Here is a 72,089-nt window from a genome sequence, read left to right on the forward strand (position 1 = left end):
CGGGCGGTCTTATTTTTTCTCGATGTTAAGCCCATTGGGAAAATAACGATCGCCGATAAGTCTCCTAAAAAAGCCCGTCAGTTTCCATTTTGTGTCAAAATGGGTGATATCTGGGCGCTTTATGTCATCTCAGTGGTGAAATGTGCATTAAGTGGGCATTAAGCAGACAAAAAAGTGGAGGTTCTAGCCCATAATGTTCTGTAGCTCTTCACTCACTAACTCAGTGAAGGCGGAAACATCCAGCCCACAGGCAACAAAAGCATTCAAAATCAATCTCTAAATGGCCTGCAAGTTGCAGAAATATTTGCTGCTTGGTGTCCTACTTGACCTGAGCTGAGCTTGCAACCCCATATCCGCTCCATGACAAAGAATATTTACTTACACCTTCATAACATTGCCTGGCTCTAGCTCAATCTCTGCCCTCTACTACTGAAAACATAATATATGCTTTTGTCATCTCCAGACTCAACTATTCCAATATTGTGTTATACATCTCTCCAAATTTTAATTTCTATTGGAGTCATTGGAAATGAAAATCAGGAGATATATACAACAAGCAGCTAAACTGATAGTACCTGTTTTACACTGTCGCCCAAAGTCAAAATTACCCCGCGTGTCTTCCAGCAACTGCACCAGTATTGCAATAATATAGCCCCCCGGCTCCTGCTTCCACCCTGCCCTGTGCCCTCTGCCCGATGCCCCCTGCACCATGCTTCCCCTTCTGCACCATGACCCCTGCCCTATGCTGCCCCCTGCCCCCTGCCCTATGCCCCCGCCCCATGCCCCCTGCCCCATGCTCCCTCCCCTGCCCCTGCTCCTCTGTTTGCCCATACCCCCTGCTCCCTCCCCCTGCCCCATGCTCTGCCCCCTGCCCCATGCCCCTCCCCACTGCCCCATGCACTCCCGCTCTATGCCCCCGCCCCATGCTCCCCCCCCCACCCTATGTTCCCTGCCCTATGCTCACTCCCCCATCCTATGCCCCCTGCCCCATGCTACCCTCCCGCCCTATGTCTCCTGCTCCATGCTCCCTCTCCACCGTATGTCCCCTGCCCCATGCTCCCCCCCCATCCTATGTTCCCTGCCCCATGCTCCCTCTCCACCCTATGTTCCATGCCCCATGCTCATCCTCCACCCTATACCCCCTGCCCCATGCTCCCCTCCCACCCTATGCCCCCTGCCCATGCTCCCTCCCACCCTGTGCCCCCTGCCCCATGTTCACCCCCCCACCCTATGCCCCCCTACTCGATGCTCACCTCCTGTCCTATGCTCCCTGCCTCATGCTCCCCCCTGCCCATGCTCCCTCCCACTGTGTGCCCCTTGCCCCATCCTCCCCCAAACCCTGTGCCCCCTGCCCCATTCTCCCCCCCACCCTATGCCCCCTGCCCATGCCCCCTGCCCCATGTTGCCCCCCGCCCCCCCCCCCGCCCCGTGTAGTCCATTTCTCCCAGGAACCCAGATTTCTGAAATAACAAACTAAATTTCCCGAATTGTATGAAGGGAATTATGTTTATTAAGCCCGAAAAAGGTTGGATCCAATCTTCACATTGAGAGCCATGCAAAGTCCTTTTATAATAAATACTCCAACAATCCTTCAGATCAGAGGTGTCACAGCAAGGAAATCCCTGGATTTTCTTTACAAAGTTCAATTTTACCTGTATTTGACAGACCCCTTACAGCAGCTCAAAGTTAAGATTGGATCCAGTTAATTACTAAACAAAAGGTTTGCATTAAACAACACGGATTTTGCTCTCAGCAGCGAAGGAACGGCGCTCACTGTTCACCTCACTGACAGCTGCCGACAAACTTTCGCGGGCTTGTCAGTGGACATTTCTTCTAATCTGCTGTGTTTTCCAGCATGGCACCCTCTACAGGGGATCTGTGTCATCTCTGAACAGGGCAAGCAGCAGCGAGGGTCTTCAACCAATCAGATTGAAATATCATCACTGAGACACGCTGGGGGGACTTTTAACATCAAAGAGTGAATGGGGCTGGGAGTGGCTAGGTAGTAAGATGCACTGAAAGTGACAACGTATCAGGAAGCTGGCTGCAACCCGCCGACTTCCACATTTCATTGGAGTGCGTTCAACAGCGTGTGATAAAACCCTTCAGGAGAGATGGGTAGCCAATTGAAAGCAATTAAGAGATGGTTAACACGTTTTATAACAGGTTTTTTCAACTTTCACTGTGGGTCCACGGGTTATCTGGGCTTCATGGACTTCAGCAGTGAAAGCAAGGCGAGAGCCCAGGGGCAATTGAGGGGGCTGAACAAATGACAGGTAAAAAATACCGAGACCACACCTGCTTCCTTGCCTAAGTGAAAGGCTTTTGCTCACAGCACTTGTACTAAGTGTTTACTTTCAGTACTTTGCAGGTGATTTCTACAACTTTGGAGGTGCTTTCCACTGCATTGGAGATGACTTTCAGTACATTGGAGGTCACTCTCACTACTTCGGAGATTTGTACTTTTGATCACCACTTTAACTCTGTCATATATTAGATATATTAGATCAGCTTATGATGTTTCGCCTTGAACCTCAGATGAGGACCAAGATGAGCAACAACACATCAATAGCACCAGCAATGCTGCACATTGCTGCCCGGGATGGACTCATCATGGCAAGATTTAATTAGGTTGCACCACTGTACCCATCTGGCAGCCATATATTGGAGTAACTCAGTGATTTCAATTTGTGAAGCCAAAGTGATTCCCCAAACCAATGAAATGGAATAGAAAAATAAATATTTGTGTTGAAGGTATACAGGTCTATAGTTTCTCTGCTGTGGTGCCTTTTTAAAATGGTTTTCTGTTTTGTAAATGGGTCATCATTGTTTTCTTTTGTTAATGTCCATGGATTTCTGCATTAGAGTTTGGTTATTTTATAATGGATTATCTCATCAGCCATATTCCACCAAAGAAAAAGCTCTCCAAGATAAGATCACCGTGACCGTTTCTCGCCCAAAGTGGATGTTTGAAGCTACTGCAGGCCTTTACCCTGTGTTGGTTCTGAGCATCCCGGCTTTGGTCGTTTTGAACAGAAGCAGAGTTTAAAAAATATTCTAAAAAAAAAATACAGTATGAAATATATAGAAAATTGATGTAAGTGAAGTGCATTAGGAGCGTTAGGATTAGTCGAGAATCAGGAGGGTCGCCAGTTCTGGTAGAAGGTATTCTTGGAGGTTTGATCACACGATGTTTGATCTTGTGATGCTTGCCTACAGTTGGCAAATATTATTTGCCTTTACCTTCTAAAGATTGGGCCCACTGTAGTTGAGCATCTTTGCTTGCGGTTTTGCACCAGCAGCTGTTGCCTGAGGAGTTCCAAAAACTAGGAGGCTGCCCACAAGTAGAAAGTACGCAGGCGCAGACTACATGTCTGAGCTGCGAGCGTGAAGTGCAAACTCTACGTTTCTCCGGGGTTAGTAGCAGTGCCCAGGAGATTCAACTTTCATTCCTATAAATTCTCAGCGAGTCTAGGAGGGTTAGTACCCCTGGAGTCTTAAACCAGGTGTAATATTCAGGATTTTTAATCCAAGTAAAATCACAGTTTTATAGCAGAGTTGTTCATCACTATAGTAATAAAGATAAATCCATCAGCATTTCTATTTATTATCCAAAGCCATGCTTGTGCCTCGCATCACTTGTAGGTATTAATACAGTAGCCACAGCAATCCAGGAACTGTGACTGGGAGCATGTGAAGTCTGTGCTCCAGCCATATGCCTGCTGGGACATATAGTTTTACTGCCCACACATCAACCTCAGTTTCTGTTTAGGCCGCACAGGTGAAAGACTTTCCTCTAACTGTTTCATCTGAGAGGAAATCCTTACATTCCATTTTCCAACTTCTGGTACTTTCCCGAGCTGCCAGTCACTTTTATTGCAAATCCCTGTCCAGAGGTAGCTATTCAGTCATCCATCATCATCATAGGCGGTCCTTCAACCAAGGATGACTTGCTTCCACATGAGTTCACAGATGTTTCAATGAAGGACCCGATATTCCAGTCCTGAACTCCAGTTGAAGGGGTGGAAGATGCCTGTGCGTGGATTTTTTTAACATGTGGTGACCGTTGCATATTAGCCACCACACGGGCTTGACAGAGCTCGGCCTTTATCCAGTGGCAAGAGTTAACCAGGACAACTGGAGATCTGCTCTACTGCACGGACCTAGTGCGCACACATATCGCAGTGTGGGTAGGCCTGTGCTGCCCCTGGGCCCTCAGCTTTTCTGGACCCTGTACCCTCATTTGCCGCTCCTCTGCCACGATTTCTCGCCACTCCTCCACCACAAAACACTCGCCGCACCTTCACCATGATCTCCAACCGCACCTCCGCACCAAACATTCACCGAACCTCCATCACGATCACCCACCAAATCTCAGCAAAAAGGATCTGCTGAGACACCAGCGAGCTCCCTCTGGGGAGAGGCCATTCACCTGCTCTTTGTGTGGGAAGATTCACTGATTCATCCAACCTGCTGAAACACCAACATACTCGCACTGGGGAGAGACCGTTTCCCTTCTCTGTGTGTGCATTGTGGCCCCCCGACCTGTAAGAGAACACCTCCGCAGGTCGGGAAGTATAAGAGCTGGAGTTGGAATAAGGGGTTATAAAGAGCGGGCAGGGAAGTGGACCTGAGTCCATGATTGAATCAGCCATGATCGTAATAAATGGCGGAGCAGGCTCGAGGGGCCATATGGCTTACTCCTGCTCCTATTTCTTATGTTCTTATACCACTACAACATCCAACGCAAGGTGCTCCAAGTGTGCAACGGCTTCAAGGTAGGCGACTGGGTGATGTCATCAGGACCCAGGTCACTGTTTGGAGTGTGGGCAGGAGCATAGGTGGGGCCCTGGTAAAGCAGAGGAGCGGGAAGGTCATGGCAGAGGTGCACCGAGTGATCGAGGTGGAGGAGCGTTGAAGGATTGTGGCTGAGCTATTCAGTATGCACTTATCAGCACAGCTATAATTTCTCACTATTACAAACCATAGCCACAAAGCTCTACTTTTCTCCTGGTTTTCTAGCAACACTGCCCGGTAGATTCATCTGCCACTCATGCACACTTCCAAGAAGGTTGGCAGCTTCAGTTGTATCCTCTCTAAAGCTTGAATATCCTTCCTATAGTGTGCAGCCCAATTCTGCACATAGTACTCTAAATTTAGTCTTATAAAGATTTTATAAGGGCTCAGAATGATTAGCTTTTATATTTTTTGGGCGAGACTTTCCACTTCAGATTGCTGGGCTAGTGCCCATATATCGCCCAAAAAGGCAGGCTATCACCCATTTTGCTTCAAAAGTGGAAAGTTGGGCCGGAACATTGCCGGAAAATTGCTGGCCCAACTTTTGTATCACATCACCGAGGTGATCACCCACACATCGCCCAGCGCAACTTTCGATACACCGCCCACACATCAGATTTTGAGATTAAAAACTGGAGTTCTAGTAGCATTGTTAACAGCCTATCAACCTCGGGTGCTGCCTTAAACGTTCTGCGAATCTGTACCCCCAAGTCCCTGAGCTCTTGCACAGCATGGAGCCTACTTAATTTCGTGCATTTGTAATTTTGCTGTATTTAGGGCATTTTGATTTTCAAAAAGCAATTGATAAAGTGCCATACAAGAGGTTATTACACAAAATTAGGGCTCATGGATTGTGGATTGACTAAGGGACAGATAACAGAGAATAGAGATAAATGGGTCATTTTCGGGTTGGCAGGCTGTAACTAATGAGGTTTCACAACGAGCACTTTGAGTCTCGTCGCTGAGAGCATGCAGAAAGCAAGCGCAGGCAGTGGAAGGAGCATGCGGCAAACCAGACTCCCCACCCACCCTTTCCTTCAACCACTGTCTGTCCCACCTGTGACAGAGACTGTAATTTCCATATTGGACTATACAGTCACCTGAGAATTCACTTTTCGAGTGGAAGCAAGTCTTCCTCGATTTCGAGTGACTGCTTATGATATGATGATGACCACAAGGATCAGTGCTTGAGCCTCAGGGCTAGATTTTCCTATCATTTTCGGCGGGTTCTCGGCGATTTTCTCAGCGGTACAGCTGTTTTTCCGCCGTTGCACACCAGCCACCACATGGGCTTGACAGAGCTAGGTCTTGGTCCAGTGGCAAAGATTTACCAAGACAACTGGAGACCAGCTCTGCTGCACGGACCTAGTGCACACACACATCGCAGTGTGGGCTGGCTCGTGCTGCCCCTGGGCCCACGCCTCTTCTGGGCCCCGAACTCACACCTCTCCTGGGCCCCGATCACGTCACTCCATGATCTCTCGCCGTTCCTCCCCCGACCTCGTTGCTCCTTCACCCCGACTGTGCTGTACAAGGGCGACTGGATTGGAGACATCGCCAAACTCCAGGTCGCTGATTGGAGCGCGAGCAGGTACATCAGAGGTGGCGAGGTCGGGGCAAGGGAGCGGCGAGGACTGTTTCATGCCATGTGGCTGTGTGATAGTTAATTCTGTCACCAGGTAGCCGGGAGCACACTGTCTCTCCATCTCCCACCACCATGCATGCCAACACTCCATTTATCTCAGGGCCAAAGAGGTTGTTCAGCAGTAATTATCGCTTATCATGCTGTTAAAAGCTCACTTACTCCTGAATGCACCAGCCCTAACTTTTTCAGATGTTTTTAGTGCAGAACTAGTGGGCAAGTATAGCAAGTTCACGCTGTTGCAGTCATTTCAGTGCCGAGTCTATCGGCGAAGACTGTAACAGTGCATCATGTAGAGGAAGAGCATATCCTGACAGCAGCTTCTGGATTTCCACGTTTAACGGCACGAGTGTACTCCAGACATTGCTGCCAAATTTCCTCCATTCTAACGGTGAGCACTGGGAGCCTCACTATTATTCACATCACAAATTCCTGATTCTGTATCTCTTGGAACAAAAAATGTTGTGTATTGTTTCTTAATTTAAATTCATTCCATCATGTAAAATTAAAAACTCCTGGTTTTCTTTGTGCACTATAGATCAGAATGAGGATCAGCTCAGCACCTGTTTCTCAACATCTGTTATTGTGTACATGAGAGGAGAAGTTGAAGAAACATGCCTTGGGATACATAGTGTATCTAAGCCCATCACATCATCCAACACATCTGGCAAAGAGCCATCCACAAGGCATTTATGTTCAATCTGCACATAACCAGATGGGTAGCTAAGTGTTGGCACAAAATGTGAAAAATATTTGCGATTCATTTCCACTAGGTTTGAGAAGAACGAGCTGATACTTCGATAAATATAGATGGACAAATGGTTGTTGCTGATCTGGATACAAGAAGACATAATTTGCACTATACGGACCAATAATACGATCTTAGGTACACATAGCACTGCTGTGTATCAGGCACAGGTTCCCCACATTATGGGACTCTGCGGCCTTCTCCGCAGCTAGTGCACAGGGCACCTTGCAGCATGACTCAGGAGCATTTGTATCATTTAGGAATCTGTGTGCTATGTTCATTAATGTCCCAAGTTTTTTGTAAAATAGGGGAAAATCCCATGATGTATTTGAAACATATGAACAGGATTACAATGCTTAGCGTCAACATTAAAATGGGTGCTGCTCAAACACCTCTTCCCTTCAGTTGGAAACTTGCTGTTTACGGTGTCTTTCTGTTTGTCACTCGTTGCTCCAGTGCTGTATTGCAAGGGGGTCCAGGAAGACTGGAGACCAGGCATTGCTATATGGACCTAATTGCCTACGGCGAGGTGTTGGCCGCAGGCTTGGTGCTGGGTAGCGCCCTTGGTGGTAGGTGGTCCAAGGTTTGTTTGGGGGCAGGCATAGGTGGGGCCAGCGGTGCACTGGGGTTCAAAATGGGGGGGCAGGGGGGTCACAGCCATTGTACTCACCAGGTGCGGGAGAAGGAGAGAAGACCAGGCCATCAGTGAGGAAGGAGAGGTCCAGGGGGAGGAGGTGGAGGCCCGATAGCCAGCTTGGGAGCAGCAAAGCAACATTACAGATGGCTAAAGGCTAAGGTCCAACAAAAAACCCGGGACCTAAAGAGCAGGTGGTGGATGGAGAAAGCACAGGAGATACAGCAGCTGGCCGACAGCCATGATGTACGAGGATCCTTCACCGCAGTCAAGGCCACATACGGACCAAACTCCCAAGGCCCCACCCCACTCCTGGCCAAGAACAGGGAAACACTCATCAAGGACACCGAGGCAGTCAGGGCCCGCTGGAAGGAACACTTCGAAGTTCTCCTCAACCGAGACTCTGCCTTTGACTCGAGTGTTTTCGACTCCATTCCGCAGAATGCTACCCGCCACCATCTCAGTGAGAACCCAACACTGCATGAGGTAGAAAAGGCCATAAGACAGCTAAAAAACAACAAGGCTACGGGAGCGGATGGAATCCCTGCTGAGGCACTGAAGTATAGCGGAGAGGCACTACTGGCGCGAATACACAATCTCATCTCTCTCATCTGGAGGGAGGAGAGCATGCCGGGAGATCTTAGAGATGCAGTGATCGTGACCATCTTTAAAAAAGGGGACAAATCCGACTGCAGCAATTACAGAGGAATCTCCCTGCTATCAACCACTGGGAAAGTCGTCGCTAGAGTCCTCCTCAATCGTCTTCTCCCCGTGGCCGAGGAGCTCCTCCCAGAGTCGCAGTGCAGATTTTGTCCCCTCCGGGGCACAATGGACATGATTTTTGCAGCGCGACAGCTGCAGGAAAAATGCAGGGAACAGCGCCAGCCCTTATACATGGCCTTCTTCGACCTTACAAAGGCCTTTGACACTGTCAACCGCGAGGGTCTATGGAGCGTCCTCCGCCGTTTCGGATGCACCCAAAAGTACGTCACCATACTCCCCCTGTTCCACGATGACATGCAGGCCGTGATCCTTACCAACGGATCCATCACAGACCTAATTCATGTCCGGACCGGGGTCAAGCAGGGCTGCGTCATCGCCCCAACCCTCTTCTCAATCTTCCTCGCTGCCATGCTCCAACTCACAGTTGATAAGCTCCCCGCTGGAATGGAGCTAAACTACAGAACCAGTGGGAAGCTGTTCAACCTTCGCCGTTGCCAGGCCAGATCCCAGACCACTCCAATCTCTGTCGTCGAGCTACAGTACACGGACGACGCCTGTGACTGTGCACACACAGAGGCTGAACTGCAGGACATAGTCGACCTAGTTACCGAGGCGTATGAAAGCATGGGCCTTATGCTAAACATTAATAATACAAAGGTCCTACACCAGCCTATCCTCGCCTCACAGCACTGCCCCCCAAACATCAAGATCCATGGTGTGACCCTGGACAACGTGGACCACTTCCCCTATCTTGGGGGCCTCTTATCAACAACAGCAGGCATTGATGATGAGATCCAACAGCGCCTCCAGTGCGCCAGTGCAGGCTTCGGCCGCTTGAGGAAAAGAGTGTTTGAAGATCAGTCCCTCAAAACTGTCACCAAGCTCATGGTCTACAGGGCCATAGTAATACCCGCCCTCCTATATGGCTCAGAGACATGGACCATGTACAGTAGACACCTCAAGACGTTGGATAAATACCACCAGCGATGTCTCCGCAAGATCCTGCAAATCCCCTGGGAGGACAGACGCACAAACATTAGTGTCCTCGTCCAAGCCAACATCCCCAGCATTGAAGCACTGACCACACTTGATCAGCTCCGCTGGGCAGGCCACATAGTTCGCATGCCAGACACAAGACTCCCAAAGCCAGCGCTCTACTCGGAACTCGTCCACGGCAAACGAGCCAAAGCCGGGCAGAGGAAACGTTACACGGACACCCCCAAAGCCTCCCTGATAAAGTGTGACATCCCTACTGACACCTGGGAGTCCTTGGCCATAGACCGCCCTTAAGTGGAGGAAGTGCATTTGGGAAGGCGCTGAGCTCCTCGAGTTTCGTCGCCGAGAGCGTGCAGAAATCAAGTGCTGGCAGCGGAAGGAGCGTGCGGCAAAGCAGGCTCTCTGCCCACCCTTTCCCTCAACGACTATCTGTCCCACCTGTGACAGAAACTCTGGTTCTCATATTGGACTGTACAGCCACCTAAGAACTCATGCTAAGAGTGGAAGCAAGTCTTCCTCGATCCCATGGGACTGCCTATGATGAAGATGGCTGTATTGCTTTTGTGGGGGAAAGGACGTTAGTGAAAATAATTGGATGCTTACTGACAGCTGCTAAAACCCGCACCCATATCTTTTATCTGTACCTGTTTCTCCAGAGAATGGTCACTGTGTGCTGTTTTGAAAAGAGCTACTATTCACCTCTCGCAGGAGGAGAGGATCACAGTGGACATGACAGGCAGGTGCGTGGCTTCTCAGGAGATCAGTGAAGGCCCTGCCTTACATTGCCAGCCCTGCATACAGACCCAGAAATTCATGCTTGGATATGTCATATGAAACCTGTATATGAAGAGACTGTAAATTAACTTTGTGCAGTTGGAAGCGCATCAGATGCCGACAGCTTGCCCACATCATTTACAGGAGGCCTGAGGCCCAATCTCGGGCAGCAGGCTTCGGGTCTCCCACAGCCCTTGCTTCTCTTGCTTCATGCCGAGAATCTCCAGAGCCTTCTCCTCATAAGGAGTCTGGAGTCATATCTTAGGTGGCGTGTTCCTCTCTGAACTCCATCGTGCTGGTTACTTCTACAAAAATTAGAACCGGGACATAAGTTGCAATAAGAAATATGTTCGAAGAATGCTGAGACTAACAGCCAGTGAGTGTACACAGCAATCTGTGTGACCTCCCCCTGACTCGGTGGTGGGATCCGAGGTCCGAGGTGGGTGCATCTGGGATTTTAGCACAATATCTGCTGCATTCCCTTTACCTATCCAATTGGTCATTTCTTCAACAAAACTATTAAATTTGCTAAACATGACTTGCTTTCTATACTTAATTATGCATCTCTAAATGCTCGCTAATTTGATCCCGAATTACATGATGCCATCTGCCACCACCTCCATGTACCAGTGTGTTAATCAGGTTTGTCAATGTCCAGCCATAAGGATAGCTTTGCTTTACCTTTCACACTCCACAGCTGGCTCTTGCAGTGATTACCAGGCACTTTAGTTCATTATGAAATGTGAAACCGACATTATTGCAGATGTGTCATGATTGGACTGTTTTACGATCAGCTCTGTGTTACAAAAATTCGATGGCAAGAAACTTCCTCCAACCTGCCATTCTTTGCGGAGTGATTTTTGCACAGCTTCTTACTGCCACCTGTTTGATATCACACACGCGCACTCGGTGCAGTCGCTCATGCGCAGTACCAAACAGTGCGCCAGCTGTGGCCTGCCACCGCCTCGCTTTCCTCCGCTCCGTGCGGAGTAGGTCAGGGGATCGAAGGGGGAGAGGAGAGGGGATCGAGGGGGAAAGGTCAGGAACTCGGGGAGAGAACACCAGGAAACTTGTTGCGGGGCAGGTGCGCGGTGAGAACAGTGGGAGAGGGGAAGAACATAACCCAGGTCTAAATGATGGGGGTGGGGGGAGGATGAGAGCAAGAACATGATCTCTCTTCCCATCTGGATTATGTGATCCAGGTGGGGAGATAGATCACGTTCTCTTGTACTTTGCTCGGCCTGGATCACGTATCTCCACCCCACTCCCTCACACCTGACCCATGTTCTCCTTCTCCCCCCCCGCCCCCCCACCAGACCACAGCGGTTCAGGAAGGCAGCTCGCAACAACCTCTCAAGGAAAGCTAGGGATAGGCAATAAATGAATGAATTTTAAATAATGAGAGCGTATTCTGAGCAATGTTCCCTGTAAGCGGCCGTGCAGTGCTCCAGGGGACATACACAGCCAGCTTTTCTACACAAAAACCAGATGATTGTCTGCATGAACAAATTTGAATCCTGGTACGCATGTGCACCATTTGGGAGGGGAGGGGGCGGAGCCTAAATTTGTCCTGCCCTCCACCCGAGCAGCACCAGCGCAACTGTTGTTCCAAATGCGCATGCACCTACGTTTACTGTGGGCCCAGCTCAAACCGTGAAGCCCATTCACAACCTTGCCATCATCATCATCATCATCATCATAGACAGTCCCTTGAAATCGAGAAAGACTTGCTTCCACTCTAAAAGTGAGTTCTCAGGTGACGCTACAGTCCAATACGGGAATTACAGTCTCTGTCACGAGTAGGACAGACAGTCGTTGAAGGAAAGGGTGGGTGAGGAGTCTGGTTTGCCGCTTGCTCCTTCCGCTGCCTGCGCTTGTTTTCTGCATGCTCTCGACGACGAGACTTGAGGTGCTCAGCGCCCTCCCGGATGCTCTTCCTCCACTTAGGGCAGTTTTTGGCCAGGGATTCCCAGGTGCCGGTGGGGATGTTGCACTTTATCAAGGAGGCTTTGAGGGTGTCCTTGAAACCTTTGAGGGCAGTTCCTCTGCCCACCTGGGGCTCGCTTGCCGTGTAGGAGTTCTGAATAGAGCGCTTGCTTTGGGAGTCTTGTGTCAGGCATGCGGACAATGTGGCCCACCCAGCAGAGCTGGTCGCGTGTGGTCAGTGCTTCGATGTAGGGGGCGTTGAGAACACTGACATTGGTGCGTCTATCCTCCCAGGGGATTTGCAGGATCGTGCAGAGGTAGCGTTGGTGGTATTTCTCCAGTGCTTTGAGGTATCTACTGTATATGCCACCAGGCATACGCTGATTAGCTGAGGAGCAGGAGGAGGAGGAAGAGGAGGAAGCAGAAGAGGAGGAAGTGGAAGAGAAGGAAGTAACCCAGACAGCTCCTTTCTGCCCGGGCTTTCTGTGCTCAACACATCCAACTGCAGTTCCAATGAATGCAACCCCAATTCCACATTCGCCAATAGTCCTACACCTTACCATCCTTCTGATACAGACTATAACAGTGTCCTCATGGCCACAATGCTGAAATGAAAGCCACCAACAAACAAACATTCAAATTCAACTTTATACATCAATCCCTCCAATATTATAACACAAAATGAAATAATCAACTTTGTGCATTCCCATAGTGCCTGACTTCCATGTGTCTTTGCCTATCCTAGTGCTGCAATACAGTGCTACCCCAGTGACTGCACCATGGCTGCTGACTTTCAGTCGAAGCATCTCGAGCAGCTCTGGGCCGAGAAGTCCTGGCTATAGACTGCACCACCTCGGCATGGGCGGCAGCAGTCTGGGCTGACTGGCTGATAGGCAACAGCAAGGGCACTGGCGGAGTGGCAATGGTGGGAGCACGAATGCAGTCATCCTGAGGGAGGACAGCAGGTCCGTGCTCCACAGGACCACTGCGACTCCCCCAGGGCACTGCCTCAGCAATCCTAGTAATCCGTTGGAGAACAGATTGCTGGACTGCTGCAATACCCTGCAAGCCCCCTCCAACACTGGTAAATGCAGCCACGATGGTAGCAGTCTGAGTTTGCGTGGCAGCAAGCTGAGCCTGCAGCACTCAGATGTTGAGCCGTTGCCACCTGTGCTGCAGTGGAAGTTGAGATATCGCCATCAGACCTTGCATCCTGGTTGGGTCCACAAGTGTGCGAACAGAGTTGCCCATCAATTCCATGCAGGAAAGGATGGGCTCCAAACTCTGGGCAAAGATCTGTGCAAGGTTGGTGCCAGACTCCTCCATGCTCCTTGACATTGCATTCAGGCTTTCTGGCAGGCCTGCCAATGCACCAAGCATTTCATTGTGCATACCCATCAGCCTTCCTCTGTAGGCCGCTTCATCAAAGTCCTCATGTGAGTCCTCTGCAGCAGAAAACTATTGTCGTGTGCGCTCTCTCCCTCCGGGGAGCTGATATTGGTGCTACCCTTTCCCCCTGCTCTGGCTGCAGGCCACTCATGTCCGGTGTGTCACCACATGCAGATCCTGCCTCTAAGCTATCCTCCAAAGTATGCGGAGTATCAGTATCTGAGCTGGTGCTTGCGAGTGTGAAATCGAGGGCGGTGCTGTCTCTTCTGCATCACTGCCCTCTTCCTTTTCCATTTCCTGCTCCTCCACCATTGCTTGGCCAGGTGGCAGTTCTTTGCTACCTTAAAGGAGAACGGCACAAGGGTAGGGTTGTGGTGAGTGGAGGGTGGAAAGCAAGAGTTGCATGCTTACACCATGTGCAGTTTGTAAATCAGAAAGATTGTGAATGAGGGGAAGTGGGATGTGGGAAGGAGGATTAGCTATTAGGATAATATCATCTATATTGTTTGAGACTCGCTGCTAGCCACGGGCTCAGCAACGGTCCTCCCAATAATGGCTAGCATTGCCTCCACCATTGGGGAAAGGTTATCCTAGCGTGTCTTTTCCCCCACCGGGTAGCTCCTGCTGCCTCTGGTTGTGAGCCACCTTGTCCTGCAAGAGAAATGGAAGTGTGTCAGTGAGTGTGGTGCAATGTGTTTCATAGAAACATAGAAACATAGAAAATAGGTGCAGGAGTAGGCCATTCGGCCCTTCTAGCCTGCACCGCCATTCAATGAGTTCATGGCTGAACATGCAACTTCAGTACCCCATTCCTGCTTTCTCACCATACCCCTTGATTCCCCGAGTAGTAAGGACTTCATCTAACTCCTTTTTGAATATATTTAGTGAATTGGCCTCAACAACTTTCTGTGGTAGAGAATTCCACAGGTTCACCACTCTCTGGGTGAAGAAGTTTCTCCTCATCTCGGTCCTAAATGGCTTACCCCTTATCCTTAGACTGTGACCCCTGGTTCTGGACTTCCCCAACATTGAGAACATTCTTCCTGCATCTAACCTGTCTAAACCCGTCAGAATTTTAAATGTTTCTATGAGGTCCCCTCTCATTCTTCTGAACTCCAGTGAATTCAAGCCCAGTTGATCCAGTCTTTCTTGATAGATCAGTCCCGCCATCCTGGGAATCAGTCTGGTGAACCTTCGCTGCACTCCCTCAATAGCAAGAATGTCCTTCCTCAGGTTAGGAGACCAAAACTGTACACAATACTCCAGGTGTGGGCCCTGTACAACTGTAGCAACACCTCCCTGCCCCTGTACTCAAATCCCCTCGCTATGAAGGCCAACATGCCATTTGCTTTCTTAACCGCCTGCTGTACCTGCATGCCAACCTTCAATGACTGATGTACCATGACACCCAGGTCTCGTTGCACCTCCCCTTTTCCTAATCTGTCACCATTCAGATAATAGTCTGTCTCTCTGTTTTTACCACCAAAGTGGATAACCTCACATTTATCCACATTCTACTTCATCTGCCATGCATTTGCCCACTCACCTAACCTATCCAAGTCGCTCTGCAGCCTCATAGCATCCTCCTCGCAGCTCACACTGCCAACCAACTTAGCGTCATCCGCAAATTTGGAGATACTACATTTAATCCCCTCGTCTAAATCATTAATGTACAGTGTAAACAGCTGGGGCCCCAGCACAGAACCTTGCGGTACCCCACTAGTCACTACCTGCCATTCTGAAAAGTCCCCATTTACTCCTAGTTTCGGTCATGTGCCTGTCATGGTTGAATAGCTGACATTGTGTGTAAGCTGTGAGATGTGGGTGTGAGGCTTGCAACAGTGGTAAATGTGAGAGCAATGTGAAGCTATGAATGTGAGGTATGAGTTGTGTTTGGTAGAGATTTTTGGTAGGTGAGTGATGGAGGTGTGGTGCATTGAGCAGTGTGTGAGGCTAGTGGTGCAAATGGTGGGATGTGCCATTTGAAGATGAATTCACTGACCTTGACCACTCATGTGATGTCATTAACCTTCTTCCTGCACTGCATCCATGGGGCTACACTGACGGCAGCTGCCCCCATTGCCTTTCCCGAATTTGTCTGGAGAGCCTCCTGGCCACTCTGGAAAGAGCACCTCTCTCCTCATGTCCACCTCCTGTACCAAGGCCTCCAGTGCTGCATCAGAGAGCCTTGGAGCACGTTCTCTCCCCTCATTGAACCATCAGTATTTCTTCTTTCTGCTCACACTCTGTTCCCCAGCTAGTTGAATGAGCTTCTGCAGCCAGATTGCACCTCCTCTTTAAGAGTTGCAGACTGCCTTTAAGCAAGATAGGCTAGCTTTAATTGGTGCTAGTCTCGCATTATCTTGGACCCCTTACTGAGTGTGCAGCCGCTTTTTTTTAACTCCATAAAAATTGACAACTTTTATTCAAATTGTCCAAATTCCAAATGAAACATGGATCACTGTACTAATGTAAATGGAATCAACATTTCACTGCAGAAACTATGCAAACCCTTGGGTCAAATTAAGTTGTTTCTCCAAATCGTACAATGTTCCAATTTCTGCTGAGAGTTTTACAAGAACCGTGAACCAATTAGCCTGCCACATAACTTGAATGTTACAATTCTAATACTAAACCAATTTGAGGTTCTGCAGAAACTAGAGTAAAGGAACCCAATAGCAGTCCGTTCAGTGCTGGGCTGCACGCTGCAATCATGTTAATCAGCAGGCAGCACGAAGTTGGCATGCTGCCTGCATTACTTTGGGCGCAGGTTGATCTCGCATCGCCATCCTCGTGCCCGTTTTCGGGGGCCATTGAATTTTTAGCCCCTAATGTTTTTTTTGTTACAATTGTATAGCAAAAGTTTCGGGGGGTTCTCAACTATGCAGACATGCTGTCTACTGAGTGTAACTTAACTGCAAGTCGTTATCCTATTGAGAAATCTGAAAAGCAGTCAAGCAGAGTAACCATTGAAGTGACACAGAGTTGACAGACGCCTTTGCAAGAAACCAGTTTTTTTTGGTCTACCTGCAATGACTGCTTATGATGAGGCCAGAACATATACGAGCAACTATGCCGTTTACAAGATTTATCTCCATTGTTAGGACTCTTTTCAGAAGAATGAATTAAAGAGGTCTAATAATTTCACTCAGCAAATGTTATCACCAGGCAACCTGAAAGGCAGACTTGCTGAACATAATTGATAGATTCTTGTATACTGTAGAACTTAATGCTTGAGAGTGTCAAAAATAGGCAGCAGAAACAGGAAATAGAAAATCACCTTCTGTGAAATGTGGAAGATTAAATATGACCTGTATTGGCAGACATGCTAATTTGAATGTCAAATTGAATGCAGCACGTCTACAACCTCCTGATGTCACCGTGCTGTCTAGTCCATGTATTTCATCTTTGAAGATTTATTTTCCGGTCCCATTACTTTCACAGTTTTTCTTCCTGCCCATCATTATATCTTCATCTGGACCTTGAAGCCCTGTTGACCCATGTTCATTCATCACAGTTCAAGTAGGGAAAGATGGACAGTTTTGGATTATTTTCTAATCAAAATCAACTAACTGACTGCTATTGGTGCACTGTTAGCTGAGTTACCTGACCTAGATAGGCACATCTGAATGATTGGTGACACTGAGAGTTAACTATCTAACCTTCTTGCTGGGGGACAGCACAAGGCCATAAAGTTACCAATCTTTCTTGATACAAATGCAAGTTACTGTAACATCGCACATACAATCATTTCTGAGACTGCCCTAAAGATTCTGCACTGTTCAAATGCCTGTAAGGAAAATTAATAACTATTATGTCAAATGACATAGCAGAATTGCAATAAAAATCTTAAATAATGTATTAACTAATTGACCTTGAGCAAAATATGGCTTAAATAATTCCTTGCGATGCAAGGATGGGAAGGTGCAAAGGAAACAAGAATGAAGACATAATTCGTTAACTTTTGAATAAAAAATTGAACAATTGTAAATTTGAATCAATTTGGATCTGCAGGTGCTCTGATGAATATAAAATTATCTCTACCAGTTAAGAGGAATTTCTGAAATTCTGTCTCAAATTTCAATGACCTGCCCCAAAGTAAGGACTGTACCACTGCAGCAAGGTTCATTGGTCAGACTGTACCACTGCAGCAAGGTTCATTGGTCGGACTGTACCACTGCAGCAAGGTTCATTGGTCAGACTGTACCACTGCAGCAAGGTTCATTGGTCAGACTGTACCACTGCAGCAAGGTTCATCGGTCAGACCGTACCACTGCAGCAAGGTTCATCGGTCGGACTGTACCACTGCAGAAAAGTTCATTGGCAGGACTGTACCACAATAGCAAGGTTCAGTCGCAGGATGTTACCTCTGCTGTAAAACAAATGCAGAAAACTTGCAAATTTAATTTACGTTAGCATAGCAGGTTCCTTGTGGGGTTATTCCTATTAAATGATTTAGAATTGCCCTCAATACTACTTCAGCCTTGTATTTTCTACTCCCAATGTCAGCAGATATTTTTAATGTATACATGAGAATTAAAGGTTTGCCCTGCTTTGGCAGCCATGTTATAGTTTGCCCAAAAGAGCTTTTCAAATAGGTTACAATGCATTAAGTAATCAACGGGCTCTTATACCTTTAGATTTTGCCTTGGCTCAGTGGCAACATTCTTGCCTCTGAGTCAAGGTTGTGGATTCAAGCCCACTCCAGAGACTGGACCACATACTCTAGGCTGACCAATCAGTACAGTACTGAGGAAATGCTGCACTGTTGGAGGTACATCTTTCAGATAAGACATTACACTGAGACCCCATCTGCCCTCTCAAGTTGATGTAAAAGATCCTATGGCATTATTCGAAGAACAACAAGGTGTTCTCCCCATGTCCTGGCCAACGTTTATTCATCAGCCAACATCACTAAAACAGAGTAACTTGTGATTTATCATTGCTGCTTGTGGGATCTTGCTGTGTACAAATTGGCTGTTGTGCTTCACTGCATTACAACAGTTACAGATAAATAATGGCCGGAAATCAGGAGATCTCCTACAAAAATTCTATCCATTGCTTTCTATCAGTGCTGCTACTGGAAAGAGAAAACTATAAATAGGCTAGACAGCAACAAACTCATAGTTGATCTAATGGCAGGGCTGAGAAAATAACTGTACTAATAATATCAGTCCTTATTCTATAGAATAGAATCATAGAATCTGACAACATAGAAGGAGGCCATTCAGCCCATCGTGCCTGTGCCGGCTCTTTGAAAGAGTTCACCAATTAGTCCTACGCCTCTTTTACATCCAGCTGAGAGAGCAGACAGGGCCTTGGTTTAACGCCTCATCCGAAAGACGGCCCCTCTGACAATGCAGCACTCCCTCTGTATTGCACTGGAGTGTCAGTCTGGATTTTTGTGCTCAAGTTTCTCAGGTTCCTCAGGGCAGTGTCCTAGGCCTAACCATCATCAGCTGTTTCATCAATGACCTCCCGCCATCTAAGGTCAGAAGTGGGGATGTTTGCTGATGATTGCATTGTTCAGTTCCATTCGCAAAGCCTCAGATAATGAAGCAGTTCATGCCTGAATTCAGCAAGATGTGGATGACATTCAGGCTTGGGCTGATAAGTAACATTTGCGTCACAAAAGTGCCAGACAATGACTATCTCCAATAACCGAGAGCCTAACCACTGCCCCTTACCATTCAAAGGCATTACCATTGCTGAATCCTCCACCATCAATATTATGGGGGTCAACATTGACCAGAAACTTAACTGAACCAGCCACATAAATACTGTGGCTACAAGAGCACGTCAGACGCTGGGTATTCTGCAGCGAGTGTCTCACCTTCTGACTCTCCAAAACCTTTCCACCATCTACAAGACATAAGTCAGGATTATGGTGGAATACTCTCCGCTTGTCTGGCTGAGTGTAACTCCAACAACACTCAAGAAGTTTGACACCATCCAGGACAAAGCAACCTGCTTGATTAGCACCCCATCCACCACCTTCAACATTCACTCCCTCCACCACTGGCGCACCATGGCTGCAGTGTGTACCATCTACAAGATGCACTGCAGCAACTCGCTAAGGCTTCTTTGCCAGCACCTCCCAAATCCACAACTTCTACCGTCTAGAAGGACAAGTGCAGCAGGTGCATGGGAACACCATCACCTACAAATTCTCTTCCAGATTACACACGATCCCATCTTGTTCCTTCACTGTCTCTGGGTCAAAATCCTGGAATTCCCTCCCTAACTGTGGGAATTCCTTCACCACACGGACAATAGCGGTTCAAGAAGGCGGCTCACCACCATCTTCTCAAGGGCAATTAGGGATGGGCAATAAATGCTGGCCTTGCCAGCGATGCCCACATCCCAGGCATGAATGATAAATTCCCATGCCCCTACTCTTTCCCCATAGCCCTGCAATTTTCTCCCTTTCAAGTATTTAACTAATTCCCTTTTGAAAGTTACAATTGAATCTGCAGCCACCACCCTTTCAGGCTCTGCATTCCAGATTACACAACTCGCTGCTTAAAAAAGTTCTCCTCATCTCACCTCTGGCTCTTTTGCCAATTGATGGCAGCTAAAAAGAATATAGCTTCTTGTGTGTTGGTAGGCATAGAGTAGAATTGAGACTGAAATCATGTTTTCCTTCATGATAACTCAATGGAGCAACAATTATAGAAAGTAGAGTAATGGAAAGATTACTTATTTCCCCAACATGAAGGAAGATCATGAAAGTCATGGCACGCAGGGAAACAGGGCAACTTGTGCTCAGCAAGGTCTCACAAACAACAATGAGCTAAATTGTCAAATGATCTGTATTTTTTTTAGTGATGTTGGTTGAGGGATGCATATTGGCCAGGAGACCATGTGAGCTTTGTTCTTTGAAGGTTTTAAGAGCATGATAGATTGTGGCAATCACTGAGTGGTGTGTCTAGCAACCTTTGCACCATGGCAACAAATGTGGAGAAGCCCACATCCCGAATGTTCGAGGTGCTGATGCAGGGTATTGAAAGATTACAGACTTTGAGTGAGTTGCAGGTACAGAGCCACCTCAGGTGTAGCTCCTCACAGATGAGGCCCTTTTAGTCTTACGTTCTGTCATAAATGCTTGGACTGCTGCAATACAGGGTCTCAACTACACTCTGGCAGCCTCTGTGGACAGGCTCATAGAAAAGGTAGCTCAGACAAGCCGGTGACTCAAACACGTGCTGGATGCCCCGGCAAACCTGTCATGGAGTCTGACAACACAGAGATCTATGGACAGAATGGCAGAGAGGCAAGGAGAAGGGGGAAGATTGGAACAAACTGTCGAATGTTAGCGCTCTTTCTCAAGAAGGCTCCAAATCCACAGCTTTCAGTCTCCTACTTGCACCCTCCCCCAACTGCATAAAAGCCTGAAAGCAGATAAGGCCATGTCATCTGCTAAGACACATCATCATCATAGGCAGTCCCTCGGAATCAAGGAAGACTTGCTTCCAGTATCAAAGTGAGTCCTTTGCTGGCTGAACAATCCAATATGAGAGCCACAGACCCTGTTACAGGTGGGACAGATATTCGTCAAAGGAAAGGGTGGGTGGGGCTGATTTGCTGCGCGCTTCTTCCGCTGCCTGTGCTTGACTTCTTCATGCTCTTTGCGTTGAGATTCGAAGAGCTCAACGCCCTCCCGGATGCACTTTCTCCACCTCGGGCGGTCTTCGACGAGGGTCTCCCTGGTGTCAGTGGTGATGTTGCAGTTTACCAGGGAGGCTTTGATGATGTCCTTGTAACCTTTCCGCTGCCCACCTTTGGCTCGTTTACCATGAAGGAGCTCCGCATAAAGCATTTGCTTAGGGAGTCTCGTATCTGGCATGCAAATTATGTGCCCTGCCTAGTGAAGCTGATCGAGTGTGGTCAGTGCATCAACACTGGGGATGTTAGCCTGGTCGAAGACACTGATGTTGGTGCGCCTGTCCTCCCAGGGGATTTGCAGGATCTTGCGGAGACATCGTTGATGATATATCTCCAGGGACTTGAGGTGTCTTCTATACATTGTTCATGCCTCAGATCCATACAGGAGGGCGGGTATTACTACAGCCCTGTAGACCATGAGCTTGGTGGTAGATTTGAGGGCCTGGTCTTCAAACACTCTTTTCCTCAGATGGCCGAAGGCTGCACTGGCGCACTGGAGGTGATGTTGAATCTCTGCATCAATGTCTGCCTTTGTTGATAAGAGGCTCCCGAGATATGGGAAATGGTCCACGTTGTCGAGGGCCGCGCCGTGAATCTTGATGATTGGAGGGCAGTGCTGTGCGGCGGTGACAGGCTGGTGGAGGACCTTTGTCTTACGGATATTAAGCGTAAGGCCCATGCTTTCATATGCCTCAGTGAATACATTGACTATATCCTGCAGTTCAGCCTCAGAATGTGCGCAGACGCAGGTGTCGTCCGCGTACTGCAGCTCAACGACAGAGGTTGGGGTGATCTTGGACCTGGCCTGGAGGCGGCGTAGATTAACCAGTTTCCCACTGGTTCTGTAGTTCAGTTCCACTCCAGCGGGGAGCTTGTTGACTGTAAGGTGGAGCATGGTGGCGAGGAAGATTGAGAAGACGGTTGGAGCGATGACGTAGCCCTGTTTGACACCGGTCTGGATGTGAATTGGGTCTGTAATGGATCCATTGGTAAGGATCACGGCCTGCATGTCATCGTGAAGCAGGCGAAGGATGTTGACAACTTTTGGGAGCATCCGAAACGGAGGAGGACGCTCCATAGACCCTCACAGTTGACAGTGTCAAAGGTCTTTGTAAGATTAAAAAAGGCCATGTATAAGGGCTGGCGCTGTTCCCTGCTGAAGCTGGCCCATATAGTGTGTGAACTCAGAGACTTAGAGCTGTCTCAGCTCTTGGAGCCTGACATTGACACACAGGCTGCCTCCTCCTGTCCTGCTCCTGATTCAAGGGAACACAAAGCACTAGTTAACTGAGCATGAAAGACACGTTACTGTTAGAAAGGGGAAGCGCTGTGGTGGAAAGAATTAGATTGACAGTCGTAATTGGATGTATGTGCAATAAATGTGGAATGAGAGAAAAATCCTATAACAGACGCCCCAGTCATGACAGCAGTATTCAAATCCTGGACAGAATTGGACTTTATATAGCATTAAGATCTGATGAGAGAAAAGACGTTTTCAGCACAGAAAAGGAAACTGAGCATCTTGGAGTTAATTTTAGTACAGGAAAAGATTTTTGAGATTGATCTTCAGCAGGGAGCCATCACATATAGAAGGTGGTAGCTGTCTAATACATGAGCAAGGTTTTATCTTTGAGGAACTGAAAGAACAAAGGAGCAAAATTGCCCCATTTTATAGCCCCATTGGCACCTCTGGGGGGTGCTAACAGGGCTCAAGACAGTTTTCACCTGGGGGAGGGGGGCACTACTGCCTCCTGGGTAATTGCCCGGTGAGTTGCGGAGGCGCTGTCCTGGCAGTGCCCCACATCCTGTGGTTAGCGCCCCGGGCTGCCGCACAACCGGCGATGACGTAAAATGCCGTGCATGGTGACCCCTCACCGTCCTGCGCCAGCCACTTACCGCCCCACAGGGGAAATTTCCCCGCGACCAATTGTCAACGCCAGCTTCGTGGGTCACGAAACTGGCCGACATCCACTCTTGGGGATATGCTTAAAGGGGCGGGGGGGGGGGTGGCGGTGGCGCCAGCCCCCTGGACTGCCATCTTTTTTGTCCGACAACTCTTGGGTCGGCTCGATGATGGCAGCCCGAGTGTGGTCCGGGCCACCATTTCGCTGCCCGGCACTCCGTCGTGAGTGCTGGGCTGCTATCTCGGTCGGGTGCTGCTCTGGTGAACCAGTGGAAGCCATCAGAGTGCATAACGGCCTTCCCCTTTAAGCGAAGGGGAGGAGCGTTGAAGCGCGTCAGTGCTATGCGGAGCATCCGCATAACGATTGACTCTCTGTCCCAGTAGCGCCCCGGTTACCGCCCCCAAAGTAAGGGAAGTGTGCGAGATTGCACTCCGCTTCCTTTCAGGGGCAGTCAGGGCAATTCCACGTGGGGGGTGGGACTTCCGCACTAGGCACTAGACGTCCCGACCCCAGAAGTTACCGCCCCCAATCGGGGCGCAGGGCAATTTCATCCCCAAGTGTTTTCACAGCCTTACTTAAGGGCCTTTAGGAGATTGCAATGTTTTGATTCTACATTGCACTGCAAGAGGACTGGAGCAGGGACCACAGAGGGTGTGTGATTGGAATGGAAGTTGATGAACACAGAGTGAAATCACCAGCAAGAGTTCTGACAAAGGATCCATACCTGAAATGTTAACCTGTATGCTCTCTCCACAGATACGGCCTGACCTTCTGAATGTCTCCAGCATTTTGTGTTCTTGTTGGAGATTGCTTGGGTTGGGTAATGAATAGAAGATGCCACTGATATGAAGAAGAAACAGATATACTGGAGCTGGCCAAGTCAACCAATAGTATGGAGACATAATTAACAGGCAATTTTTGGTTTCAATTACACTATCAAATCTGAATAGGAATCAATATTTTTACTATAGCAGCATAATACAGTAACAATCTACCACAAACTAGCAGTGGTTCTCCTGCTTTCCCAACATAATTTCACCAGACGATTGGTGGAATCCACGTAGAAATGGCACAAGAGGTTTAAAAGTAGCTGTTTGCTCCTTTTATCCAGGGTTTCTGTAGATCATCTGCCATAGTTATGGTGGGAGATTAGGAAACCCTGTCGAAATTCTCCCCCAATAAATCAGATTGGTAAGTTGTCTTTCAATCACTTGTTAGAAAACTAAGGAGGGCTAAATTCGGGGTCGCTAACAAGGCACAAAAGAGTTTTCGCCCAGGCACGACAAGAACAGCACCACCCGATAAATTTGGCAGGAGCTTTGCGGCGGCGCAAACAGGTAGCGCCCCGCTCAGCTGTGTTCGGCAATGATGACGTCATCGCTGTTAGCAGTGTCAGCTTACTGCCCAGAAGCTAAATTCAGTCGCTCCCCCTGTCTTCCCGCCTGGTGCTGACAACGACAGCTTCAGCTGTCGAGTTTCAGTTGGGAGTTGGTCAGAGGAGTGCTATTTACAGATGCCAGAGCCGAAATTGCCCCTTCCCTTAAGGCCTGTTACCACTGGAAATCGGTGTGGAGTGGCCACCAACTTTTCATGGAATGGCCGCCGATAGCCCAATTGCCCTGCCGCGGTTTCCCGGCGGTGACCATCATCGCACCGCTTCCCCCCCACTTCCACGGCGGTGCTTGCCAGCATTCTTAAGTGCGTCATCACTGCGCACACCACTGAGGTCCCGGGCCGGATGGCACATTCCGCTATAAAAGTGGTCCCACTGCTCAGCGGTGCCAAGAGTTGTTTTTTTCGGGTGGTGCATTGTTCCTGATGCACACCGCCAGAGTGCCTTAAAGGTGTGTTGGTATCTGTTGATTTTGTGTCGACAACTTTCTTCACGTTGTTTCACTGGCCGTACAAGGATTCAGTGTGCACTGCTTGACGAGGGCTGGAGGCACCTCCACCTGCAGAACAGGGAGGCGACTTCGAGGAGGCTGGGCTTGGGGAGGGCTTTGAGAGGGGGGAAATGCTGGCAGGCCAACACCTCCTGCACATTGTGTGTGCCGCCAAAGCATGGAGGAGTAGGCGGTGCCGGGGGCAATGTCTGCAGAGGCAGCGGCCAAGGGCCGCAGGTATCATTGCGGCCCAGCATGGAGAGGGCCAGGGAGATGGCCACAGAAGGGAGACAAGAGAGCTGCCACAGGAAGGCCCTCAACAAGGGCGTCCCTTAAGGAGGAGAGTGAGGTACGCGGACCCCCCGCACCAGATACTGGGCCAGCAGGACAGGAGGCAGCCTGCAGCAGAGCCAGATGCTGGGCAGCAGCAGCCTGCAGAGGTGGAGGAGCCAGCAGAGCAGCAAGGAGAAGCCAATGAGTCACAGCACAGAACAAGGTGGCTGCACAGACGTGGGGGTGCCAGGGCATATCGACAAAGGGTCTTCCACCAGAAAGTTTCATACAGGGATATGAATGATGATCAATGCCTGCGCAGACTGAGATTTCACAAGGACATACTGACGGAACTCTGCAATCTCCTGCAGGCAGAATTGGAGCCACAAACACGTTGAGGACAGCCCTGAGCATGGCCTCCAAGGTGACTTTCACAATGAACTTTTATGCGACTGGGTACTTCCAAGCTGCCAATGCGGACTTGTGCAGCATCTCGCAGTTTGCAGCCCATACATCGATATGGGAGGTCACAGATGCTCTGTATAGGAGGAGGGCCAATTGCATCTCCTTCCCCATGACCAGGGGCAAGCAGTTGGAGTGGCAAACTGCATTCCTGTGCATTTCTGGCTTCCCCAGGATCCAGGAGGTCACTGATTGCACCCATGTCAGTCTCAGGGCAACCCAACACACTCCCGAGCAATTCCAAGATCACAAGGGCTTCCTCTCCCTCAGCATTCAACTCGTTTGCGACCACAACTGCAAGATTCTGCAAGTGGATGACCGGTTTTTTGGCAACACCCACGATTCTTTCATTCTGTGCCAGACCGGTGTGCCATGCCTCTCCACTGGTCCCAATGAAGATTGCAGCTGGCTCCTAGGTGACGCGCTGAGTACTTGGCTCATGCCTCCTCTGCGCAATCCTAGAACTGCTGAGAGGTCGCATACAATGAGAGTCTGACAGCCACCAGGACCAGCATCGAACACACTATTGGCATTCTGAAACAGAGGTCCCGTTACCTGGACCACTCGGTGTGTGCTGCAGAACTCGGCTGAGCGTGTCTCCATGATGCATGCTCCACAACCTCGCCATTATGAGGGCGCAGCCATTGGAGGACGAGGCAGCAGAGGCACCTATGGAGGAAGAGTTGGAGGAGGAGGAGCAGGATGCGGATGGCCAACCACGCAGGAGGTTGAAGAGATCGCAAAGTTTCTGTTCAAAGAATATTTTGTGGATTTTATGGAGTCAACCTGAGCAGATATGTGAAAAAGCTGATTTGTTAAAACTCCAGAGACTGCATGGCAGTGAGCTGTGACAAAAGAACTGTCAGTCATCATTGACAAAAGAGCTGTCGGCCAGGAAGGGGGGACCATTGTCAAAGCCACTGAAATATGCAAAATCACTTCTCAGCTCCATCTCAGAAGCAAAAGCAGAACAATGAACCCACTAGCCTGGCCAGCCAAAGAGGAGCCGGGTTTTTCCCAACACAGAGATGCCCAGATTAAAGGCCATCAGCCCAATTACACATGGGTTGGATGGCCCGTCACTGACTAAGTACCTGTGCTTGGAAACAAAGGGATTTTAAAGATTGCCGGGAAAGATAGGGGTAACAAGACTCCCATAAAGACAGGGTTTTTCCACTTTATTTTTAGCTTGGAGCTTGGAGTGAAGCTTGGAGCTTGCAGCTTGCAGCTTGTATCTAGAGAGAGCTCTCTCTCTCCCTCTCACTCTCGCTCCACCAAGATCAATATAGCAGAGGAAGAGGCCGCAGTACTGCGGAAGAAGTCACCGAAACTGAAGACCGGTAGTGGCAGTGACTTCCCACAGCTAAGCTGAGCAAGGAAACCAACTATGGGTGTGGTGGTGAGCATGATCGCGAGTGTCCCACGCCAGTAACCAGATATCCCAGGCAAGCTGAGTAAGAGCTCAGGGTTTTCTCAGAAGTGAAGCTTTTCAGGGCTATTCTGGGGAGGGTACTTCGTTGGTAGTGGTAGAATTAGAATCCGCCAGGGAATTATTGCCTGTTATTAGGTTTCATTTCTGTACTGTATGTATGTTGTTTGTAACCTGGATTTTATTCTCCACAGAGACAGTGATTTAGTTTAGTAATGCATGTTTTAGTCAGTGTATGTTAGACGAAATAAATAAAAGTACGATTTTTCACCGAACCATTCCTGTCTGTGACTCATTTCATTTACACTCTGAATAATAATTCCCGGGTCTAGAACTTTCGTAAGGCGGGGGCGATTCGAACCGTCCGTCTAGCAATTGGGCTAGGATCAAAACCGCTTACAAGATGGCATCACCATTGTGACCCTGCCAGGGAAGCACAATGCCACCTGATACCTGCACGGTTCACATAAGTCAATGCCCAGTTGAGCCTGTATCTGGCCATGTCCATTGGCCAACCTGTGAGCCCTCTCACACATCATTCTCACATAGTCAAATGAGAGACCTGGTTAGAAATTCCAAATACAAAATAAAGACTTATTCGAACCTAAACATTTGGTTTCCAAAACATTCACATAATTAATTATCAGCCTTGTGTAACTCCTTATTACCCTTCTTAAGCAGACCATTCCTTATAGTACGCCGCAGTGTCTCCCCTGTGGCTGCCTCATGGCTTTGGGAAGGTTGCTGTGTATCTGTAGAGGAAGCTACAGATGTCCTTTGAGGACGCCCTCGACCAGCTCTGGCTCTGGAAAGGCCAGCTGCAGATTGGGCCGCATCCTCCTCCGTGCCTTCAGTTAAAAGTCGCTGGGGCGATTCCATAGATGGCAGCAGTTGCGGAGTGGCAGGTCTCGGTTCAGGGCTGCTGTGAACCGGAGAGCCCACATCAATATCCTGGTCCAAGGAGCCAGCGCCACTCCCCCGGGGCAGCACCCCACCTCCCCCACCAAGCTGCTGGAGCACAGGACGGCGGAGTGGGGTGGCACCATTAGGCCCCGGTCAACTGTGGCAGATCCAGCTGCAATGGCAGCAGGCAGATCTCGCGTAGTCTCCAGCTGACACTGTATGACAGTAGCCACACTCTGGAAGCCATCAGAGACGACAGATTTAAGACGCTCCATGCCCTTTTGCCCAGAGTACATGGGAGCATTCTGAGCTTCTCGGGCACTGGCCATCCTGTCCAAAGAAGCACTGCGACGCTCATTCCCTCATGCCTGTGCTGCAATGGCAGCTGTCACCTCGGCCAAGAGACGTGTCATTGCAGCTGGATCCGCACGGTCACTCTGGGATTCCACCATTGTCTGCACACTGGCAATGATGGTCCCCATGGTGTGCGCAGAGCTGTCCACAATGCGGGAGGTGGACTCCACACTCCTGACCACTTGTGACAGCCTCTTGGGCACCTCTTGCGTTGCCACCAAGAGCTCCGATTGCATGGACTCTACCCTTTGCTCATAAGCCCCAACATCGATGGGATTGTCTTGACTCCTTCTCAGCAGGACTAGGCTGCGTGTTCGCCCCCCCGGAGAGATGGCACCCGAGTTTCCCTTTGCCCTTGCCCATGCTGGATCCACTAGGCCCAGGTGCTTCACCCAGTGCAGACCCCGCTCCTAAATCTATGTTATCCGATCACGGACTCACAGTATCTGAGCTGGCGCGTGTGAGTGTAGGAAGCAGTGAGATGATGTTGCTGGCAGAACTCTCCCTCTCTCCATCTCCCTCATCCGAGATCCCGCCAAGATCATTCAGGTCATCAAGTGTCTCCTCCTGACTGTGGCTGCCAGTCGGGTCAAGGGTGTCTGTGTCGCTCATGGTGACACTCAGGGTATCATCTGCAATCATAAATGGGAGAAGGTGTGCCGTGAGCATGAGGTGCTGCATTGCACCATGAACCAGCAGCTTGTACACAAGCATAATAAATAGCCAAGTAGGCCATTGCAATGTGTGGGAGAGATGGCATTGAACAAAGGCTTTCAATAACTCATGCTGCCCACAGCACCATCGGAACAACCAGCAGTTACAGGGAGTCCAACATGCGTGCCCACTAGCCGCTGCACCCTCTGCTCAAGATCAGTGAGCTGGACATGTTGCGAGTTGCCCCCACCAGTGGCTTGTTGGTCGGCATGGTTGTGCGCCACCTTGGCCTGCAAAGCAATGAAGGGTTGGTAAGTGGCAGTTTCAGAGGCTTCGGCAATGAGTGTAAGTCTGGATCCATTACATGCAGCTGTGAATCTGAGATGCAAGGCCACCTCCATTGTGAGTGTGCACATATTTGCCTCAGCAATCAACAGGCACTTCAGCTACTATGTAGTGTTGGTGAGAAACAAATTAAGGTGAAGGAGAGTGTGGCAGATGTAATGTGAGAAGTTAGGGAAGATGCACTCACGTTCCTCACTCAAATGAGGTTGGTTAGCCTTTTCCTGCATTGGTTGAGGGTACGTTGGTGAATTGAGTTCCCCGAAACCTCCTCCTCAATCTTCCTCCAGGCTTCGGTGAAGATGCTCCGACTCGGTCTCCCACCACTTTCAGCGAAGAGCAGGCGTCTCCTTCCCTCCACACCTTCCATCAGAGTTTCCAGTTCTGTGTCGCTGAAGCGGCTGGCCCTCCTCAAACTTCCCCTTGCAGCCAACTCCTCAGAAGCAATTCACAACAAAGTCAAGGCACAGTGAAAATCCTGCCCTTTAAGAAGGCCACGGAGCAACTGCATCGATTGGATTAAATGGTTGGGAGCGGAATTTCGCGGTCCGAATGCCATTTTGCTGCCACACCGCTGAAACCAGCCTATTACACCCGTCATTACCACTCCACTCCGTTTTGGGCCCGAAAAAGCAGAATTTCTCTCTTAACAACACCCCATCCATCTCAGCGGTAAGGGACACTAAAATGCAGCACATGCACCCTGTTTCGGGCGGACGGCATTTTTGGCCCTCCCATCTTTGGAAAAAATCTTCGTCGGCCATTACTGTTTGCACCTTACTATCACATGGGCAGACAGGCTTTTTGACAGATTTCAGAGATTTTCAGTTGAAGGTTGTTAAGTTCAGAATAACTCCACGAGACTGTGTTGTAAGCTCAAACCATTGTGACCTTGGTCTCTTTAATGTAACTCCAAAGTGAGGCAGCAGCATGGTGGACTGCCTTTCATACCTGCTTGCTCCAGGGTACACAGGTGATCCATAGGTCTCCCACAGGTGTGCCCCTAGTGGCAAGTCTTACACATAGGTGAGGTTCACATACATAACATCACTTCCCCCCCAAAAGTCTTAAGTACAAGTTATTTACAAGTTGAGGCGATCTGGCACTCTGCGTTCCCGGGTTGATTGCCTGGGTTGAAGTCCTGGCATGGGTGAGTTGGTCGGATCATTGCTGCACTGCAGCGTGGCTGGTCTGATCGGACTGTTGGGCATGGTGGGTTCATCCTCGTGGTTGACAGGTCAATTGCTGGTTGGGTGTGTGTTGGTGGATCATAGATGGTAAGGTCTTCTTCAAACTGTTCTTGGTTGTCCCACAGTTTCTCAAAAGCTATCTGGCTCATAATTGATTGACTCACCCCTGTGTCCAATTCCATGGAGACTGGAATGCTGTTAAGTTTAACTTTAACATTATCAGAGGGCTTTTGGTGGTGAAGGTGTGCACCCCATACACTTCCTCTTCATCCTCAGGTTGAGTTGCCTCTTCTGCTCGTTCAGTGTGATCCGCGCTGGATTGGTCATCCTCTGCTGACTCTGCCACATGGTGAGTCAGAGGTCATTTGCATATTCACTGGAGGTGCCCCATTGTTCCATAGCCCTTGCACACATAGTATTTGAATCGACATTGATGGGCTCTATGACTGCCCTGCAGCGCCAGCATGGTGTTAATGGATTCGCATTAGCACTGCACAGCGGCCTCTGAGTCACCCTACGCCTGGCCTCTGCGGTTGTGTGGGCCCTACATGTACAGTTCTGCCTGCTGAAGGCATTATTTTATGCACAATACTTGCCGATGAGCTATGATGCTGTGAAGATATCTGTTTTGTGTTGTCACTCGTGGATATGAAGGCCTGGGATATCGTGATGGCCTTGTTCAAATCTAAGGATTCGGCAGACAGCAGTTTGCGAAAAATGACCTTGTGCCTGATTTCAAGCATGAAAAAGTCCCGCAACATTTCCCCCAAAGATCCTGCAAATTTTCACTGTCCCACGAGGTGACTTAGGTTGGCGACATAGCTCGCCACGTTCTGGCCCTCGGAGCGATGGTGCGTGTAAAAGCGATAGCTGGCCATTAAGATGCTCTCCTTCGGCTGGAGGTGTTCCCGAACCAGCGTACACAGCTCTGTGTAAGTCTTGTTCATTGGTTTGACCGGTGTCAGCAGATTTTTGAGGTGGCCATATATCGAAGACCCACATACGGTGAGGAGAATCGCCCTGCGCTTGACTGTACTGGTCGAGACACTCAACAAAGGCTTCCCAATCATCACCCTCAACAAATCTCTCAAGAATACCAATGGCAACCATTTCCGCGTGAAAGTTCATGAACTGTAACTTGTCACCAGTTGTTAAGTTCAGAATAACTCCATGAGAACTGTGTTGTAAGCTCAAACCATTGTGACCTTGGTCTCTTTAATATAACTCCAAAGTGAGGCAGCAGCATGGTGGATTGCCTTTTATACCTGCTTGCTCCAGGGTACACAGGTGACACATAGGTCACCCACAGGTGTGCCCCCTAGTGGCAAGTCTTACACATATGTGAGGTTCACATACATAACACCACCAAAACAAGGCACAGAGGCCAAAACTGAGCCCGATTCACACAACGCTGCGCACTTACACCAAAGAACTCATACCTGTTATCAGCAGTGCGGCAGTGAAAGTATCGTACAAGGGAATGGTACATGATTTACTATTATGGATTGTACCAGGAGATGGGCCAACACTGTTCGGCAGAAGCTGGCTAGGCAAGATCCGATGGAACTGGGATGACATCAAAGCACTGTCTTCGGTGGATGACGCTCCGTGCGCCCAGGTGCTAAACAAATTTCCGCCGTTATTCGAGCCAGGCATCGGCAACTTCATAGGCGCCACGGTGCAGATCCATCTTGTTCCTGGGGCACAGCCCATTCATCACAAGGACGGAGCAGTCCCATATATGATGCGAGAGAAAGTTGAGATCGAGCTGGACAGACTTCAACGAGAGGGAATCATGTTGCCAGTCGAGTTCAACGAGTGGGCAGTCCATTCGTGCGGGTGCTAAAGAGCAATGGGACGGTCAGAATCTGCGGGGACTACAAGGTGACGATCAACCGAGTCTCGTTGCAGGACCAGTACTCACTACCCAAAGTGGAGGACTTATTCACAACGCTAGCAGGGGGAAAGTTGTTCACCAAGCTAGACCTAACATGACACAGGAGCTGGCAGAACTGTCAAAGAAGTTGATGTGCATCAACACGCACAAAGGACTGTTCGTGTATCACAGATGCCCCTTTGGAATTCGCTCGGCTGTGGCCAGAGGAACATGCTGAATTCGATTCCATGCACCGTGGTGTTCCAAGATGACACCTTGATCACTGGTTGCAACACCACCGAACACTTGCACAACCTGGAAGAGGTTCTAAAGTGACTGGACAGAGTGGGACTCAGGCTGAAACGCTCCAAGTGTGTTTTCCTGGCGCCATAGGTCGAATTAATGGGGAGAAAGATTGCGGCAGATGACATCAGACCCACGGACTCCAAGACGGAGGCCATCAAGAATGCACCGAGACCACAGAATGTGACGGAGCTGTGTTCGTTCCTGGGACTCCTCAACTACTTTGGTAACTTTCTACCGGGGTTGAACTTTGCTGAAACCCTTGCATTATTGCTACGCAAGGGTGACGACTGGATTTGGGGTAAATCTCAAGAGACAGCCTTTAATAAGGCCAGAAACCTGCTTGCTCCAGGGTACACAGGTGACCCATAGGTCTCCCACAGGTGTGCCCCCTCGTGGCAAGTCTTACACATAGGTGAGGTTCACATATATAACAGAAGGAGTGTTCTGTCTACTAAACATTTCTGTCTTTCATTGAGGGCAGATTTGAAACAATAACATTTCTATCGTTTCATTGGGGCCGTGTTGGCCCTCGACCTCCTGCTCTGACGTCACCATTGGAGACAACTTGGGCAGGGAGAAAGGCAGAGTGAAAGGCAGGGAGAAAGGCAGGGAGAAAGTGTTGTGCATGGAGAAAGAGTCAGACTGAATACTGTGAGCTCAAAGTAACGTGTGACTTTAGTCTTTTATTGCAGGTCTTCAGAGTGCCTCTCTAACCTGTGAAGCCTTCTTAAATGCCTTACTCCCAAGGGATTATGGAATCCCTTGGGACTCTGGGGAATGAGCTCTCTGGTGGCTGTACAGAGTAAATACAAGTCCACAGACAAAACAACACTCCCCCCGCCCCCAAAATCAACAGTGTAACTATGTACAGTGTGAGTTAATCTGGGGCCCTTCTTGCCCTGGTTGATCGTCTCGGTGTGAAAGCTGGTGTTGTTGAATCATTTGTTGGGCCCTCGCTGGGCTGCTGTGCAGCTGGCCTTGCTGGGCTGCCTGGTGCGTTGGGCCCTGCGGGGCTGCTGTGGATGATGGGTTCTGCTTTGTGGTCAACCGTGGTGTCGGTTGCCACTGGTGTGTGTGTTGGGGGATCTAAAATGTGGGTTGCTCAGGGTAGTCCATGAATCTGAGTTTGATTTGGTCCAAGTGTTTCCGGTGAATGAGTCCATTTGAAAGTTTGACCTGAAACACTCTGCTCCCCTCTTTGTCCATGACAATGCCGGGAAGCCACTTGGGACGTTGTCCATAGTTTAAAACAAATACAGGATCATTGATTTCAATCTCGCGTGACACATTTGCGCGATCATGGTATGCACTTTGCTGAAGCTGCCTGCTCTCTACCTGTTCATGTAGATCAGGGTGAACTAATGAGAGCCTTGTCTTGAGTGCTCTTTTCATGAGCAGTTCAGCAGGTGGGATCCCAGTGAGTGAGTGGGGTCTCGTGCGGTAGCTAAGCAGGACTCGGGATAGGCGAGTCTGCAGTGAGCCTTCAGTTACCCTCTTCAAGCCTTGCTTGATGGTTTGCACTGCTCTCTCTGCCTGACCATTGGACGCTGGTTTAAACGGGGCAGATGTGACATGTTTGATCCCGTTACGGGTCATGAATTCTTTGAACTCAGCACTGGTAAAACATGGCCTGTTGTCGCTCATCAGAACATCGGGTAAGCTGTGTGTGGCAAACATGGCCCCCAGGCTTTCAGTAGTGGCAACGGACATACTAGCCGACATTATCTCACATTCAATCCACTTGGAGTACGCGTCTACAACCACAAGGAACATTTTACCCAAGAACGGGCCTGCATAGTCGCCGTGTACCTTAGACCACGGTTTGGAGGGCCAAAACCATAAACTTAGTGGCGCCTCCCTGGGTACATTGCTTAACCACGAGCATGTATTACAGCTGTGAACGCAGGACTCTAAGTCCGCATTGATACCGGGCCAACACACCTGGGATCTGGCTATCGCTTTCATCATTACGATGCCTGGGTGATCGAAGAAGGTGTCTCTGTCCTTCTTGGGGTCCCCTACTCGATTGCCCCACAAAAGGCAGTCTGCCTGTATCGACATTTCATCTTTGCACCGCTGGAACGGCTTTATCTCTTCCTGCATTTCCACTGGGACACTAGACCAGCTCCCGTGAAGCACACAGCTTTTGACTAGAAATAATAAGGGGTCCTGGCTTGTCCAGGTTTTGATCTGCCAGGCAGTGACGAGTGATTGCTCACTCTCAAATGCTCCCATAACCATGGCTAGATCTGCGGGCTGCGCCATTTCCACTCCCGTGGTGGGCAATGGCAGCCTACTGAGAGCATTGGCGCAGTTTTCTGTGCTTGGCCTGTGGCGGATGGCATAGTTGTATGCGGACAACGTGAGCGCCCATCTGTGGATGCGGGCCGAAGCGTTGGTATTTATCCTTTTACTCTCGGAAATAGGGTATAAGTGGTTGATGGTCAGTTTCCAATTCGAATTTTAGCCCAAACAGGTATTGATGCATTTTCTTTACCCCATAGACACATGCTAATGCTTTTTTTTCAATCATGCTGTAGGCTCTTTCAGCCTTAGACAGACACCTGGATGCATAAGCAACCGGTTGCAGTTTCCCGAAATCGTTAGCTTGTTGCAATACACATCCAATGCCATATGACGATGCATCATATGCTAGTACCAAACACTTACATGGATCATCAACACAAGCAATTTGTTTGAGCATAACAATTTTCTCGCTTTTACAAAGGCATTTTCTTGACTTTTGCCCCAAACCCATTCGCCCCCTTTTCGTAGTAAGACATGGAATGGTTCTAGCAGTGTGCTGAGATCCGGTAAGAAGTTACCAAAGTCGTTCAAGAGTCCCAGAAACAACCGCAGCTCTGTCACGTTCCGTGGCCTCGGTGCGTTCTCGATTGCCTCCGTCTTCGCATTGGTGGGCCTGATGCCGTCCGCCACAATTCTCCTTCCCAGGAACTCCACTTCAGGCCCCAGGAAAACACACTTCGAGCATTTTAACCTGAGCCCCACACGGTTGAGTCGACTAAGAACCTCCTCCAGGTTCTGCAAATGCTCGACTGTGTGCTGACCTGTGACCAAGATGTCGTCCTGGAAGACCACGGTGTGCGGGACCGACTTTAGTAAACTTTCCATGTTTCTCTGGAATATTGCCGCCACTGATCGAGTTCCAAATGAGCATCTGTTATAAACAAAAAGACCTTTGTGCGTGTTGATGCAGGAGAGGGCCTTCGATGATTCCACCAGTTCCTGCGTCATGTAGGCTGAAGTCAGATCCAGCTTCGTGTACATCATTCCTCCCGCCGGCTTTTGGTAGTGGGTATTGGTCCTGCAGTGAGAAACCATTGATAGTTATTTTGTAATCGCCACAGATTCTGACGGTGCCGTCTCCCTTGAGGACTGGGACAATAGGACTGGCCCACTCGTTGAACTCGATCGGTGAAATCATGCCCTCTTGTTGCAGCCGGTCTAGCTCGATCTCTACTCTTTCTCTCATCATGTACGGTATTGCTCTCGCCTGTGATGGATGGGTCGTGCCCCCGGAATTAGGTGGATCTGCACTTTTGCTTCTTGGAATTTCCCGATGCCTGGTTCGAACAGCGAAGGAAATTTGTTTAAGACCTAGGCACACGAAGTGTCGTCAGCGGACGATAGCGCTCAGACGTCGTCCCAGTTCCAGCATATCTTTCCCAGCCAGCTCCTGCCAACCAGGGTGGGACCATCGCTCGGTACCACCCAGAGTGATAGCTTGCACACCGCTCCATCATAGGAGACCTTTACGGTAGCACTGCCGATTACGGGAATCAGTTCTTTTGTGTAAGTTCTTAGTTTTGTGCGAATTGGAGTTAAGACTGGCCTTGAGGCCTGATTGCACCACAATCTTTCGAACGTCTTTTTGCCCATGATGGACTGGCTTGCGCCCGTGTCCAGCTCCATTGACACCGGGAGGCCATTTAGTTCAACATTCAGCATTGTTGGGGGACAATTCAGGGTCAATGTATGTACCCCATGGACCTCTGCTGCCTCTATCTGAAGCTCTGTTTTATCATGATCCTCCTCTGAAACATGATGTTTTGCAGGTCTAACTGGCTTAGCAGCTGGCCTGCACACTTGTTGAAGGTGTCCCATTGTTCCACAGCCCTTGCAAATGTATCCTTTGAATCGGCATGAATGGAAACGATGATCACCCCCGCCAGGCCAACAAGGTGTTAATGGCCTTGTATTCATCACCCTTGATGGTAGACTCTGAGACATCCGTGGACATGTAACTGCAGATATGTGTGACCTGCTCTGTACGTTGCGATTCGAAAACAACATCACTTTGTTCACAGTACTTGTAGCAGCACTTGTGTGCTGAGAGATTTGCTTTGTATTGTCACTGGTGGCAATGAACGCCTGGGCTATCGCTATGGCCTTACTCAAGGTTGGGGTCTCTGCGGTCAAAAGTTTGCGAAGTATGGTTTCGTGGCCAATGCCAAGTACGAAAAAGCATGTGCTCCAAATGTCCTTCAAATTCACAATGTCCTGCAAGGCGTCTTAGCTCAGCGACATAACTTGCCACTTCCTGGTCTTCAGAACTTTTGTAGGTGTAAAACCGGTACCTTGCCATCAGAATGCTTTCCTTCGGGTTCAAATGCTCTTGGACCATTGTGCACAAATCGTCATACGATTTCTCCGTGGGTTTCGCTGGAGAGAGCAGATTCTTCATGAGGCCATACTTTGGTGCCCCACAGATGGTGAGGAGGATCGCCCTTTATTTGGCAGCGTTCTCTTCCCCATCTTGCTCATTAGCCATGAAGTATTGGTCGAGTCGCTCCACAAAAGTTTCCCAATCATCTCCCTCTGAAAATTTCTCCAGGATGCCCACTGTTTTCTGCATCTTTGGATTCGCTATCTGTATCTCGTCGCCAGTTGTTGTATATGGAGAAAGAGTCAGGCTGGATACTGTGAGCTCAAAGTAATGTTTGACCTTCGTCTTTTATTGCAAGTCTCCAGATGCCTCTCCAACCTGTGAAGACTTCTTAAATACCTGTGCTCCCAAGGGATTATGGGATCCCTCGGGACTCTGGGGAATGAGCCCTCTGGTGGCTGTACAGAGTAAATACAAGTCCACATATATAACAGAAAAGAAGGATGATAAACAGGCTAAACTACTGCAAAAGGTAGCCAGAGGGAGGAGGCTCAACAGGGCTATCAACAGGAGGCCTGACCCTTCCAGGGTATTCCAGCAGCAGTTCTCCTACATCAGTTTCACTGAGGAACAGTGTTCAATGCTATGCTTTAGCAAGGATGTGGTCACAGAGCTCTGCCATCTGCTGCAACCAGACCTCAAGCCTCAGTCAGGACGGCTCACTCAATGGCAATCAACGTCACCATTGTGGTCAATTTCTACACCAGCGGATCCTTCCAGGAAGCAGCAGAAGACATTGCCAACATCTCCTCCCTGTTTGCCATTCATTGCTCTATCCGCAAGGTCACAGATGCTCTATGCAGAAGGAGGAGGGACTAATAATTGGTGATCATTTTCCAACAGTCTATCGACTCTGGGTCAGTTTCGATGGACTTGAGGGTAGCTAATGTAACACCACTTTTTAAAAAAGGAGGGAGAGAGAAAACAGGTAATTATAGACCAGTTAGCCTGACATCACTAGTGGGGATAATGTTGGGATCAATTATTACAGATGAAATAACAGCGCATTTGGAAAACAGTGACAGGATCGGTCCAAGTCAACATGGATTTATGAAAGGGAAATCATGCTTGTCAAATCTTCGAGAATTTTTTGAGGATGTAACTAGTAGAGTGGATAAGGGAGAACCAGTGGATGTGGTGTATTTGGACTTTCAAAAGGCTTTTGACAAGGTCCCACACAAGAGATTGGTGTGCAAAATTAAAGAACATGATATTGGGGGTAATGTACTGACGTGGATAGAGAACTGGTTGGCAGACAGGAAGCAGAGAGTAGGGTTTAATGGGTCCTTTCCAGAATGGCAGGCAGTGACTAGTGGGGTGCCGCAGGGCTCAGTGCTGGGATACCAGCTATTTACAATATACATTCATGATTTGGATGAAGGAATTGAGTGTAATATCTCCATGTTTGCAGATGACACTAAACTGGGTGGCGATGTGAGCTGTGAGGAGGACGCTAAGAGACTGCAGGATGACTTGGACAGGTTAGGTGAGTGGGCAACTGCATGGCAGATGCAGCATAATGTGGATAAATGTGAGGTTATCCACTTTGGTGGCAAAAACACGAAGGCAGAATATTATCTGAATGGCGGCAGATTAGGAAAAGGGAAGGCGCAACGAGACCTTGGTGTCTGGTACATCAGTCATTGAAAGTTGGCATGCAGGTACAGCAGGCGGTGAAGAAGGCAAAGGGTATGTTGGCCTTCATAGCGAGGGGTTTTGAGTATAGGAGCAGGGAGGTCTTACTACAGTTGTACAGAGCCTTGGTGAGGCCTCACCTGGAATATTGTGTTCAGTTTTGGTCTCCTAATCTGAGGAAGGACGTTCTTGCTATTGAGGGAGTGCAGCGAAGGTGCACCAGACGGATTCCCGGGATGGCTGGACTGACATATGAGGAGAGACTGGATTGACTGGACCTTTATTCACTGGAGTTTAGACGGATGAGAGGTGATCTCATGGAAACATATAAAATTCTGACGGGACTGGACAGATTAGATGCAGGAAGAATGTTCCCGATGTTGGGGAAGTCCAGAACCAGGCGACACAGTCTAAGGATAAGGGGTAAGCCATTTAGGACTGAGATGAGGAGAAACTTCTTCACTCAGAGAGTTGTTAACCTGTGGAATTCCCTACCGCAGAGGGTTGTTGCTGCCAGTTCATTGGATATATTCAAGAGAGAGTTAGATTTGGCCCTTACAACTAAAGGGAGCAAGGGGCATGGAGAGAAAGCTGCAAAGGGGTACTGAGGTGAATGATCAGCCATGATCTTATTGAATGGTGGTGCAGGCTCGACGGGCCGAATGGCCTACTCCTGCACCTATTTTCTAAGTTTCTATGTTTCTATGTTTACATTTCCTTCCCTATGAGCAGACAGAAGCAGTACAAGCGTGCATGTCGTTTACCAGGATAGCGGGCTTTCCCATGTTGCAGGGCACCATGGACTGCACCCACATCGCTTTGCGAGCACTGCATCACAATCTTGAGGTATTCCATAACCGCAAAGAAACATTGAATGTGCAGTTGGTGAGCACATACACACAATCCTCAACATTAATGCCCACTATCTTGGCAGCAGCCAGGATGCATTCATCCTGCGCCAGACCGGTGTGCCAGCTCTCTTCCAGCCACCACATCAAGCTCATGGCTGGCTGGTCAGAGCCAAGAGCTATCCGCTCTCCACGTTGTCATGACTCTTCTCCACAACCCCAACACTCTTGCCTAGCACTCACATAATGAGAGCCATGCCGCCACCAGGAACCTCATTGAGCACACCATCGAAGTGCCCAAGTAAGGGTCTCGCTGTCTTGACCACTCGGAAGGAGTCCTGCAGTACTCGGCTGAGCGGGTGTCCCTTTTTGTTGTCATCTGCTGCATGCTGCACAACTTGGCCATCATGAGGGTGCAGCCATTATCCACCAGGCATAGCTCCACCACCTCAGGAGGAGGAGGAGGATGAGGAGGTTGAGAAGGAGCAGGAGCAACAACAGGAGCGACGGAGGAGGAATTCTGCAAGGAACAGTCCGTGACTGTCTCATCAGACTTCTGTTCCCATGAGTTCAATCCCACTTCCCAGTTCCTCTGCACGTCCCCATCAGCACATCCCCTTCCATACCACAGCCCCAAAACTGAAATGAGAGACACCATCAAAGATGCAACAATGCAATTAAAATATATTTCATAACATTTAACAATATCATAAACAACAAATATATTTAACAATCATCTTTGTGCAATTCCTTATATCCCCTCTTAACATTCGGTTTAACCATTCGAGAGCTCCGCCACAGGGCTGGTGGAAGGCTGCTATGTGTCAGGGTCAGATACTACAGATGGCCTTGCAGGATGCCATCGACCGACTCTAGGCCTGGAAGGCCCAGCTGCAGACTGCACCACCTCAGACTGGGCGGCGGCAGTCTGGGCTGGCTGGACGACAGGCAGCGACAAGTGCAATGGCGGAGTGGCAGTGGTGGGATCAGGAATGCTGTCATCCAGTGACCCACTGCCACTCCCTAGGGCAGCACATCAGCATCCCCGCCAATCTGCTGAAACACAGATTAGTGGCTTGCTGCGACACCCTGAGATCCCCGCTCGACTAGGGTGGAACCAGAAGTGATGGTTGAAGTCAGAGACTCGATGCCAGCAGTCATTGACTGCATGACAGCACTAAGACCACACGTGCCATCCAACTGAGACTGCATGAGAGAAGCCTGAGCTTCAATGCCACCAACCATTGTCTCCATTAAGGCAATAAGACGATGTGTCGCTTCCACCTGTGCTGCACTGGAGGCTGTCACATCACCCATTACATGCGTCACAAGGTCTCGATCCACACGGTCTCTCTGGGAGTCCACCAGCATCAGCACACTGGAAATGATGGGCTCCATGGTGTGCGCAGAGCTCTGTGCCGTGCTGGAGATGGACTCCTCCACACTCCATACCACAGCGGAGAGGCTCTTGCACAGCCTTGACATTGCACAGATCATAGAAACATAGAAAATAGGTGCAGGAGTAGGCCATTCAGCCCTTCGAGCCACCACCATTCAATAAGATCATGGCTGATCATTCACCTCAGTACCCCTTTCCTGCTTTCTCTCCATACCCCTTGATCCCTTTAGCCGTAAGGGTATATCCAACTTTCTGTTGAATATATCTAACAACAACTCTCTGCGGAAGATAATTCCACAGGTTAACAACTCTCTGAGTGAAGACATTTCTCCTCATCTCGGTCCTAAATGGCTTACCCCTTATCCTTAGACTGTGACCCCTAGTTCTGGACTCCCCCAACATCGGGAACATTCTTCCTGCATCTAACCTGTCCAGTCCTGTCAGAATTTTATATGTTTCTATGAGATCCCTCTCAGCCTTCTAAACTCGAGTGAATACAGGCCCAGTCGATCCAATCTCTCCTCTTATGTCAGTCCTGCCATCCCGGGAATCCGTCTGGTGAACCTTTGCTGCACTCCCGCAATAGCAAGAACATCCTTCCTCAGATTAGGAGACCAAAACTGAACACAATACTCCAGATGAGGCCTCACCAAGGCCCTGTACAGCTGCAGCAAGACCTCCCTGCTCCTATACTCAAATCCCCTAGCTATGAAGGCCAACATGCCATTTGCCTTCTTCTCCACCTGCTGCACCTGCATGCCAACCTTCAATGACAGAATGCATGGCCATCAACCTTCTTGTGAACGCCTCCCCATCGAGGTCCTCATCTGAGTCCTGTGCAGCAGAACTCGCTCACGAACTCTCCCTCTCGGGAGCTGGCTCCCAAGTTATCCTTTCCACTTGACCATGTTGCAGTCCGCTCGGTCCCGGTGCATCACTAAGTGCAGACCTGTCTACGAAGTTAACCTCTAAGAACCGCGCAGTGCCAGTCTCTGAGCTGATGCTGATCATAATTGGTATGGGAGTGAGCATAATTCAGTTCGTTTTAGCATAATTATGAATAAGGACAAAGAAAAAAACAGGAGTAAGGGTCCTAATTTGGGGGAAGGCCAATTTTACTAGGCTGAGAAGTGATTTAGCAAAAGTGGACTAGAAATAGTTACTTGAAGGTAAATCAGTGCCAGAGCAGCAGGCATTCAAGAGGAAGATACATGGAGTTCAGGGTAAACATGTTCTCACAAACAGGGTAGAACACCAAATTTAGAGCTCCCTGGATGACAAGGTACCCATACAGGGTAAGATAAGACAAAAAAGTGAAGCCGATATCAGATACCGAGAACTCAATACTGCAGAAAACCTAGAAGAGTACACAAAGTGCAGGGGTGAAATTAAGAAGGAATTTAGGATATCAAAAAGAGGTAATGAAAAAATACTGGCAAATAAAATCAAAGAAAACCCAAAGTTGTTTTACATAAAGCACAAGAGGATAACTAAGGAAAGAGTAGGGGCTGTTAGGGACGAAAGTGATGATCTTTGTGTGGAGGCGGAGGATGTGGGTAAGGTACTTAATGAATACTTTGCGGCTGTCTTCACCAAAGAGGGGAATGTTGAAGTTCAGGAGGAAGAGAATGAAATATTAGACGGGATAGGCATAGTAAGATAGGAAGTATTGAGTGGTTTAGCATCCTTGAAAGTAGATAAATCGCCAGGACTGGATGAAATATATCCTAGGCTATTAAAAGAAGCAAGGGAGGAAATTGCAGAGGCTCTGACCATCATTTTCCAATCCTCCCTGGCTGCAGGAGTGGTGCCAGAGGTTTGGAGAACTGCTAATGTTGTACCATTGTTTAAAAAGGGAGGAAGGCATAAACCGAGTAATTACAGGCCAGTTAGTTTAATCTTGGTGGTGGGCAAATTACTGAAATCAATCCTGAGGGACAGTATAAACCTTCATTTAGAAAGACACAAATTAACCAAGGACAGTTAGCATGGATTTGTTAAGAGAAGGTCGTATCTGACTAACCTGATTGAGTTCTTTGAGGAGGTAAAAAGGAGGGTCGATGAGGGCAGTGCATTTGATGTAGCTTATATGGATTTTAGCATGGCTTTTGACAAGGTCCCACATGGTAGGCTGATCAAAAAAATAAAAGCCCATGGAATCCAAAGGAGAGTGGCAAATTGGAAAGTAAAATTGGCTCAGTGGCAGGAAGCAAAATGTAATAGTTGACGGATGTTTTTGTGACTGGAAGGTTGTTTCCAGTGGGGTTCCATGGGGCTCAGTACTCGGTCCCTTACTTTTTGTAGTATATATTAATTATTTAAACTTAAATATAGGGGACATGATAAAGAAATTTGCAGATGATACAAAAATTGGCCGTGTGGTTGACAGTGAGGAGGAAAGCTCTAGATTGCAGGAAGATGTCGATGAACTGGTCAGTTGGGCAGAAAAGTGGCAAATGGAATTCAATCCGAAACATTGTGAGGTAATGCATTTTGGGAGGGGCAACAATGCAAGGTAATACATAATAAATGGGAGATACTGAGAGGTGTGGAGGAACAGAGGGACTTTGGAGTGTATGTCCACAGATACTTGAAGGTAGCAGGAAACGGTCGATAAGGTAGTTATAAAGGCATATGGAATGCTTTCCTTTATTAGTAGAGGCATAGAATGCAAAAGGAGGGAAGTTATGCTTGAACTGTATACAATATTGGTTAGGCCACAGCTCGAGTACTGCATGCAGTTCTGGTCACCACATTACAAGAAGGATGTGATCGCACGACAAAGGGTGCAGAGGAGATTTACGAGGATGTTGCCAGGACTGGAAAACTTTAGCTATGAGGAAAGATTGGATAGCCTGGGGTTGTTTTCTTTGGAACAGAAGAGGCTGAGGGGAGATTTAATTCAGGTGAATAAAATTATGAGGGGCCTAGATAGGAAGGATCTATTTCCCTTAGCAGAGGGGTCAATAACCAGGGGGCATAGATTTAAAGTAGTTGATAGAGGATTAAAGGGGAGATGAAGGAACATTTCTTCACTCAGAGGGTGGTGGGGGTCTGGAACTCACTGCATGAAAGGGTGGTAGAGGCAGAAACCCTCATCACATTTAAAAGGTACTTGGATATGCACTTAAAGTGCCATAATCTACAGGGTTACGGGTCTAATGCTGGAAGGTGGGATTAGACTGGATAACTCTTTTTCGACCGGCATGGGCACGATGATAATGAGGATCTTAAAGGAGGAGAAAGAGGTAGAGAGGGGGAAAGGTTTAGGGAGGGAATTCCAGAGGTGAGGACCTAGGCAGCTGAAGGTATGCCACCAAATGTATAGCGATTAAAACAGAGGATGTGCAAGAGATCAGAATTAGAGAAGCGCAGAGATCTCGGAGGCTTGTAGGGCTGGAGAAGGTTACAGAGATAGGGATGGGTGAAGCCGTGAAAGAATTTGAAAACAAGGTTGAGAATTTTTAAATTGAGGCGTTGCCAGACCGGGAGTCAATGTTGGTCAGCGTGCACAGGTGTGATGGGTGAATGGGACTTGGTGCGAGTTAAGATATGGACAGCAGAGTTTTGGATGAGCTCAAGTTTATGCAGGGTGGAGGTTGGGAAGCCAGCCAGTAGTGCATTGGAGTAGTCAAGTCTCGAGGTAAAAGGTAACAAAGGTGTGGATGAGGGTTTCAGCAGCAGTTGAGCTGAGGCAGTGGCAATATTAGAGGTAGAAGTAGGCAGTCTTGATGATGGAGCGGATATGTGATCGGAAGCTCATCCCGCGGTCAAATATGACACCAAGGTTCCGAATGGGCAAGTTCAGCCTCAGACAGTTGCCAGGGAGAGGGATGGAGTCGGTAGCTAGGAAACAGAGTTTGTGGCGGGGACCGAAGACAATGGCTTCGGTCTTCCCAATATTTAGTTGGAGGAAATTTCTGCTCATCCGGCACGCGACTAGCAAACATTTTTCTTGAAGTGATCATTTATAAATGAATAGAAATTATAATTTTCATAATACATCCTGCCGCTTATCCATGTCTGTTGTACCTTACTATTTGTGTTCAGATACCCTGTGCTTCTCTTCATTTAGTTATTCCACTTGTTTCATAAAATCATGTATAATTGAAAAAAAGTAACGTTCTTCATTATGTCTATTAAATTTCATCATTCACACAAGTCAGTGCCTTAGCAACTTGAAAAAGAATACACGACCTTCTTTTATGAAAGTTGCCATGTAGCAACTGGGAGGCTTGACATTAATTCCATTGAGAGAGAAAGTTCCTATATTTATATAGCACCTTTCACATCATCAAGAAACTCCAAAAGGGGTCACAGCCAACAAATTATTTTTGAAGTGTTGTCACTGTTGATTTGTAGGCAAATGTGGCAGCCATTTTGCGCACAGCAAGTGAGACAAATGACCACATAATGGGGGTAATTTTGATTTTGTAATGGGTGTTTGCGAATTGCCAACCTGTTTTACATTTCTCCTGATTTTTATTTCTATTGATTTCATGGGATGTAAAATGGGCTGCCATTTCACTATTGCCTGTTTTACACTCTCGCTCAATCTGTTTTTTGTGGTGTTGATTGAGAGAGGTATGCTGGTCACAACACGAGGAGAACTCTCTGCTCTTCTTCACATATTGCAATGGGATATTTTGTGGCCACCTGAACAGGGATATTGGTCCTCAATTTGACGTCTCATCCAAAAGACTTCTGACACTACAGCACTATCTCAGTATTATACTGAAACGTCAGTCTCGATTAGAAATCTTGGAATGGGGCTTGAACTTACAGCCTCCTAACTCAGACGGGAGAGTGCTATCAACTGAACCATAATAGGTGATGTTAATGCATTTTAATTTGACTTAGAGGAGCAAAGTGAAAGTGTAATGCAGTGATGGCAGAGGAGAAGAACCAGTACTTACCACTTTGAAAAGGTATAGGCCCCAAAATATATTTGAACTGTGTCATAGGTAGAAAGAGGGATGAGGTCCTACAAGCAGATGTTAGGGAGCTAGGAGAGAGATTAAAAAGCAGAACCTCAAAGGTAGTAATCTCCAGATCACTCCCGGTGCCACGTGCTAGTGAGTAAGAAATAGGAGGATAGAGCAGATGATTGCGTGGCTGAAGAGATGGTGCAAGAGGGAGGGGTTTAGATTCCTGAGGATCAGGAAGTAACCTTTTAGCATTGTTGTTGCCAAATTGTTAATCCAGGGGTTAGTCATGGCAGGAGAGCTCGGACATGTGTTATGCTCCTCCTATACTATGTGGGAAGTCAGGGACGCTTCCAGTGTCCCTGACGACTACGTGTGCGGGAAGTGTATCTGCTTGAAGCTCTTGACGACCTGCATTGTGGCACTGGAGCTGCAGGTGGATTCGCTCTGGAGCATCCACGATGCTGAGAATGACGTGAATAGCATGTTTAGCGAGTTGGTCTTATCGCAGGTAAAGGGTACACAGCCAGATAAGGGATGGGTGACCAACAGGAAGAGCAGTGCAAGAAAGGTAGTGCAGGGGTCCCCTGCGGTCATCCCCCTCCAAAACAGATACACCGCTTTAGGTACTGTTGAGGGGGATGACTCATCAGGGGAGAGCAGCAGCAGCCAAGTTCATGGCACTGTGGGTGGCTCTGCTGCACAGGAGGGCAGAAAAAAGAATGGGAGAGCTATAGTGATAGGGGATTCGACTGTAAGGCGAATAGACAGGCGTTTCTGCGGCCGCAACCGAGACTCTAGGATGGTATGTTGCCTCCCTGGTGCAAGTGTCAAGGATGTCTCAGAGCGGGTGCAGGACATTCTGAAAAGGAAGGGTGAACAACCAGTTGTCGTGGTGCATATAGGTACCAACAATATAGGTAAAAAACGTGATGAGTTCCTCCAAGAAGAATTTAGGGAGCTGGGGGCTAAATTAAAAAGTGGGACCTCAAAAGTAGTAATCTCAGGATTGCTACCAGTGTCACGTGTGAGTCAAAGTAGGAATCACAGGATAGCTCAGATCAATACATGGCTTGAGCAGTGGTGCAGAAGGGAGAGATTCAAATTCCTGGGACATTGGAACCGGTTCTGGGGGAGGTGGGACCAGTACAAACTGGACAGTCTGCACCTGGGCAGGACCGGAACCAATGTGCTAGGGGAAGTGTTTGCTAGTACTGTTGGGGAGGAGTTAAACTAATATGGCAGGCGGATGGGAACCTATGCAGGGAGACAGAGGGAAATAAAAAGGAGGCAGAAGCAAAAGATAGAAAGGAGAATAGTAAAAATGGAGGGCAGAGAAACCAAAGGCAAAAAACAAAAAGGGCCACATTAAAGCAAAATTCTAACAGGGCAAAGTGTGTTAAAAATCAAGCCTGAAGGCTCTGTGCCTCAATGTGAGGAATATTCGGAATAAGATGGACGAATTAACTGCGCAGATAGCAGTTAACGGATATGATGTAATTGGCATCACGGAGACATGGCTCCAGGGTGATCAAGGCTGGGAACTCAACATCGAGGGGTATTCAACATTTAGGAAGAATAAACAGAAAGGAAAAGGAGGCGGGATGGCATTGCTGATTAAAGAGGAAATTAATGCAATAGTAAGGAAGGACATTAGCTTGGATGATGTGGAATCGGTATGGTTGGAGCTGCGGAATACCAAAAGGCAGAAAACGCTAGTGGGAGTTGTGCACAGACCACCAAACAGTGGTAGTGAGGTCGGGGACAGCATTAAACAAGAAATAAGGGATGTGTGCAATAAAGGTGCAGCAGTTATCATGGGCGACTTTAATCTACATATTGATTGCGCTAACCAAACTGGTAGCAATGCAGTGGAGGAGGATTTCCTGGAGTGTATTAGGGATGGTTTTCTCGACCAATATGTCGAGGAACCAACTCGAGAGCTGGCCATCCTAAACTGGGTGATGTGTAATGAGAAGGGACTAATTAGCAATCTTGTTGTGTGAGGCCACTTGGGGAAGAGTGACCATAATATGGTTGAATTCTTTATTAATATAGAGAGTGACACTGTTAATTCAGAAACTAGGGTCCTGAACTTAAGGAAAGGTAACTTTGACAGTATGAGGCGTGAAATGGCTAGAATATTCTGGCAAATGATACTTAAAGGGTTGATGGCGGATAGGCAATGGCAAACATTTAAAGATCACATGGATGAACTTCAACAATTGTACATCCCTGTCTGGAGTAAAAATAAATCGGGGAAGGTGGCTCAACTGTGGCTAACAAGGGAAATTAAGGATAGTGTTAAAGCCAAGGAAGAAACATATAAATTGGCCAGAAAAAGCAGCAAACCTGAGGAGTGGGAGAAATTTAGAATCCAGCAGAGAAGGACTAAGGGTTTAATTAAGATGGGGAAAATAGAGTATGACAGGAAGCTTGCCGGGAACATAAAAACTGACTGCAAAAGCTTCCATAGATATGTGAAGAGAAAAAGATTAGTGAAGACAAACGTAGGTCCCTTGCAGTCGCATTCAGGTGAATTTATAATGGGGAGCAAAGAAATGGCAGAGCAATTGAACAAATACTTTGGTTCTGTCTTCACGATGTACTAGGGGACCAAGGGTCTACTGAGAAGGAGGAACTGAAGGATAACCTTATTAGGTGGGAAATTGTGTTCGGGAAATTGATGGGATTGAAGGCTGATAAATCCCCGGGGCCTGATAATCTGCATCCCAGAGTACTTAAGGAAGTAGCACTAGATATAGTGGATGCATTGGTGATCATTTTCCAACAGCCTATCGACTCTGGATCAGTTCCCATGGACTGGAGTGTAGCTGATGTAACACCACTTTTTAAAATAGGAGGGAGAGAAAAAACGGGTAATTATAGACCGGTTAGCCTGACATCAGTAGTGGGGGAAATGTTGGAATCTATTATTAAGGATGAAATAGCAACGCATTTGGAAAGCAGTGACAGGATTGGTCCAAGTCAACATGGATTTATGAAAGGGAAATCATGCTTGACAAATCATCTGGAATTTTTTGAGGATGTAACTAGTAGAGTGGACAAGGGAGAACCAGTGGATGTGGTGTATTTGGACTTTCAAAAGGCTTTTGACAAGGTCCCACACAAGAGATTAGAGTGCAGAATCAAAGCACATTGTATTGGGGGTAATGTACTGACATGGGTAAAGAACTGGTTGGCAGACAGGAAGCAGAAAGTCGGGATAAACGGGTCCTTTTCAGAATGGCTGACAGTGACTAGTGGAGTACCGCAGGGCTCAGTGCTGGGACCCTAGCTCTTTACAATATACATTAATGATTTTGATGAAGGAATTGAATGTAATATTTCCAAGTTTGCAGATGACACTAAACTGGGTGGCGGTGTGAGCCATGAGGAGGATGCTGAGAGGCTGCAGGGTGACTTGGACAGGGTAGGTGAGTGGGCAAATGCATGGTAGATGCAGTATGATGTGGAGATTATCCACTTTGGTGGCAAAAACACGAAGGCAGAATATTATCTGGATGGCGGCAGATTAGGAAAAGGGGAGGTGCAAAGAGACCTGGGTGTCATGGTTCATCAGTCATTGAAAGTTGGCATGCAAGTACAGCAGGCGGTGAAGAAGACAAATGGTATGTTGGCCTTCATAGCTCGGAGATTTGAGTGTACAAGCAGGGAGGTCTTACTGCAGTTGTACAGGGCCTTGGTGAGACCTCACTTAGAATATTGTGTTCAGTTTTGGTCGCCTAATCTGAGAAATGACATTCTTGCTATTGAGGGAGTGCAGCGAAGGTTCACCAGACTGATTCCAGGGATGGCTGGACTGACATATGAGGAGAGACTGGATCAACTGGGCCTTTATTCACTGGAGTTTAGAAGGATGGGAGCAGATCTCATAGAAACGTATAAGATTCTGATGGGACTGGACAGGTTCGATGCGGGAAGAATGTTCCCGAAGTTGGGAAAGTGCAGAACCAGGGGACACCGTCTTAGGATAAGTGGTAGACCATTTAGGACTGAGATGAGGAGAAACTTCTTCACTCAGAGAGTTGTTAATCTGTGGAGTTCCCTGCCACAGAGAGTTGTTGATGCCAGTTCATTGGATATATACAAGAGAGAGTTAGATATGGCCCTTACGGCTAAATGGATCCAGGGATATGGAGAGAAAGCAGGAAAGGGGTACTGAGGGAATGTTCAGCCATGATCTTATTGAATGGTGGTGCAGGCTCAAAGGGCCGAATGGCCTACTCCTGCACCTATTTTCTATGTTTCTATGTTTCTATAGGGGCGATTTCTGCGGCACGTGGGACCTGTACAAGCTGGACAGGTTACACCTCAACAGAGCCGGACCAATATCCTCACAGAGTGGTGTGGGGTTTGCTCATCATCATCATAGGCAGTCCCTCGAAATCGAGGAAACTTCTTCTGCTCTAAAAGTGATTTCTCAGGTGACTGTACATTCCAATACGGGAATTACAGTCTCTGTCGCAGGTGGGACAGACAGTCGTTGAAGGAAAGGGTGGATCATTCTGAAAAACCTTACCTAACTTAAGAAAATCGGTGCAGATGTTCGAGTTCCACGACCCGGGACAGCAACGGCGGGGTGTGGGGGGGGGCCTTTATGCTCGGCAGAGGAGTGGCACCAGCACCGGGGGCGGGGGAGCCGTTTGGCCCGGGATAGAAGCGACACTGGCAGGGGCCATTCAGCCAGGGTTAAGAGCGGCACCGGGGCTCTACAATTGCTTTTGTCTTGCTGTATCTTGTATATTTCACTTTGCAGCCTCAGCCGTTCAATGTGTCCCTCGTTACCTTGGCAACCTCAGTTTTTTAGCGCAGACATTAAGCTCCACCCACAGATCTTATAGTCAATCTGCACAGCTCCAAAATGAAAGTTTATTCCGGCGAAACTTGCAATTTTTTGGGGGTGCAGTCGGCCACTAAAAAATCGGACGTACCTCCACAACTGCGCCAAAAATCGGCAAAGTGGAAAAATGGCGCCCGCGTTTTGAATAACAGGTAAAGATCCAAGGTAAATTACAAGCACAATTGGCTAAAACGAAGAGTCCAAATGGTTGTGCCTATGGGAATAATCGGGCACTTGGGTGAGTTTCATCGTGACCAAGAGACATTCGGAGTAGAAATGTTGTTCACCACAAGTAGTATCATCGAAGTCCCCGATGGTGAAAACCATAACCGGGTGGTGTTGGAAAGAAACCGGGCTATTTTCCTGACTGAAGCAGGCCCCAATGTGTATGAAACCCTGAAAAATGTGTTTGTTCCCGTCAAGCCAAAGGAAACATCACTTAAGGTGATTCTAACCAAGTTAGAATAGCACTACAGTCCTGAGCCCCTGGAAATTGCTGAACGCTATCGTTTTGTAATATGAAATCAATTACCTGACGAATGTATCAGTGAGTACATTGTAGCATTAAAGAAGCTATCTATTCACTGTTATTTTGGAAACGTTCAGGACCGAGCATTGCATGACTGCTTTGTTTGTGGGATGAAAAATGAAGCAATCAGCAGGACGTTGTTCACAACTCCGAACTTGATTTTTGATTTAGCTTGTTGTAATGTCTGTAAGCTTGTAATGTTTGAAGCTCCACACTGCGGATGTGGACGTATTGTGTACTGCAAATGCAGGGTTAATAATAAACAGAACCAGGCAGATTTCCGGAGGCTTCCGAGAGAACTGCCTGCCATGTTGGAAGCTGTGTGTGCTTGTGCTCGGTGAATATATCACATTTGGCGGCGAGAAGAGATTTTTCGGATGATTTAAACTTAAATTTTGTTGGTGACGGATTTGGCCAGCCGACAGAGAGACTTTGGAAGTTTCAGTCTTTGGAAAAAACCCACAAAATCCAAGGTAAAATACAGCACATGGTGTGAACAGCTAGAGATTAAAATGGCAGGTGTAATCGGACATTTGGGGGAAGATAGACACGACCGGGAACGTTTTAAAGCATATGTGGATCGGCTAGAAATGTATTTCACTGCAAATAACATAATCGAAGTCCCAGACAATGCAGTCCAGAACCGGGCTGTGTTGGAACGTAATAAAGTGATCTTCTTATCGGAGGCAGGTCTGGCATTGTATGACACACTTGTAAATCTGCTTGTGACTGATGAGCCAAAGGACACAATGCTTAAAGAGATTTTAACGAAGCTGGAGTTGCACTATAACGCCAAACCGTTAGAAATTGCTGAAAGCTATCGTTTCGGGATTCAGAATCAAAAGACTGATGAAATATCAGTGATTACATCGTAGCATTAAAAAAGCTATCGATTCACTATAATTTTGGAAACTTTCAAAAACGAGCATTACGGGATCGTTTTGTTTGTGGGGTGAAAAATGATGCGATCAGAAGGAAGTTAATGATGACGGATGACTTTGAATTTTGAGATTGCTTGTCAGACAGCGAGGTCGATGGGCATGGCCGAACAATATTCCCAAGAATTAAATAATAATTACGGTCGTCAGTCAAATGAGGTAAATCACCTGCAGGTTCAAAGTAAAAGACGGTGAGGGCCCAAAATCTCAGAAACTGTAAATTCTAACAGAGTGTCGAAGTCATGCTATAGATGCCTGAGACAACACATTGCTCAAAGTTGTCCATACGTGAAGGCAGAGTGTTTCTTCTGCAGAAAGACTGGGCATCTTGTGAAGGCATGCCGACTGACGGGTAAACCAGCTTTTAAAGCTATGAGTCCAACGTTCAAAGCTTTGAGTAGAAATCCCAAGAGACTACATAGCATGGAAGAACAACGACAGGACGAGGAGATGTTATCAGGAGTACGAAGTTAACGGACAGCGATTCGTAAAGCGTCAAAATCCACATAGATGTTGCGGGATTCAAGATACAATGGAAATTGACACGGGTGCATCTGTGAATGTAGTACCAGAGTCACTATACCGTGACAAATTGCACGATTTTCAACTGGAGAAATCCAAGATAGAGCTGCGAGGCTACTCGGGAGAGAAAATTCCTGTGGTGTGTTGTATCATCGTACCTGTGAAATATAAAGATTAATTTCAGAACTTGCCTCCAATAGTAGTGAAAGAAGCCAAGTCTGCTTCACTAGGAAGAAATTGGTTGAGCTCACTGAAGCTGGATTGGAGTAAGATTTTCTGTGTGGAAGCGAGATTTTCATCAACGGATGACGTTATCAAGAAGTATCCGAAGGTTTTCTGCGAAACGAGCAGTCCGATCCAAGGCTTCAAGGCGAGTGTCAGGGTACAGGAGGACGCTCGATCAGTTTACTACAAGCCACATTCCGTACCATATTCACTCGAGGAGAAAGTTGAGCAAGAATTCAAAAGACTAGAGACTGAGAACATTATTTGTAAGATGGATTGATGTAATTGGGCTACACTCATTGTTGTTGTACCGAAGCCAGACGGTAAGGTAAGATTGTGTGGTTATTATAAAGTAACCATAAACCAGATTCTAGAGGGTAATGTCCACAATACATTGCCGAATATAGAAGATTTGTTCACAACACTGACAGCTGGTCAGATCTTCTCAAAACTGGATCTTACGAATGCCTACTTACAGCTTGAACTAGATGAGGAGTCCAAGTCATGTTTGACGATAAATACTCATCTAGGCCTATATCAATTTAATAGGCTACCGTTTGGAGTGTCATCCGCCCCTGCCATATTCCAAGGGGTGATGGACCAGATTTTGCAAGGTATTGAAGGGGTAGTATGTTATTAAGATGACATACTAATTTCAGCACCAAATAAGCAAATTCATAATAGCATATTGAATGAAGTCCTCAAACGGCTAGAGAAGCAGAGAGTATGAGTGTCTGCTCGTAAGTGTGAGTTATTTAAAAATTCAGTGGAGTATTTAGGGTACAGAATAGACAAAGATGGTTGACATCCAACCATGGAAAAATTGGATGCGATCAGAAATGCACCCGCTTCTCGGAATGTCACTGAACTTCGTTCATTCTTGGGTCTTTTGAACTATTATGGGAAGTTCCTACCAAATTTGGCTACCGTATTACATCCACTGAATGAACGTTTGAAAAAACAGGTCAATTGGAAGTGGTCAAAAGAATGCGATACAGTATTCAAGGAGTGCAAAAGCAAATTGGTAGAGCGCACCATGTTAGTTCACTATGACATATCTATGGAGATTAAGCTAGCATGTGATGCCTCTCGGTATGGAGTTGGGGCAGTAATCTCTCATGTATTAAGTAATGGGGAGGAGAGACCAATTGCTTTTGCTTCACGCACTCTCAGTGCCAGTGAGATTAATTATGCGCAAATTGAAAGTGAAGCTTTGGTATTCATTATTGGGGTCAAGAAGTTTCACAAATACTTGTATGGTCGTAAGTTTACCATCGTTATGGACCATAAGCCCCTAACAGCAATCATCCATCCAAAGTCCCCAGTTCCAACATTAGCTGCAGCTCGAATGCAGAGACTGGCTTTGATTTTATCAGCATTTACATATGATGTTGAATACAGACGATCAGCTGATCACAGTAATGCTGATGCAATGTCTAGATTGCCTTCCCCATCACAAGTTACACCCGATAGGGAAGAAGTTTTTTATTTTTCATACATTGATGAACTGTCAGTCACAGCTGAAGAGATTGGTAGAGCAGCTAAACGTGACCCAGTGATGTCAAAGGTGTATGAGTATATTGCAAATGGATGGCCAAACCAGATAACAGACAAAGATACACATCCATTCTTCATTCGTAGGAATGAAATATCAGTCGATAAAGGTTTTATCATATGGGGTGCAAGAGTGGTTATACCAAATACATTTAGGTCCAAGTTATTAGGGGACCTCCATGACCAGCACCTGGGAATGTGCTTGACCAAGAGTTTTGCACGCAGTTATTTACGGTGGCCAGGTCTTGATAAAGATAAAGAGTACATCGTGAATCAGTGTACGACATGTCAATCGGTAAGCAAGCAACCACCACCAGTACCATTACAGCCATGGAAATGGCCTCCCAAGGTGTGGCAAAGGCTACATATTGATTTTGCTGAGTTAGAAGGACAACAATTGTTCATTGTGATTGATAGCCATTCGAAGTGGGTTGAGGTGTTCCCAATGTGGAAAATAACAACAAGTAAAACATTGGACATTTTACGAAAATTATTTTCTTCATTTGGCCTCCATGACGAGATTGTTTCGGATAATGGACTACAATTTCATTCAGAAGAATTTGCACAATTCACGAGCAAAAATGGTGTGACACATACCAAGGTTCCACTATATCATCCTGCTTCGAATGGTGCAGCAGAGCGCACTGTACAAATTGCAAAAAGTGCCCTCATAAAACAAATGTTAGATCCAAATTCAAGGAAACGACAGTTGTCATTGGATCACAAATTGGCTAATTTTTGGATTACATATCGAAATACTCCTCATACGACTACTGGTAGAACACCAGCAGAATTGTTTCTCAAATGACAGCCTCGAACCAGATTCTTGTTGTTCATGGTTACCAGGAAGAATGGTGAAAATATGTGGTCCTCGCACATATTTGGTAAAGGTGTTTTATAATGGACAGGTTAGGTTTTTCAACTTGATCATATTTTACCTACAGACATGGAAGGAGTTGAAGGTGGGAATGATTCAATTGTTTCTGACGCATCAGATAGTTTTGATATACCAGTAGCAAATCCTAAATCCAATGTACTGGACACAAATCCAAGAGAGAAGCAGAATGAAAGTCTGAGTCCAAGTCAGGAAAAGAAAGAGCCTGAAGTTAGAGTGAGCTCAAATGAAAATCAAGGAAATTCCATGGAGGAAAACGTTCCTCAGGATAAGCCTCGAATGACTGTGAAATCGACACCAGGTTTGGAAGGTTCTGTTCGAGAGCGAAGGTATCCTCTTCAAAACAGAAAACAAATGGTAAAGTTAAATTTGTAAATATGAAAAAAAATAACTTTATATCCTGTGTTATACATAAACATGAAAGTTATGTATGATGTTTGTTATAATAACTTTTTCATTAAGGAGGGAGAAGTGTAATGTCTGTCAGCTTGTAATGTTTGTAGCTCCACACTGTGGATGTGGACATATTGTGTACTGCAAGTGCAGGGTTAATAATAAACAGAACCAGGCAGATTTCCGGAGGCTTCTGAGAGAGCTGCCTGTCATGTTAGGAGCTGTGTATGCTGTGTTCTGTGAACATATCACACTTGTCAATCAGCAATGTCAATGGATATGGCCGACCAATACTCCTGAGAATTTTGAGCCATTTCCAGTCCTCAGACAACTGAGGTGAATCACCTGCAGGTTAAAAGAGAAAGGCAGCTGGGTCCCAAAGGCCTCAGCAACTGGCCAAGGTAACAATACATTGAAGTCATGCTATCGGTACCTGGGAAAAGACATTGCGCAAAGTTGTCCATATGTGAAAGCAGAGTGTTTCTTCTGCAGGAAAATTGGGTATCTTGTAAAGACATGCTGACTGAAGAGTAAACCAACTTTCAAGACTATAACTAAAAATCCCCAGAGACTACATGGCATGGAAGAAAAGCAACAGGACGAGGAGGCTTTGGAGATACACATTATCAGGAGCACAAGGGTATCTAACAGCAATTCAAAAAGTATCATCATCGAAGTAGATGTTGCAGGAACCAAGATACCCATGGAAATTGACACTGGCGCACCCGTGAGTGCAGTACCGGAATCGCTATATCTCGACAAATTGCGTGCTTTCTCATTGGAGAAATCCAAGATAGAGTTGCAAGGCGACAAAGATGGGAAGAAAAGCAATGTGTGACGAGGACACAAAAAATCTGCAAAATGACGTAGACAGGCTAAGTGAATGGGCAAACATTTGGCAGATGGAGTATAATGTTGAAAGTGTGAAGTCATGCACTTTGGCAGAAAAAAAATCAAAGAGCAAGTTATTATTTAAAAGGAGAAAAATTGCAAAGTGCTGCAGTAGAGCAGGACCTGGGGGTACTTGTACATGAAATACAAAAGGTTAGTATGCAGGTACAACAAGTGATCAGGAAGGCCAATGAAATCTTGGCCTTTATTGCAATGGAGATGGAGTATAAAAGCTGGGATGTCTTAGAAACATAAAAACATAGAAAATAGGTGCAGGAGTAGGCCATTCGGCCCTTCGAGCCTGCACCACCATTCAATATGATCATGGTTGATCATTTTAGCAACTTCAGTACCCCTTTCCTGCTTTCTCTCCATACCCCTTGTTCCCTTTCGCTGTAAGGACCACATCTAACTCCCTTTTGAATATATCTAACGAACTGGCCTCAACAACATTTTGTGGCAGAGAATTCCACAGGTTTACAATTCTCTGAGTAAAGAAGTTTCTCCTCATCTCGATCCTAAATGGCTTACCCTTTATCCTTAGTCTCCTGGTGCTGGACTTCCCCAACATCGGGAACATTCTTCCTGCATCTAACCTGTCCAATCTCGTCAGAATTTTATATGTTTCAATGAAATCCCCTCTCATTCTTCTAAATTCCAGTGAATATAAGCCTAGTCGATCCAGTCTTTCTTCACATGTCAGTCCTGCCATCCCGGGAATCAGTCTGGTGAACCTTCGCTGCACTCCCTCAATAGCAAGAATGTCCTTCCTCAGATTAGGAGACCAAAACTGTGCACAATATTCAAGGTGTGGCCTCACCAAGGTCCTGTACAACTGCAATAAGACCTTCCTGCTCGTTTACTCAAATCCTCTCGCTATGAAGGCCAACATGCCATTTGCCTTCTTCACCACCTGCTGTACCTGCATGCCAACTTTTAATGACTGATGTACCATGACATCCAGGTCTCATTGAACTTCCCCTTTTCCTAATCTGTCACCATTCAGGTAATATTCTGCCTTGCTGTTTTTGCCACCAAAGTGAATAACTTCACATTTATCTACATTATACTGCATCTGCCATACATTTGCCCACTCACCTAACCTGTCCAAGTCACCCTGCAGCCTCTTAGCATCCTCCTCACAGCTCACACTGCCACCCAGCTTAGTGTCATCTGCAAACTTGGAGATATTACATTCAATTCCTTCGTCTAAATCAGTAATGTATTTTGTAAATAGCTGAGGTCCCAGCACTGAACCTTGCGGTACCTGTCATTGCCTGCCATTCTGAAAAGGACCCGTTTATTCCCACTCTTTGCTTCCAATCTGCTAACCAGTTCTCCATCCACATCAATACATTACTCCCAATACCATGGGCTTTAATTTCGCACACCAATCTCTTATGTGGGTCAAAAGCCTTTTGAAATTCCAAATGCACCACATCCACTGGTTCTCCCTTGTTCCTTGTCCATTCTAGTAATTACATCCTCAAAAAATTCTAGAAGGTTTGTCAAGCACGACTTCCCTTTCATAAATCCATGCTGACTTGGACCGAGCCTGTTACTGCTTTCCAAATGCGCTGCTATTACATCTTTAATAATTGATTCCAACATTTTCCCCACTACTGATGTCAGGCTAACTGGTCTATAATTCTCTGTTATCTCTCTCCCTCTTTTTTTAAAAAGTGGGGTTACATTAACTACCCTCCAATCCATAGGAACTGATCCAGAATCCATGGAATGTTGGAAAATGACCACCAATGCATCCACTATTTCTAAGGCCATTGGGATGCAGATTGTCAGGCCTCGGGGATTTATTGGCTTTCAGTCCCATCAATTTCCCTAACACAAGTTCCTGACTCATAATGATTTTCTTCAGTTCCTCCTTCTTGCTAGACCCTCTAGGTCCCCTCGTATTTCTGGAAGCTTATTTGTGTCTTCCTTGCTACAGTTATACAGGGTATTGGTGAGACCACACCTGGAATACTGTGTACAGTTTTGGTTTCCTTATTTACGAAAGGATATACTTGCTTTGGTGGCAGTTCAGAGAAGGTTCACTAGGTTTATTTCAGAGATAAGGGTGTTGACTTATGAGGAAAGGTTGAGGAGGTTGGGCCTCTACTCATTGGAATTCAGAAGAATGAGAGGTGATCTTATCGAAACGCATAAGATTATGAGGGGGCTTGACAAGGTGGATGCAGAGAAGATGTTTCCACTGATAGGGGGCATAATCTTAGAATAAGGGGCTGCCCATTAAAAACTGAGAAAAGGAGGAATTTCTTCTCTCAGAGGTTGTAAATCTGTGGAATTCACTGCCTCAGAGAGCTGTGGAAGCTGGGACATTGAATACATTTAAGACAGAGACAGACAGTTTCTTAACCGATAAGGGATTAAGGGGTTATGGGGAACAGGCAGGGAAGTGGATCTGAGTCCATGATCAGAGCAGCCATAATCGTATTAAATGGTGGAGCAGGCTCGAGGGGCTGTATGGCCTACTCTTGCTCCTATTTCTTATGTTCTTATGTTCTTATGTTCTTATGTTCCTGTGGTATGTCATAATCACCATACCGGTGAAATACAAGGATCAGTTTCAGAGCTTGCCTATCTTAGTGGTGGCTGGAGACAAGTCCGCCTTCCTGGGACATTGGAACCGGTTCTGGGGGAGGTGGGACAAGTACAAACCAGACGGTCTGCACCTGGGCAGGACCAGAACCAATGTCCTAGGGGGAGTGTTTGCTAGTGCTGTAGGGGAAGGTTTAAACTAATATGGCAGGGGGATGGGAATCTATGCAGGGAGACAGATGGAAGTAAAATGGGAGCAGAAGCAAAATGAGATAAGGAAAGGTGGAGGGCAGAGAAATAAAAGAAAAAGATCAGAAAGAGCCACATTACAACATAATTCTAAAAGGATAAAGACTGTTAAAAAAACAAGCTTGAAAGCTCTGTGTCTCAATGCGAGGAGCATTAATAATAAGGTGGATGAATTAACTGCGCAGATAGCTGTTAATGGATATGATGTAATTGGCATCACGGAGACATGGCTCAAGGGTGACCAAGGCTGGGAACTCAACATCCAGGAGTATTCAATATTTAGGAAGGATAGACAGAAAGGAAAAGTAGGGGGGGGCTAGCGTTGCAGGTTAAAGAGGAGATTAACGCAATAGTAAGGAAGGACATTAGCTTGGATGATGTGGAATCTGTAGGGTAGAGCTGCGGAATACCAAAGGGCAGAAAACGCTAGTGGGAGTTGTGTACAGACCACCAAACAGTCATAGTGAGGTTGGGGATGGCATCAAATTGGAAATTAGGGATTCGTGCAATAAAGGTACAGCAGTTATCATGGGTGACTTTAAGCTACATATAGATTGGGCTAACCAAACTGGCAGCAATACGGTGGAGGAGGATTTCCTGCAGTGTATAAGGGATGGTTTTCTAGACCAATATGTCGAGGAACCAACTAGAGGGCTGGCCATCCTAGACTGGGTGATGTGTAATGAGAAAGGACGAATTAACAATCTTGCTGTGCGAGGCCCCTTGGGGAAGAGTGACCATAATATGGTAACATTCTTCATTAAGATGGAGAGTGACACAGTTAATTCAGAGACTAGGGTCCTGAACTTAAAGAAAGGTAACTTTGATGGTATGAGACGTGAATTGGCTAGAATAGACTGGCAAATGATATTTAAAGGGTTGATGGTGGATAGGCAATGGCAAACATTTGAAGATGACATGGATGATCTTCAACAATTGTACATCCCTGTCTGGAGTAAAAATAAAACTGGGAAGGTAGCTCAACTGTGGCTAACAAGGGAAATTAGGGATTGTGTTAAATTCAAGGAAGAGGCATATAAATTAGTCAGAAAAAGCAGCAAACCTGAGGACTGGGAGAAATGTAGAATTCAGCAGAGAACGATAAAGTATTTAATTAGGAGGGGGAGAATAGAGTATGAGATTAAGCTTGCAGGGAACATACAAACTGAGTGCAAAAGCGTCTAGAGATATGTGAAGAGAACAAGATTGGTGAAGACAAATGTAGGTCCCTTGCAGTCAGAATCAAGTGAATTTATAATGGGGAACAAAGGAATGGCAGACCAGTTGAACAAATGCTTTGGTTCTGTTTTCACTAAGGAAGGCACAAATAACCTTCCGGAAATACTAGGGGACCGAGGGTCTAGTGAGAATGAGGAACTGAAAGAAATTGTTATTAGTCAGAAAATTGTGTTCGGGAAATTGATGGGATTGAAGGCCGATAAATCCCCAGGGCCTGATAGTCTGCATCGCAGAGTACTTAAGGAAGTGGGCCTAGAAATAGTGGTTGCATTGGTGGTCATTTTCCAACATTCTATAGACTCTGGTTCAGTTCCTATGAATTGGAGGGTAGGTAATGTAACTCCACTTTTTAAAAAAGGAGGGAGAGAAAAAACAGGGAATTATATACTGGTAAGCCTGACATCGGTAGTGGGAAAATGTTAGAATCAATTATTAAAGATGTAATATCGGCGCATTTGGAAAGCAGTAATAGGATAGGCCCAAGTCAGCATGGATTTATGAAAGGGAAATCATGCTTGACAAATCTTCTAGAATTTTTTGAGGATGTAACTAGTAGAGTGGACAAGGGAGAACCAGTGGATTTGTTGTATTTGGACGTTCAAAAGGCTTTTGACAAGGTCCCACACAAGAGATTATTGTGCAAAATTAAAGCACCTGGTATTGTGGGAATAATGTATTAATGTGGATAGAGAACTGGTTGGCAGACAGGAAGCAAAGAGGAGGACTAAACGGGTCCTTTTCAGAATGGCAAACAGTGACTAGTGGGGTTCCGCAAGGTTCAGTGCTGGGACTCGAGCTATTTACAATATACATTAATGATTTGGACAAAGGAATTGAACGTGATATCTCCAAGTTTGCAGATGACACTTAGCTAGGTGGCAGTGTGAGCTGTGAGGTGGATGCTAAGAGGCTGCAGGGTTACTTGGACAGGTTAGGTGAGTGGGCAAATGCATGGCAGATGCAGTATAATGTTGATAAATGTGAGGTTATTCACTTTGGTGCAAAAACAGGAAGGCAGAATATTATCTGAATGGTGACAGATTAGGAAAAGGGGAGGTGCAACGAGATCTGGGTGTCATGGTACATCAGTCATTGAAAGTTGACCTGCAGGTACAGCAGGCGGTGAAGAAAGCAAATTGCATGTTGGCCTTTGTAGCAAGAGGATTTGAGTATCGGAGCAAGGAGGTCTTACTGCAGTTGTACAGGACCTTAGTGAGGCCACACCTTGAATATTGTGTACAGTTTTGGTCTCCTAATCTGAGGAAGGACATTCTTGCTATTGAGGGAATGCAGCGAAAGTTCACCAGACTGTTTCCCGGGATGGCAGGACTGACATATGAAGAAAGACTGGATCGACTCGGCTTATATTCAATGGAATTTAGAAGAATGAGAGGGGATCTCATAGTAACATATAAAATTCTGCCGGGATTGGACAGGTTAGATGCAGGAAGAATGTTCCTGATATTGGGGATGTCCAGAACCTTGGGTCACAGTCTAAAGATAAGGGGTAAGCCATTTACGGCCGAGATGAGAAACTTCTTCACTCAGAGAATTGTGAACCTGTGGAATTCTCTACCATAGAAAGTTGTTGAGGCCAGTTCGTTAGATATATTCAAAAGGGAGTTAGATGTGGCTCTTACGGCTAAAGGGATAAGGGGTATGGAGAGAAAGCAGGAATGGGGTTCTGAAGTTGTATGATCAGCCATGATCATATTGAATGGTTGTGCAGGCTTGAAGGGCCAAATGGCCTACTCCTGCACCTATTTTCTATGTTTCCATGTTTCCTCAGTTACTTGTGCCTTTCTTTTGGCGCGTGCTGCTTTTTTTGGTCGAAATTAAAATATCCAAGTTTCCCCAAAGGTTTTGTGGCAGCGTAACTCAGCTAGTTTCGATTTTTTTCAGTTAGATTTTTTTTGCATCATAGGGGGCATAACCTGATGTCTGTGCCAGTTTTTCACATTTATGCAAGTTTGGACAACCTACATTTTTCCAAGGACGGCGTATGTGACCACTCCCAAAAAACCTTCTGGGCACTTAAGAAAAACCAGTGCACATTATAAAATTGGCGCAGAAATACACCATTGTATTTAGGCGAAGTTTTGCAGGGAATCAAGAACACATTAAATATGCATCATGAAGCTTCATTTTTTGAAACGTAAAACACAGAAAATGGAAGTCTAATGCAATTCTTTAATTTTGGATTTGTTTCAAAGTGCCACGCCACCACCGAATGTCTCCAAACCGGGCTCGAGGGTCGGAATATCGGCCGGCAGAATCGATCCCTCACGTGGACACAGGGGCTCAGGGTTTGGCTTCAAAAAAAGCCCTGGAGAGGGCAGGGCCGGGGGGCGGTGGAAGCCGAACTGAAGGGATGAGAAATCTTACACTATGCAGCAGCATCAAAAGAAGCCTGGGGGGTCGGGGGGGTTGGTGGGGCGGAGGGTGCTGTTTGCCAAGCTCCTGAGTCCGGGAGTCCGGGCGAGAGCGCGATTCTGCCAGCCGACCCTTGAGCCCGATGAATAGACATTCAGTCGATGGTGAGGTGGTACTTTGAAAAAAATCTAAAATTAAAAAATTGGATTCGACTTTGTTGCCCCAAATGTCCTCATTTAAATGTCTAGTTTCCCTTTTTAAGCAAGCCTATTGCACATGGGCAGACCTGGATGTGGTGCATACTAGGTCGTCAACCTTAGGGAGAGAGAGAACACGGAAGCTTGCCCTGCTGTTTTGAGCTTCTTGCAAAGCTACAATTTAATCATGGGGGCAATAGTGAGAATGCCATGCCTTGTGCAAGCCTTCTGGTGCTGCGGAGGAGACGATTGATTGGAAGTTATCGCATGAGGAACCTCAGAGCACGTAGGATGATGGGCAGGAGGCAGGAGGTATACTGACGGGTTTAGACAGGTTAGATGCAGGAAGAATGTTACCAATGTTGGGGAAGTCCAGAACCAGGGGTCACAGTCTAAGGATAAGGGATAAGCCATTTAGGACCGAGATGAGGAGAAACTTCTTCACCCAGAGAGTGGTGAACCTGTGGAATTCTCTACCACAGAAAGTTGTTGAGGCCAATTCACTAAATATATTCAAAAGGGAGTTAGATGAAGTCCTTACTACTAGGGGGATCAAGGGATATGGTGAGAAAGCAGGAACGGGGTACTGAAGTTGCATGTTCAGCCATGAACTCATTGAATGGCGGTGCAGGCTAGAAGGGCTGAATGACCTACTCCTGCACCTATTTTCTATGTTTCTATGTATGTTTCTATATCGAGACAGGCGTTCATACCTGCACCTGAGTGATGCAGACTGTGTGAAAAGGCTACGTTTCCTCAATGAAGTTGTAACCGAGATCCATGAGTTAGTAAAAGCCATCCTGCAACCTAGATGTGTCAGGAGGCCTGCTTTTTCAGTTGAGGTAAAGGTTACAGCTGCATTTTCATTCTATGCATCTGGATCATTACAGGCCACAACTGGGGATGTGTGCGCTATTTCTCAACATGCGATATATACCTGCATTCAGCAGGTGACTGCTGTACTATATGGCTGGAGGAGTGACTACGTAAAGTTCCCCATGACTGCCGAAGCAATGCGTGAAAGGGCTGAGGGCTTCTCCACGATTGGTAGCTTCCCAAAGTTACAGGGCTGCAATGATTGTACCCACATCACCTTGCAAGCACCTTTGGAGGATTCCGAGATATACAGGAACAGAAAAGGCTTCCACTCCGTTAATGTGCAGCTCGTGTGTGACGACATGCATCACATCATGTCAGTTGATGCGAGATACTCTTGGAGCACTCATGATACATTCATCCTACGAGAGATAGCTATATCTGTCATGTTTCAACAGTAGCCAGAAGGACAGAGCTGGCTGCTGGGAGACAAAGGGTACGGCCTCACCACCTGGCTCATGTCGCTCCTACCCGTAACCCAGACGGAATCTGACCGGGAATACAACATGTCGCAAATTGCAACACGCAGCATATTAGAGAGGCTCATTGGCATCTTGAAACAGCGTTTCCGATGCCTCGACCATTCCAGAGGCTACTTGCAATACTCCCCTGAGATTGTCGGTCAGTTTACTGTTGTGTGCTGCATACTGCATAACTTAGCCATCATGAGGCGAGAGTGGCTGATGATGATGAGGAGGATGCAGATGATGAGGAGGAGGAGGAGGATGAGGATGAGGAAGTCATGCAACTACCTGAACACAGAGCACGACAGCAGAGGAGGGCGGGCCATCGTGCCCCTTTAACGATTGCTTGAGCCTTGCCCCAGCAGCTCATCCATGAACGCTTTGCTACCTGAACACTCCGCGGCAACTGTTAGATCTCTTAATTTTCAATGAGATGCGAATTCCGGTTGCAGATTTAAAGTAATTTTATTCCAGCCAGCTCTTTGTTCCTTCTAAAACACATGGCAAAACATGGCTGTACTTATCCTGGATCAATTTATCGAAATGAACTCGCCTCCTTTGACATTATTGGCTCAATTGATATATTGATAATCCCTAATTGGCTCGCTGCCAAAAGTCCTGAAATGTCAAGTTGATTGATGACTCAGTGCAATGTGCTCATTCGCACGTAGGCATGGGGTCTATGTTTTCTCAACTCTGCAGCCTGTCTGCAGCCTGTTTGAATTCTCTATCAACCCCCCCCGCCTTTGATTCTTTCACAAACTGAATCATAAAACATCAGGTATCACTGGTTAAATATTCTACAAAATAATTTCATACATGTTAATAGAGTTTCCTTCTAAAATTTGTTGATGTGTTTTGCCACATGTCCGGACTAGTAGTTTCCACACAAATTTACATGAACCCGAATTCCATCGTGGCCACAATGGAAGTCTGGTTTCAGTCGGTTAATTAACCTCATTCCAATTTGATCCAAATCAATATCTTAATTCAACCAATAAACAACCTTCCCTGAAGCATAACATACCCCTGTGCCATGTACAGACGGTCTGCTGGGAACTGCAAGGTGTCTCACTTGCGGGACAGCAGCTACTGGACGGTCTGCACCTGGGCAGGACCAGAACCACTGTCCTAGGGGGAGTGTTTGCTAGTGCTGTTGGGGGGAGTTAAACTAATGTGGCAGGGGGATGGGAACCAATGCAGGGAGACAGAGGGAAACAAAATGGAGACAAAAGCTAAAGACAGAAAGGAAATGAGTAAAAATGGAGGGTAGAGAAACCCAAGGCAAAAAACAAAAAGGGCCACTGTACAGCAAAATGCTAAAGGGTCAAAGTGTAATAAAAAGGCAAGCATGAAAGCTTGGTGCCTCAATGCAAGGAGTATTTGGAACCCAGGAGAGGGCTCTGAGCTAGTTAGAGTGGGTGAGAGCTCTGACGAACAGGACCCCAAGAAAGAATGAAAAAGACAGGAGGCAACAGAGCAGAGTAGCACTGGGGTAAGTGTAAAGCACAAGGTGATAGGAAGGGACAATATGTATGAATATAAAGAGGCTGCAGGAAGGGTTAAAACTAAAAATCATGGTTTAAAAACTAGTATTAAAACACTCTACTGAAATACACGCAGCATTCGAAATAAAGTAAATAAGTTGACGGCACAAATCATTACAAATGGGTATGATTTAGTGGCCATTACAGAAACGTGGTTGCAGGGTGGCCAAGACTGGGAATTAAATATACAGGGGTATCTGACAATTCGGTAGTATAGACAAAAAGGGAAAGGAGGTGGGGTAGCTCTGTTAATAAAGGATGATATCAGGGCAGTTGTGAGAGATGATATTGGCCCCAATGAACAAAATGTTGAATCATTGTGAGTGGAGATTAGAGATAGTAAGGGGAAAAAGTCACTGGTGGGCGTAGTTTATAGGCCCCCAAACAATAACTTCACGGTGGGGCGGGCAATAATCAAGGGAATAATGGAGGCATGTGAAAAAGGAACGGCAGTAATCATGGGGGATTTTAACCTACATATCGATTGGTCAAATCAAATCGCACGGGGTAGCCTTGAGGAGGAATTCATAGAATGCATACGGGATTGTTTCTTAGAACAGTATGTTACAGAACCTACCAGAGAGCAAGCTATCTTAGATCTGGTCCTGTGTAATGAGACAGGAATAATAAACCATCTCCTAGTAAAAGACCCTCTCGGAATGAGTGATCACAGTATGGTTGAATTTGTAATACAGATTGAGGATGAGGAAGTAGTGTCTCAAATGAGCGTACTATGCTTAAACAAAGGGGACCACAGTGGGATGAGGGCAGAGTTGGCTAATTAGACTGGAAACACAGACTACACGGTGGCACAATTGAGGAACAGTGGAGGACTTTTAAGGAGCTCTTTCATAGTGCTCAACAAAAATATATTCCAGTGAAAAAGAAGGGCGGTAAGAAAAGAGATAACCAGCCATGGATAACCAAAGAAATAAAGGAGAGTATCAAATTAAAAACCAATGCATATAAGGTGTCCAAGGTTAGTGGGAAACTAGAAGATTGGGAAAATTTTAAACGACAGCAAAGACTGACGAAGAAAGCAATAAAGAAAGGAAAGATAGATTACGAAAGTAAACTTGCGCAAAACATAAAAACGGATAGTAAAAGCTTTTACCGATATATAAAACGGAAAAGAGTGACGAAAGTAAATGTTGGTCCCTTAGAAGATGAGAAGGGGGATTTAATAATGGGAAATGTGGAAATGGCTGAGACCTTAAACAATTATTTTGCTTCGGTCTTCACAGTGGAAGACACAAAAACCATGCCAAAAATTGCTGGTCACAGGAATGTGGGAAGAGAGAACCTTGAGATAATCACTATCACTAGTGGGGTAGTGCTGGACAAGCTAATGGGACTCAAGGTAGACAAGTCCTCTGGTCCGGATGAAATGCATCCCAGGGTATTAAAAGAGATGGCGGAAGTTATAGCAGATGCATTCGTTATAATCTACCAAAATTCTTTGGACTCTGGAGAGGTACCAGCGGATTGGAAAGCAGCTAATGTAATGCCTCTGTTTAAAAAAGGGGGCAGACAAAAGTCAGGTAACTATAGGCCGGTTAGTTTAACATCTGTAGTGGGGAAAATGCTTGAAGCTATCATTAAGGAAGAAATAGCGGGACATCTAGATAGGAATAGTGCAATCAAGCAGACACATCATGGATTCATGAAGAGGAAATCATGTTTAACTAATTTACTGGAATTCTTTGAGGATATAACGAGCATGGTGGATAGAGGCGTACCGATGGATGTGGTGTATTTAGATTTCCAAAAGTCATTCGATAAGGTGCCACACAAAAGGTTACTGCAGAAGATAAAGGTACGCGGAGTCAGAGGAAATTTTTTAGCATGGATTGAGAATTGGCTGGCTAACAGAAAGCAGAGAGTCGGGATAAATGGGTCCTTTTCAAGTTGGACATCGGTGGTTAGTGGTGTGCCACAGGGATAGAGCTGGGACCACAACTGTTTACAATATACATAGATGACCTGCAAGAGGGGACAGAGTGTAGTGTAACAAAATTTGCAGATGACACAAAGATTAGTGGGAAAGCAGGTTTTGTAGAGGACACAGAGAGGCTGCAAAGAGATTTAGATAGGTTAAGCGAATGGGCTAAGGTCTGGCAGATGGAATACAATGTCGGAAAGTGTGAGGTCATCCACCTTGGGAAAAAAAACAGTCAAAGGGAATATTATTTGAATGGGGAGAAATTACAACATGCTGCGGTGCAGATGAACCTGGGGATCCTTGTGCATGAATCCCAAAAAGTTGGTTTGCAGGTGCAGCAGGTAAACAGGAAGGCGAATGGAATGTTGGCCTTCATTGCGAGAGGGATGGAGTACAAAAGCAGGGAGGTCCTGCTGCAACTGTATAGGGTATTGGTGAGGCCGCACCTGGAGTACTGTGTGCAGTTTTGGTCACCTTACTTAAGGAAGGATATACTGGCTTTGGAGGGGGTACAGAGACGATTCACTAGGCTGATTCCGGAGATGAGAGGGTTACCTTATGATGATAGATTGAGTAGACTGGGTCTTTACTCGTTGGAGTTCAGAAGGATGAGTGATGATCTTATAGAAACATTTAAAATAATGAAAGGGATAGACAAGATTGAGGCAGAGAGGTTGTTTCCACTGGTCGGGGAGACTCGAACTAGGGGGCACAGCCTCAAAATACGGAGGAGCCAATTTAAAACCGAGTTGAGAAGGAATTTCTTCTCCCAGACGGTTGTGAATCTGTAGAATTCTCTGCCCAAAGAAGCAGTTGAGGCATTCAAGTCACAGATAGATAGATTTTTAACCAATAAGGGAATTAAGGGTTATGGGGAGCGGGCGGGTAAGTGGAGCTGAGTCCATGGCCAGATCAGCCATGTTCTTGTTGAATGGCGGAGCAGGCTCGAGGGGCTAGATGGTCTACACCTGTTCTTAATTCTTATGTTCTTATGTTCTTATGTGCAGCCGCCTGGTTGGAACAACATTTAATCAACATAAACAAACAATATAAAAGTAAAATAATTACAACGAATAGAATTAAACCTTCCACCAATGAAGTTCCAATTGAACCTAGCCATTCAGTGGCTCCGCTTCACAAAGTGAATAATGGGGATTGTTTAAGTTTTTCTACCTCCTTTTGGATACGCTCCACTAAGTGGGTAATTTCTTCAGAGCTATCTGGGATATATGTGCAAAACTCAGTTCCGAGTAGGGCGCAAGTACTTCCCTTTTCAGCCAGGATGTAGTCAAGGGCCAGTCTATTCTGTAGGGCTACTGTGCGGATTTCTACCATTTCTGCATTGATTTTAACTAGGGCCTATGAGGTATCATTGGCTACCCGTTCCACAACGGATGCCATGTTAATGGATTCCCTTGCCAGTTTGGCGGTCCCATACCTGGGGATCAGAAAGGCAAGAACCTCTCTGTTTCTGTGATAGCTCTCTTAGGATGATGTAGATGTTCTGACAGTGACTTTATATGATACATATATGGCACAATGTAGGCTAAATAGCAGGATCCCGTCCAATTCTGGGGCAGCCAAGAGTAGGCCTTGTGGCCACACACTCAATAGGTGCCATTATAGGCAATGAATGTCAGCTGTTTCTTTGTCAGCAACACTCCGTGGCCTGTCCAGACTTTTCAATCTGTTTTATTCAGAATCCCCATTATGTTAAGAACTCCCACATCAGCCCAGTTTGGACGGTTCCGTGGCTTGATTACATTATAATTCCGGGAGCAGTTACTAGACCCCATATTTTGGCCTCCTTTGATGTTTCTAATCAGACAGACCGATTCCCCCGGTCTTCCTACCCCCGTTGTATTAGTGAGAACAAAAAATGGGGGCCGTTTGGAATTATTGTAGCACGGTTGGTACCCGCCTTCAAAGGTAGTCAGATTGTAACCTGCTGACTTCTATTTATGTGCCCAGTTTTCCGTATCCTGAAACGCAGTGCCTGTTTTGTTTTGATTAATTATCCACTCACCCATTTCCGAGATATTCAACGGAACTGGCCTCAAGGGAATCCCTCCTTTTGAGTGAACAGGAATATGCGCAAATACCCAACAACTAGAAATGTTACTTTGTTTGGCATAAATGTATGACATATTTAAAAAGGTATTTACATGTAATTCCCTGGGTATTCTACTATTTCCCTTTGGTGCAGAGGGTCGGCTAGTAAGAAGTAGGCAAATGCCGAGAATACCTGCAGTCAGTAGTACAGTAAATTTATACATTTTGGCAAAAAGTAATTGTCCTTATCAGAGTTCAGCTTCAGTTACGGGTGCTTGTTTAACGTGTGAGGCGTGGATCCAGGCTTTCTTTCCTTGGACTTTAACAGCTGCCTGGGTGGTCAATAACACTTGGTAAGGTCCCTCCCACTTGGCACCCAAAGGTTCTTTCTGCAACTTTTTCACATAGACCCAGACTCCCGAGATGATGTTGTGTCCTCCTTCAGGTGGATTACCACAAACTGCCGATACCTGTCGGGAAACAGAACTAATAGCATTGGTTAGGTCCTGACAGTATGATAACAAAATGTCATTCATTAAGTGAACATCAGCTTTCCGTAAATCAATAGTTCCTGGCAGCGACATGTGTCTTCCTGTTATAATTTCAAATGGGCTTAGACCTGTAGTTCTGTTCAGGGTTGAGCTAATGCTACATAGCACTATTGGTAGTGCCTGGGGCCATGGTGTTCCTTCTTGGTGATATTTGGCAAGCCGTTGTTTCAGAATTCGATTCATTCGCTCTACTTGTCCTGATGATTGTGGGTGATAAGGACACTGTAAATCCCACGTAATGTTCAGTAACCGACAGACTTCTTGGCAGACAGCACCTGTGAAGTGTGTTCCCTTATCTGAGTCAATGCTACTCGGGATTCCCCATCGGGGAATGTAATCCTTACACAAGACCTTTGCAGTGTGATTGGCTGTGGCTCTTTTAGTTGGGACAGCTTCTATCCATCGAGAGAATCTGTCGACCATCACAAGAATGTTAGTATATCCTTGGCATGGAGGGAGAGATATATAATCAACCTGCAGATGCTGGAATGGTCCGACAGGAGCAGGGGGCCTCAGTTGGGGCATTACCGTGATGGGTCCAGAATTATTTTTCTGGCAGACCACACAACGGTCTGCTACCAGCTGGGCGTGTTTTTTAAATCCACGACCCCACCAGCTTTTCTGGAACCGTGCCATCATCTGTTGTGAGGCCAAGTGTCCCCACAAGTGGATCTGTTGGGCTAAAAAAGGCATAAGCGCTTGTGGCGCGACTGGCTTGTCGGTAACTCTTTGACTCCAGACACCATCTTCGCATAGCTTAATTCCTGCCTCAATCCATGTCCATTTGACCTCTCGGGAGCACTTGCCTTGCATTGTTTGAAGGTCTCGTGTCAGAGTCCTGTGTGCTTTCAATCTGAAAATCTGT

This window comes from Pristiophorus japonicus, chromosome 4 (genome assembly GCF_044704955.1).
Source record: "Pristiophorus japonicus isolate sPriJap1 chromosome 4, sPriJap1.hap1, whole genome shotgun sequence".
NCBI lineage: Eukaryota > Metazoa > Chordata > Chondrichthyes > Pristiophoridae > Pristiophorus > Pristiophorus japonicus.